The 72,089-nt window shown below is 38.0% G+C and overlaps 4 protein-coding genes and 1 long non-coding RNA gene across 6 annotated transcripts; all 5 read right to left on the bottom strand.

Annotated features, from left to right (window-relative positions):
- Window positions 1-16,568: 16,568 nt before the first annotated feature.
- Window positions 16,569-17,002, bottom strand: LOC131026443 (VQ motif-containing protein 10-like). The gene has a single exon (XM_057956311.1). The coding sequence runs from the start codon at window positions 16,899-16,901 to the stop codon at window positions 16,623-16,625; it is 279 nt and encodes a 92-aa protein (XP_057812294.1). The 5' UTR covers window positions 16,902-17,002; the 3' UTR covers window positions 16,569-16,622.
- A 2,769-nt stretch (window positions 17,003-19,771) lies between these two features.
- LOC131026444 (coiled-coil domain-containing protein SCD2-like) lies at window positions 19,772-26,200 on the bottom strand. 2 transcript variants are annotated; one of them, XM_057956312.1, is made up of 18 exons: window positions 26,062-26,200; window positions 24,600-24,861; window positions 23,845-24,482; window positions 23,470-23,545; window positions 23,062-23,103; window positions 22,899-22,961; window positions 22,653-22,702; window positions 22,544-22,571; window positions 22,231-22,305; window positions 22,048-22,158; window positions 21,901-21,961; window positions 21,623-21,736; window positions 21,238-21,359; window positions 21,048-21,114; window positions 20,558-20,605; window positions 20,446-20,486; window positions 20,111-20,237; window positions 19,772-20,031 (listed from the first exon to the last, which is right to left on the bottom strand). In XM_057956312.1, the coding sequence occupies exons 2-18, from the start codon at window positions 24,810-24,812 to the stop codon at window positions 19,901-19,903; spliced, it is 2,007 nt and encodes a 668-aa protein (XP_057812295.1). In that variant the 5' UTR covers window positions 24,813-24,861; window positions 26,062-26,200; the 3' UTR covers window positions 19,772-19,900. The 2 variants fall into 2 exon arrangements, with proteins under 2 accessions (XP_057812295.1, XP_057812296.1); XM_057956313.1 differs by lacking the exon at window positions 26,062-26,200 and adding an exon at window positions 25,913-26,038.
- Window positions 26,201-31,445: 5,245 nt separating this feature from the next.
- Window positions 31,446-32,087, bottom strand: LOC131025795 (uncharacterized). Its single transcript, XM_057955583.1, has one exon. It carries the CDS (start codon window positions 32,085-32,087, stop codon window positions 31,446-31,448), a length of 642 nt encoding a protein of 213 aa, XP_057811566.1.
- Window positions 32,088-36,074: 3,987 nt separating this feature from the next.
- LOC131026445 (polyadenylate-binding protein-interacting protein 9-like) lies at window positions 36,075-41,559 on the bottom strand. Its single transcript, XM_057956314.1, has 10 exons — window positions 40,630-41,559; window positions 39,662-39,772; window positions 39,543-39,587; window positions 38,594-38,666; window positions 38,383-38,495; window positions 37,814-37,873; window positions 37,636-37,683; window positions 37,472-37,540; window positions 36,554-36,615; window positions 36,075-36,471 (listed from the first exon to the last, which is right to left on the bottom strand). The coding sequence occupies exons 1-10, from the start codon at window positions 40,960-40,962 to the stop codon at window positions 36,405-36,407; spliced, it is 981 nt and encodes a 326-aa protein (XP_057812297.1). The 5' UTR covers window positions 40,963-41,559; the 3' UTR covers window positions 36,075-36,404.
- A 2,024-nt stretch (window positions 41,560-43,583) lies between these two features.
- Window positions 43,584-47,275, bottom strand: LOC131026446 (uncharacterized). The gene is made up of 2 exons (XR_009102304.1): window positions 46,516-47,275; window positions 43,584-44,389 (listed from the first exon to the last, which is right to left on the bottom strand). It is a non-coding gene; the product is annotated as an uncharacterized LOC131026446 (long non-coding RNA).
- Window positions 47,276-72,089: the final 24,814 nt, after the last annotated feature.

The raw sequence follows: 72,089 nt of genomic DNA on the forward strand, positions 1-72,089 counted from the left end.
ATCGCAGCGCAGCATGGTCACTATGAACAATAACCTTAGACCCAATGATGTAGGCACGAAATTTATCTAAGGCAAAGACCACAGCAAGCATCTCTTTTTCAGTAGTGGTGTAATTTACTTGTGCACTGTTCAGAGTTAAACTAGCATAGTAAATTACGCGTAACATCTTATCCACACGCTGACCTAGCACAGCTCCTACAGTAGAGTTAGACGCATCACACATAATTTCAAAGGGCAATGACCAATCAGGCGCAATCACCACCGGGGCAGAGCTCAATTTTAGTTTTAATGTTTCAAAGGCATTCATGCAAGAGTCATCAAAATTAAACGGAATGTCCTGAGCTAGCAGTTTGCATAGAGGTTGGCTAATTTTAGAGAAATCTTTAATGAAACGTCGGTAAAAACCTGCGTGACCTAAGAAACTCCTAATTCCTTTAACATCAATAGGGGGTGGTAACTTTTGGATTACCTCCACTTTAGCTCTGTCGACCTCTAGTCCATGCTTAGACACCACATGACCCAAGACAATACCACGTGTAACCATGAAATGACTCTTTTCCCAACTCAAGGTTAGGCCACTTTCAATGCACCTTTGCAACACTACATCAATCTTCGTCAAACAATCATGAAAGGACTGCCCAAAAACCGAAAAATCATCCATAAAAACCTCCACGAATTTACCAATCATTTCAGAGAATATGGACATCATGCATCGTTGAAACGTCCCGGGTGCATTGCATAACCCGAACGGCATCCTCTTCCATGCAAACGTCCCAAAAGGAGTGGTGAAGGCAGTCTTGAGTTGATCTTCCGGGGCGATCGCGATCTGGTAATATCCTGACAAACCATCAAGAAAACAATAAAAATCATGCCCAGCTAAACGATCTAACATTTGATCAACAAAAGGGAGAGGGAAGTGATCCTTCTTGGTGACGGCATTGAGTTTCCTATAGTCAACGCACATCCGCCACCCCGTCGTAGGACGCGTCGGTACCAACTCCATCTTGTCATTGCGCACTACCGTCATTCCTCCTTTCTTTGGCACGACATGCACGGGACTCACCCACTCACTATCAGCGACAGAGTAGATGATCCCTTCGGCCAGCAGCTTAAGGATCTCCTTGCGCACGACATCCATCAGAATAGGATTCAATCGTCGCTGGGCGTCTCGCTTGGGTGTTGCTCCTTCCTCTAGGTTGATTTTGTGCATGCATGTGGCTGGACTTATGCCACGTATGTCTGCCAGGCTCCATCCCAACGCTGCCTTGTTTCTCTTCAATACCTTGAGCAACGCTGCCTCTTGCTCCCAAGTCAGCGTGGAAGATATGATCACTGGCTTCTCCTCACCTGCTTCTAAAAATACATACTTGAGATTGGCAGGGAGTTCCTTTAGTTCCAGCGCTGACCTCTTGGTTTCCATCTGTTCATCAAAGGGCAGCTCGGTATGGCTGAAGGGTGCTGAGCTCGGCAGAGTTGATTGTAGCAGCGCGGGAATCGGCAGAGCTGGCTGCGGCAGCGCTGACTCTTCAGGCAGCGCTGATTCTTCAGCTTCCTTAGCTAATTCCTCCATGTCGGCCGATCCAGCAAAAGCTTCCATATACTCCTGTTCCTGAATAAATACCTTCTCAACCAAGCCATTAATAGCATCTATATATGAACATTCACTTATGAAATTCGTAGAAGGCATTGCACGATTTTCATGCACCGAAAAAGACACCGACTCCCCTAACACCGTCATTTTAATAGTTCCATGTTTAACATCAATCAAAGTGTTAGTGGTCGCCATAAAGGGTCTTCCTAATAGTAGAGTGTGGTCTCTACCATTCTCATGCACATCCCCAATCTCAAGCACTACGAAATCAACAGGCACAATCAAACCCCCGACTCTAACCAGAATATCCTCTACTATCCCACGGGGGTACCTAACGGACCTATCAGCTAGTTGTAGACACATGCGAGTGGATTTCAAATTACCTAACTCTAATTGTTGAAAAATAGAGTAAGGCATCAAATTAATTCCTGCTCCCAGATCTAACATACCCGTGGCCTTCTTACCATTTCCCAAAGCAATATTAATCACAAAGCTACCTGGATCGCGCTGCTTTGGTGGTAAGGATTGCTGCATGATTGAGGTCGCTACTTCCGAGACTAAAATTTTCTCATTATCCCCGAACTTTCGCTTGTTGGAAACCAACTCCTTGAAAAACTTCACATACGCCGGTACTTTTCTGATCACATCAAGGAGAGGAAGATTCACGTTCACCTTGGCAAGCATGTTGTAGAAGTCGGCGAACTGTTTATCCAGCTTTTCATTCTTCAATCTGCTAGGAAAAGGGATCGGAGGTCGATAGGGTGTGGTAGACTTATGAAGTTTATTCTCCTTTTCTTCCTCCATCTCTCCATCTTTTTGTTGATCTGCCTTCTCTCCATTGGTAGGGTTGGTCAGAGCTGAGCTCGGCATCTCTGGTCTAGGCTGTGCTGAGCTCGGCAGCTCTGCTCTTGTGAAGGCAGAGCTATTCAGAGCTGAATTAGGCAGAGCTGGACTTGGCAGCGCTGACATCGGCGGAGCCGGATTCGGCAGCGCTGACTGCAGTAGCGCTGAATTAGGCTTTGAGAGATTCTGTAATGCTGAGTTCGTCAGGGATGATCTTGGCAGCGCTGGCACTTCCACTTTGTTATCCACCATCTTACCATTACGAAGAACAGTTACAGCTAGAGCTTGATGCGGCTGAGCAGGTTGACCATGAAACTTTCCGGGCTGCTGTTGTTGTTGGATTTGATTCAAAGTACCAGAAAGTTGACCGACAGTTGTTTCAAGCCTTTTTATGGTAGATGCTTGGGACTCCATATTCTGCTTAGTCATCTCCATATTTTGCTTACTAATCTCCATGAAAGCTTGCAAGGTATCCTCTAGGGATGTTTTCTGTGGTGGCATGGGCTGTGCACTCTGCTGCAGGGCTGATTGTTGATGTTGGTATTGCGGTCTATATGGTTGAGAGGAGCTTTGCTGCGGAGGGAAATATTGTGGTTGTTGTTGGTAGCCCATTTGGGGTGGTCGACGGTATTGATTCCCCCCAAAATTTTGATTTCCCCATCCAGCATTCGGTTGACTTCTCCATCCTCCATTGACATTCTGTTGCCCTTGATTCATGTTCTGCCCATATGGTCTACTTAGCCCTTGATTATAGCTTTGAAATCCTTGTGCCGCATAGACCTCGGCTTGTCCTTCCGGAGTAAACTCTCCCATTCTATGGCACTCATTAGCTCCGTGGCTGAAATCTCCACAAATACCACAAGGCTCTATATTCTGCATAGCTGGGTTCGGCAGAGCTGACATCGGCAGTTCTGCATTCTGCAGAGCTGGCGTTGGCAGCGCTGAATTCTGCACCGGAACGGAAGGTGTATCCATCTTGCCCATCTTCAGCTGTTGTACGTCCCGCATGATTGAAGCCAATTGTTGTTGTATTTCAAATTGATTCGTCACTGCGCTGGCTTCAACTCTTCTTCCACGGACGGATTTTTGTTGGGAGCTCTCAGCTAAAGTTTTGAAAATCCCTTTTAACTCAGTTGCTGTCTTCCGAGCTATGTTACCTCCTGCCGTGCTATCCACCATAAATTGGGCAGTTTGCACTAACCCATCGTAAAAGAACTGCATCAACATAACATTAGTGAATTGATGTTGAGGGCATTGACGGAGGAGTTCTTCATATCTCTCCCAAGCTTCATGCAAAGGCTCGTCCGCTCCTTGGGTGAACTCCATTATTTTTGTTCTCAACTCCTGTGTCTTATGGCTTGGGTAGTATTTCAGCATGAATTTTTCACAAGCATCTCCCCACGTAGTGATTGAGTTGGGTGGCAGAGATAGCATCCACGTCCTCGCCCGGTCTTTAAGTGCATAGGGGAAGCACTTGAGCTTGAGTTGGTCCTCCGTGAGACTAAGCAAAGGAATTGTTTGCACTTGGGTGCAAAAATCCCGGATGAATTGCAGAGCATCCTCGCTTGGCATCCCGTGGAACACCGGCAGTAAACTCGAGTCATTTGGTTTGAGATTGTAGTTTCTCACAGCAGTGGGGAGCACGATTGCCGACGTGTTGGTATCTCCAATCACAGGTCTGGTGAAGTCTCCCATGTATTCTATGTTCTGGGCCATCTCCTTCTTCTCCTCGTTTAAATTCTGCTCAACTTTGTCCTGTTCAGAGCTGGTTTCTTCCTTGGTGGTTTTCTGCTCAGTGCGGAAGTTGGCAGGGCTGGCTTGGTCTGTGCTGAAATTGGCAGTGCGAACTTCGGCACCGCTGCCAGCGTTGACTTCGGCAGAGCTGGCAGCGTTGACTTCGGCAGAGCTGGCAGCGTTGACTTCGGCAGCGAAGAACTTGAAGGCAGGGCTGGCCTCTTCCTCCTTGAAGGCAGGGCTGGCAGCGTTGACTTCGGCAGAGCTGGCAGCGTTGACTTCGGCAGCGAAGAACTTGAAGGCAGGGCTGGCCTCTTCCTCCTTTGTCTCTACGGTGTGCTCTGGAATTTCAGGTTCAGATTCAGAGCCAGAGTAGAAATCGTCAGTTGGAGACACCAATTTGCCTTTAAGACTACGGCGTCCCTGCATGCATAACACTGAACAAACAGATTACGCGTACCGAGTGGAAGAAACGTAAAAACAAAACCGAGAAAAACTGGAAATTAAATAAAGCAAGTAAAAACGACACAACTAAAACGCCTAAAACTGTCCCCGGCAACGGCGCCAAAATTTGACTCAACCTAGAACACCTCTAGTTTGACTTGCAATAGAACAAGGACATTCTAGTGATGGTAAGTTGACCCAGTGTCATCTCTCAAGGAAAGTCTTAAAGGGCTTCTAGCAGTATCGTGGAAAAAGTAATAAAAGAAAGCAGTAAAGAGTTTGATTATTAATCTAGAACTAAAACTTAAAACTGAATTAAAACCAAATTGTAAAATTACTAGGCGAATTGAATTATTAACCCTAGGCAGAATTAAAACAACTTAAATAAAATCTAACTTAAGAAATTAAGTACTTGTAAATTAAAAATAAAACTAATCTAGGCATGAAACTAAAGTGCATAATTTAAATTGCATAATTAAAAAGAAATCATAAACATGAACTAAAAACATAAACATGATTAAATGAAAATAAATTGAATTGAAATACGAAATACCGTAAATGTCTTGAACGTGTAATTGTGTCACGCAATCACAATCCAATAAATAACTAAAAACTTAACTTAATCGAAAACTAACTAAAAACAATGAATTTTCAATACTATGAAAAAGAACTATGAAAGCAATAAATTCTATTTTTCGGATGCCAAGAGATCTCAAAGATGGAGTCTCAAACTATAGCAAAAGATAGATCCTTTTACAATAGAAATGAAACCCTATTTATAGACCTAGCTCTGATGAGAATAAGCATAGCTAGATACACATGCGGCAGCGCTGGCAAGAATAAACATAGTTGGAAAGTAATGGTGCTGGCAAGAATATGCGAAGCTGGAAAGAATAAACATAGCTCTGGAAAGTGAACTCTTATGATTATGCTTGGGAAAGGTAGTCAGCGTTGGCGAAATAGGTGGAGCTGGAAAGTAGTCAGCGCTGGCATTTATGGGCTGAGTTGAAAATGGTCAGCGCTGGCAGTTATGAATTGAGTTGAAAATGGCCAGCGCTGGCAGTTATGAATTGAGTTGAAAATGGCCAGCGCTGACAAGAATGGGTGGAGCTGAAAATGGTCAGCGCTGGCAATAATGAATTGAGTTGAAAATGGCCAGCGCTGACAAGAATGAGTTGAGTTGAAAATGGTCAGCGCTGGCGTGAATGGGCGGAGCTGAAAATGGTCAGCGCTGACAAGAATGAGTTGAGTTGAAAATGGTCAGCGCTGGCGTGAATGGGCGGAGCTGAAAATGGTCAGCGCTGACAAGAATGAGTTGAGCTGGATTCGGCAGCGCTGACTGCAGTAGCGCTGACTTTGACTTTGGCACTTTGACTTTGACTTTGGCACTTTGACTTTGACTTTGACTTTGGCGCTTTGACTTTGACTTTGTCGATGTCTGCTAAAAACACCATTTTTAGCCCAAAAATCTCCATAATTGCATTCTTCCATCAATAAACCCAAATCTCCTGCAAAGCATCAAACAAACCATAAAACGCACCAATTTCCAGAAGATTTAATTTAAAATATGCACATGCAAACCCCTAAAATTAGAACAATTAAGCATAAATCAGGCGTTACCATGACCAATCACACAAAACGAATCCTCCACCATGCTATTCACCTCCTCGCGAACACCCATCCAAACCGAGGATTTAAACCAAGGAGAAGCACTCCTGAGGCAAGAGTTCAAATATCTATGACGCATCAAACTGAAACCAAGTGACTGAGCCTTAATAATTTGCCAGCTTAAACGAAACATGAAGCTTTCATTGATATGTAAGAAAGACTTAACTCCTAGGCCCTCTTGAGCTTTAATAATGCAGACCCTATTCCAGGCGACCGAAGAAGTAGGCTTCGAAGAAATATCACTTGTCCAGATAAAAGAGTGACAGGCTTTATCAAGTTGCAACAGCAGCTTTTTCGGCCATTGATAGACAAGCATGGAATGAATCGCCGCACTCTGAACCATCGAAGACACTAAACAAATGCATCCAGCCATAAAGAGCTATAAACCTTGCCAACGTGGAAAGTTAGCAAGAATCCTATCGCGACTCTGCTCGAGGTGCCGAGCTTTGACTTTTCCCGAAAATAGAGGAACCCCAAGATAGAAAAATGGGAGAGTGGCAGTGGACAAACCAAGCAAACGTTGTAAACGTTGCTGAGACCGAGTATTCACTCTGTTGCCGAAATAGATTATCGATTTCTCTTTATTACAATGTTGCCCAGAGATCTCTGCATAAATATGAATGATCGACTCCACCATAATACAGTTGCGCTTAGAAGCCTAGCAAAAGAGAAGCACATCATCCGCATAAAGAAGCTAAGAGACAAAGTGGCTGGATCTAGACATGCGTATCCGAGCAATGAAACCCGCATCAGCCGCAGCCGTCAGAAGCTTACTCAGAGCGTCTTCAGCAATCCCAAAGATGATCGGAGATAAGGAGTCTCCTTGTTGGACGCCTTTGCTGCATTTAAAATACCCGTAAGAATTTTTCCATTAAACATGATGGAGATCCTAGCAGACTCAAATATAGTGCGAATCCAACGACGAAAAATGAGCGGGAACCCAAAAGCATCCAACACCACATCCACGAAGTCCCAACTCAGTGTGTCAAAAGCCTTCCTAATATCCACCTTAATAGCCACATTATTCCCATGTAAAGATCTATTCATACAATACACCCCTTCCGATGCCAGCATAATACATTCATGAATAGAGCGGCCCGCAATAAACTCAAACTGATGAGGAGACACAATACGGGCTGCAATCTCATTAAGTCCCGTGGCCAAAATTTTGGTAATGATATTAAAAAAGAAATTACCCAAAACGATCGGCCGAAAATCAGTGATGCGAGAAGCCTCCTGCTTCTTAGGAAGAAGAGAGATAAACTGGCATTCAGACCATCAAGAAGATAGTGATGAGTAAATAACCTTTGAACAACCGAACAATATCATCCACAATAATAGCCCAAGAAGTCTAGAAGAATTTCCCGTTGAAGCCATCAGGACCTGGTGCGTTGTCACCATTTATAACAAGAACCGTGGCTCTAATCTCATTGTGATCCGATGTTCGAATCAAAGATTCGACTTGCTCCGAAGTTACAGCCGGCTGAATCAAATTCCGGACCCAAGATCTATCAACCCCCCGTCCAAGTTAGCTTCATCGAACAAATCTTTATAAAAATTCTCTACATGCTCCGCCAAATCTTTATAAAAATTCTCTACATGCTCCGCCATGACCTCATGGTCCGAAGAAATCGCATCCCCCACAAACAGCTGCTGAATAGAAAGCCTCGAACGTCTCTGCCTGACCATATTATGATAAAACTTGGTGTTTCCGTCACCATCCGCAAGCCAAGAAACTCTACTTTTCTGGCTGAGAAGACAAGCCTGTCTCGTGAGCATGGTGTTTGCTCTTCAGTATACCCATGCTCAGCAATTTGCTCTTGAAAATTACTGAGACTTTCTTGAAGCTCAGTAAGAGAAACGTTAAAGTCACCAAAAACCTCCTTATTCCACCGTTTGATGTTCTTACGAAGCCTCTTAAGTTTTTTCACGACGCGAACCATGGGACAACGTACCACAATCTCAGTATTCCAAGAAGATCCGACCATATCAAGAAAGGCAGGGTGAGCACACCACATATTTAAGAATCTGAATCTCATGGAATACCCATTATAGTCATTCCCAATACACTTGAGCAAAATAGGCGAATGATCAAAACCACCCTTGGCAGCACCAAAAGACTGACCGAATTCCAAAGAGTTTCAAACCCATCATTATAAAGCGCCCAATCTAACACCGACTCCGTCATATGAGGAAAAAGCTGCCGATCTGTCCAGGTGAAAAAATGCCCCAAAGCAGGCGCCTGCATCAAAGAGTTTTCATTAATGAAGTGCCTAAATTCCCGGACAGAAATCACACTCGGCCGCCGCTGACCCCTCTGCTCATGAGCTCCCAAAATTGCATTAAAATCCCCATGAATAACCATCTTTTCGCCGGAGAACAAAGACAAATCATCCCAAAGAATACGCTGAGAAATATAGTTGCAACTAGTATGCACAAAAAAATAATGAAGACGCGACCCTTGAAAATCCATAGCGATCCCCACCACTTGATCCGAAGAATAAACCACATCCATCAAAATAGACTGATCTGACAAGATCCAGATATTGGAAGACTGTCCCTCCTTGGAGTTTTGATTAAGCGGACAAACATTAATAGAGCGCCAAAAACTAGAAGGAATCCTAGTTTTTGGCTCCAAGATACCATTAAGCTGAGGCTTATGCTTGTAACAATAATTCTGTAATAACGAACGAGCATTATCTGTCATGCCTTGAATATTCCAAGACATAAAATTTATGATAAAGAATAAATTTGATCGTCCTCCATCTAAGGATTTTCTTCAGCATCCACAATAGAAGCCCAGCTTTCCGAAGTCATAGCATCTATCACCTTAGCTACCTTTATGCTTGTCGAAGAAGTACTGAAGGCATTAAGAAGCATCCCCATGTTGTTTGCTTCCTTGACCATGGCTAGAAATGCCTTTCTACGTGTGATGGGAGTATTTTTCGCCGGAACCACGTCCGACTAAACATCAACCTCCCCAATGATTTTAACTGCCCCCTGGGAAAAGAAGGCTCCAGAAAAAATCCCACTTGTACTCCCTAAGCCAGGCCTGAACCCTACTTGATAGCGTATAATTATTAGAGACTTTGAGGAAATTTAATGGCAGCTTGCCACCGTGCAATGGAACAGAAGACATGAAGAGGCCGAGCCGGGGAAAACCAATAACCGGTCGACCGATAGAGAGGAGCGAAGAAGATCAAACAATCAGCGACAACCGGCGCCGCATAAGGGAAACCCTAAAAATCTCTAAAAAAATATTCCGAGTAAAAGGTATAGAAGTAAGGTTGATGAGAGTGAGGGAAATGGTAAAGACATAGTTGTTATAGAGGCAGTAGATGAGACCCTTATTGAGATTGATTCTGAGGATGTTGACTATATTCCTTATAAAGAAGGGGAATAATATGAAATAGTTGATAGTTTAGGCGATAATGAATTGAGTTCTGATGATGAAGAATATATGGAGGTTAGGTTGAACATTAGACTAGATGAAGAGGTAGTGAAAGAAATGGAAGACATAGTTTTGCCAAATGATGGGGCATTGGGTGAGGGTAGGAATGTTGATCCAAAGGGTAGTAATGCTAAGGGAGATGAGGATATGCACTCTGACTATGAGGTATTTGATGGGGATATGGTGTCTGACTCTATAGATGGGGAATGAGGGCCTAAGAGATTGCTTAGAATTATGTATAGCCCTAAGTGCAATCACAAGCATTTGATAGTACAGATTGGGTTAAGGTTTGAGAATGGGTTTCAATGCAAGAAAGCTCTTAGAAGTTGGGCTATACTGAAGGGTTATCCTATTCAGTTTAGGAGAGTGAGCAAAAACCAGCTAGAAGCAAAGTGTAGACCTCCTTGTATATGGAGATGCTATGGGTCATTAATCAAATAGCAATGTACATTTGCTCTGAAGGTTATAGTGGGTCAGCACACATGCCTTTTTGATATACACAACAAATTGGTAGATTATAAATGGTTAGCAAAACAATACATGGATGTGTTTAGGCTAAGACCCTGTATATGCAGGTTCAAGAAATGGCATTAGATGTGAACTCTAGATTCTCCACACAACCTTCTTTAGGGAGACTTTATAAGGGCAAAAGCCCATGCTCTAGACTTGTTAAAAGGGTCAGTTAAGAAACATTACAACTCATTGAGGTCATCCATGTATGAATTGATAAGGGTGGATAGGGAATGGAGGTTTGAGCTCATTTTAGGAGATGATTCTATATTCAAGGGTCTTTACATTGACTTCAGTGCATTAAGAAAGAGATTCTTAGAAGGCTGTAGGAAAATCATTGGGCTTGATGGGTTATTTCTTAAAACATATTTTAGGGGGAGGGAGAGGTCAACTGTTGTGTGTTGTTGCTAAAGATGGAGATAACCAGATGTTTCTAGTGGCATGAGCAGTTGTAGAAGTTGAGAATGAAGATTATTGGACTTGGTTTCTAAGGATATTGCTTGAGGAGTTGGGTGTAACCTATGGTCTGAGCATGAGCTTCATTTAAGATTAACAGAAGGTGCATTTGGATATGAGTAATTGCATTCTCTTCCTATATTGATATGAGAATTTACGTTTTCTTATTTTCAGGGGCTACAAAATGCAGTGGCATATCTTGTACCATTTGCTGAACATAGAAATTGTGCAATACATGTCTACTGTAACTGGAAGAAAACACACAAGGGAGCTACATTAAAGAATCTTTTCTTGATGGCAGTTAGGGCAACATATCAAGCTGAGTTTGATATTGCTATGGAGGAGATGAAAGCTGAAAGTGAGTCAACCTACGCTGACTTTATGAATAAAGAGTATAACAAGTTTTGTAGATCATTTGTCTCTACTAGCTGATATGGTGGATAATAATGTCTCTGAGACATTTAATGGATATATTGTGAAAGCTATGGGTAAACATATAATAACCATGTTAGAGGAGAATTTCTTTAATGGAAAGACAATACAAAAAGTTGGGGTTGGTTACAGGATCTACTGAAAAGCTTTGCCCAAACATTAGGAAGAAAGTTGATAAACTGAGATATGAAGCAAGAATGTGTCGTGCCCATCCTGGTCTAGAGGGCAAGTTTGAAATCTCTTGTTATGATGATAGGTTCATAGTTCAATTGGGAGAGAGAACATGTAGCTGTAGGCAATGGGATATCAGTGGGATACCCTGTAAATATGCGGTTGTAGTCTTGCATTTCATGAGGGAAGAGCCCACAAATTATGTGCATGAGTGCTATTCTATTGAGAAATATTTAAGAGCATATGCATATGGCTTAGAACCTATAAATGGGGAAAAGATGTGGCCTAAGGGAGTCGGTTACCCAGTTCAGCCACCATTGATTAGGGCTATGCCAGGAAGGCCTAAAAAAATGAGAATGAGAGATGTGGATGAGAGGGATCCACATAATAACACTAGGCTAAAAAAGGTAGGTATGCGCATGACCTGTCAAAAGTATTATCAAGTGGGTCATAATGCTAGATCATGCAAAAATGAAGTTGTGGTTGGGGAAGAGGCATATCAGGTATTAATACCACACTTTTCATGTTATATCGGTCACCACATTTTGATATCATATCTTATGATTATGTAATTCTTACAGAGATCAAGAGAAAGGCCAATGAAGCATCTCATCACTTGTAGTGAGAGGCCTGCTAAGAGTAGAAAGCATCGAACAACGAAGACCAATCCTACGTCTGCCAATAATGAGCCCATAGCTCAAATTCCTACTTCAACTGCATCCACTGGTCGAGTCTCCACCTTGCACTCAACAACTCCTGCACATGCTGCCACAAGAACAACAATGAGATAAGAGAATTAGGCCTTAAGGGGACTTGGGGCCTTTGTTGCTGAAGGGACAAGGAATATATATGTCAATGTAAGATCTCTTCATGCATAGAATATATTCTCATTTGCTACATACTTAATGCATTGGGTTAATTGATTATATTTGCCTATATGTAGATGTCAACAAGGAGTGCCCGAGCAACCTTCATACCACCCTGTCCCGACACAAGGTCTCAGACCACAAAAATCATAACATTTGGTGTAGGGTCTTTCAACACACAATCTGCTCCAACATAAGAGAGTGAGGGAACTTAAGCAATATAACTTTGATGAAAATGTGTATTTTGTTGATGGAACAAACTTTGATGTTTTCTGCTCTAATCTCATGTATTAAGTGCAATGTACTTTCTGCATTTGCAACGTAAGACTTCACCTATTTGGATTCTATGTTAATGAAGCATTATTTGGTTCCAAATTGGTGTGTTATATACAGTTGTTATTGGTGCAATGGAAGATGTAAATATGAATAAGAACACAATAAAATTCAAAATGGCCATTTTTTCAAGCATTGAACACATCATAACACTTATAATCCATACATAATACCTAATCTATTACAAAAGTCATACATAATGCATCAAACATCAACCATCTATCTAAGCATGAATCCAAAGACTACCATCAAAGGATTGAAATAACCACACACTGCACTCGAATTTGTCTCTTATTTGCCTTGTTTGCAGTCTCCAAGATCGAGAGTTGAACTCTAAGATCATGATTCTGCTTCAAGAACTCCCCATTTGACTTAGAAATCTTGTAGTACTCGCCAATCCAAAAATTGAGCTTCTCCGAATAGTTCTTAACAATATATCGAGCATCCGAAGTAGCAATTACTTGAGATTCACCCCACTTAAAATAATAACACTACAAGGAAGAAGAAATAATTAACTCAATGAACACATACTCAAACAACAAAATTGAACAACTGAAAAAATGAGCAAAATTAAAAGAATCAAAGTGAACGCCTACCACGCCCTGATTACAATAGAAAAATTCTCGCTAAGGATTCGCTTTCATCCTTGAAACCACTTTTTTGAACGGAACACCACATTTACACATCTGTGAGTATGTGGATAAAAGAAATTGGCCGGAATTACCAGAGGTGGTGGACGAATATGCAGTCTCATACTTGCAAATTCTTGGAATCCCTATCTTTCAGGTGTATTTCGGTTCATTCATGTAATCCTTCACTTCGAAACCTTAATAATAGCCGCTCTTTGTTCGTGCCTTGTGCAGGAATCAATTATGACGACGGTCACTCCTTACTTCTGATAATTTGATTGGCGTGGAGGAATTGATTTCAATAATCTGACTAAAGGAATCAAACTGACTCAAGCTTAAGGATACATTGTCACGTCAACCCTAAACTCAGATATCTTAAAAAGGCAAAGTCATCATCGGAAGCATATGAAGCAAAGGGAACATTTAATGCTACAGATTTGACATTTAATGAAGATCCCGCCTTTATAGAGGAAGGTACAATATCGTACAAGAGCATTATGAGAATGTTAACCTCCACCTCGTACGCAGACATTTGACTTCATCTGTCCTTTAGCAGATATGGCACTTCTACTCATTTCATTTGGATCTTCGATCAATCTTCATGTCACTATTATTCTCACCTTCATTTACTCACTATCTTTTTCTTTGACAAATTTGTGCAGCAGATTCTTTTTAGATCTTCACATGCCACATCAACTAACAACATATCTCATCTGGTCCCTTTCACCAGAAATGATTATGGGACTATCGAGGATTCACTATGTGCTCTCGATGTAGTTTGTCGTTATCCTCAGATCTGGCACTTCTGCTCATTTCATTCGGATCTTCGATCAATCTTCATGTCACTATTATTCTCACTTTCAGTGACCCACTCTTTTTTTTTGACAAATTTGTGCAGCAGATTCCTTTAGTTATAGGCCCTTATATAAAAAAAAGAATCCTAAGATGAACTGGATTCTCCTATTTATCAAGGTCGTAAACGTAGAAAAGTTGCTCATAACCACGTACATTAAATTGCTTGTGTTCTTTACTTCCGCACTTCCATTTCAGTCTGCCTGTTATACTTGATTGTTCAACATACTGACCCACACTTGCAATTATGCTAAGTTGATAAGCATATCTTGAAAGATTTTCTTAAAGTGAGTTAAAAACACACCACCACATTCCACATTCACTTTAGTTACTAATCCAACTGATTAGCCTACAAGTAGTCAGTAGGATTGTTAACTGAACATTTTGTTGGGAATGAGTTTTTCTTAACTATAGTCAGTATATAGTACGTTGATATGCATCTTTCAAACTGACACATTATCAATCCACCTGCCTCAAAACACTCTATTTGAAAAAGTGCAAAAACTTTTAAAAACTGTTAACTGGTGTATCCCATCCCCATACACCAGTACATACTTGCTCCAGGACCAACAAATAAGAATATTGACATGATATGTGCTCTTAAATTAAATTCTTGTATTAATTATGATAGCAATTTGATATGATAAGATAGTATGTGTACAAGTGAGGGTTTCTTCTTCTATTTGTAGGCTATTCTAAGTGAAGGGTACATTGGTTTTCTCGAATCTGAACGCGGATGGGCACTTTCATCATTACAGATATGTTATGCTTTGTCTTTACGTGCCACATCAGCGGACAACATATCTCATCTGGTCCCTTTCACCATAAATGATTATGGGACCATCGAGGATTCAATATGTGCTCTCGATGTAGTTTGTCGTTATCCTCAGATCTGGCACTTCTGCTCATTTCATTTGGATCTTCGATCAATCTTCATGTCACTATTATTCTCACTTTCATTGACTCACTCTTTTTTTTGACAAATTTGTGCAGCAGATTCCTTCAGTTATAGGCCCTTATTACTTATTTTTGGGATTAGTCTTCCGTATTTGGGCCCTTCTTATGATAAATAAGATAGGCTTGAGTAACATCTTGATCAATACCTCAATAAACAAAATAAAACTTATTGAGATTTGAGAGATATATACTTTTCAACGATTTTAAATTGATAATTTTAATTTTAAAAACTTAAATTTCTATATTTTTTCCTTAAGTCTCGTAATCCTTAATTAGGTAACTATCACTTTATGATCCATCGTTTTATGTTTTTTTTTCAAAAATGTCCAAACTCTAGGATATATACTAGAAAATACCCATCATTGCATTTATTTATTGTTTGTGGCCTGCAAACAAATTTTGGTGCCTGAGTTTTTTACAAGTTCTTACAGATGTCAACCTAATGTGGTCATTTTTAATTACTTGACATTTATGTTAGAATAAAAAAAATCCACCTAATTGCCTGCTCCAACAAATTCGAGGGCGGCCAAACCATCGAACTCAACCTCGTTGACCACTTCAACATCACCACCAACTTTTGCCTCGTCACTGAAGATAACATTTGCGCCTGCCAGAGTTGCGGAATATTCAAGGTCATGTTGGCATTCAGCAACATCAAAAACTATTTGCATTGAAGACTCAATTTAAATAAGAAAAACAAGCATAATTAAAACCTAACTAACGAACAAAAATAGTGTGCGCAACAGAAAACCCCTAGTTTTCGAAACTCTAAAGCGCCCACACGATAAATCAAATGAATCCAATCCAACCATCGCAATGTCTTGTAAGCCCATGATCGTAACTAATCGGTCATCTAATGAAAAGCTCTAAAAAATTTACCCAATACAATATACTTATATACATAGTACTCGGGGAATAAAAACAAACTTGGTTTCTTGTAACGAGTATAAAGTTGTTAAAAAATTCTCTCGTATCAATATACGAAAACCTAAAGCTTGACATGAAACAATAGAGCTTGGAGGCAGCGGCAGAAAGGGAAGCTATTGCTGGATTTGGAGGTAGAAGAAAAGAGGGACTTTATGGTAGCCGTCGCGGCGACGAAAGTAGAAGACGAGCCCGCCGAGAGGAATAGGGAGGTATTGAAGAAGGAGTTGTCAAACGTGGTGAGGCACTCGCAAAGGCAGGTGGGGCAAGGCTGTGAAGCACTCAGGTGGCGATCATAGCCAAAGGGGGATAGCGACGATTGTAGGTGTGTGAAAGAATTAGAAAGATCTTTTTTTTTTAACAGAATTGTCATATAATTAAAAATGACAATGTCGGCTAGATGTGGTGGACATCCGTCAGATCACGTTAAAACTCAAGAAGCGAATTTTTTTTACCGGGCAAAAAAACGATAAATATTATCTTGTAAATATCCTATAATTTGGATATTTCGAAAAAACACTAAAATAATATGTAAAAACAAATTGTTGATAAGATGAAAAAGAAAAATGTTGATAGGAAGTATGTCCAAGTCAGCCACACGGCCCACACCTACAGAAGCGCCAAGGAGTCATTGAACTCATATATATATATATATAAGGAAAATGCTGATTGTAATATATATACATATGCATATTATTATGGTGAAATAAAAGAATAAATAATTATTCATATATGGAAATGGGGGAAAATATGTGGCGAGCTTAGCTCCAATTATCGGCGTAAAGACTGTATAATTCATCAAGCGGAGGCAACTCCTTAAGCATCCTATCAAAATCCTTGAACGAAGACATCTTCTCCAAAATCGGCGCCCTCCTGCAGCTGTAGGCTTCCTTTCCGGGCCGCCGCTTCGCCGCCACGGTCGCGTCCTTTCCGGTGAGCTTCTGAACAACAGATTTGAAGCTCACCGCATCTGTTTCCACGTACTCGGTGTTGATAATTACCACCCTCACGCCGCCCTTATCATCGCCGCGCATTGCCATTTCCTTTAGATTAGCTCTTGATATTGTGTGTGTTTGGTTTGATGAAGTAGAGAGTCTTTATACGAAGGTGGATGTACGGTTTGACGGTTTTGAGATGGAATAAGTTGACCGTTGCATGCGAGATTATGAGATTAAGTCAAATCACGCGATTGGGAAAAATAACGAGCTACCTCCCGCGAAGTTTACGACATTTAATTCAATTGCATAATACATATTATAACGAGTGAAATTAAAGAGCTAGAGGGCTATATTGGATTTGGATGGATCAAACATTTACTAGTATAATTTTTATTTTCCACCAATGCGCATTAATTTATCCGTATACGACATTATTGATGTGATTTCTAGTTAGATGCTGGAGATCCTTATCTGATCACTTTCATTTTCTTTTAATTTCTTCAGTTTTAAATTTTTGTGTAAAATCTAATTATATTAAGTAGAGAATATCGACCAATTTGACCTATATACTATAAGTTTCAATTCTTATCTATAGTTCTCTACTATATTATTTGAAATTAATTTCAAATTAATTTAAAAATTGAGTGACAATTTTTTAATTATAATAAAATGGAAGATTTATTTGTAAATTATTATTTTTTATTTCATTTTCCTTTCTCTTTATCTTTTTATTTTTTATTTTATTTCTTTCTAAAATTATGAAATTCGACTAATTATAAAATATTTAATATGCATACCAAATTAAAATTTAAGATCACGATAAGAGCTTTATTTTGATTTAAAATGTACTCCTCCGTCCCATTACAAATGTCTCATTACTTTTGGCCATGGAGATTAAGAAATGTGTAGAAAGTATAATAAAGTGGGTTGGTAGAAATTATTTAAATATTAGGTATAGAGAGAGAATATATTGTTAAAGAAAGAAATGAGACATTTGTAACGGTCCATTATGAAAAGTGAGACATTTGTAATGTGATGGAATGAGTAAAATTTATATTTATTTAAAGAATAAATTTAAAATAATCATTTCACATCTCTCATCTTCTTTTGAATATATCTATTTTTTAATTCTTTTTAATTTTTATTTTATTTTTTCAACTTATTCTTTTACCTTTTCAAAATATCAATTTTTATTGTTGTAAATTTTTCTTTATATTTTTATTTTTTTCAATATTCATCTTAAATATATTGAGTTAATAATATATGTGTCATGCGTGTACTTTAATAGTTCCATTGTCATTTTAATAAAGAAGAAAAATTTTCTGCATCGATATTTGTCTATTTTATTTTCTTGCACGAAAGTTACTTGAGAATTTAACTTTATCATTAATCCTGAAACAAAAATTTCCAAGATCAAATTATTTCAACATCTTATAGTCAACCTAAAACCTAAAATATTAGGATAAGTAGGGCTTTAAATTGTGGACGGAGGGAGTAGTCAATATGTCCGCCTAACCTTTTTTTTTAAAATGAAAGTTATATTAAAGAACAAACAAGATCAAGATCAAGATCAAGATTAAAAATATTTCGAAGCCAAGTTCAAAAACAATTAACTAGCTCAAGACTAGAAACAGAATACAAAGAAACAAGCGAACCCCTAAAGTATTTTATAGCCGAACGAAAGGCATGAAGTACATCGATTATGTACTTATTTTATTTATTTATTTATTGATAACTTACATAAATAAATCTCCTACCACACGCACACATCATGTACTTATTCTTTATGTCAAGCAAATTACATCCACACATATTCAAGAGGAGCCACGTAGCTATAAAATTGGAACGCGTCATAATGTTGACGTGGGGGTACAAAGAAAGAAAACAAAATGTAAGATGCTCCAATCATAAAGGTAATGACGTCTAGAAGTCAACTTAAAATCTATGACAACTCTTATGTTAGTATAATAATAAAATATCTAATATAATATTTGCCAGTATTTTATTAGATTATTCCTTATGTCCGTTAAAAATATATTATTTTGATTGAACACAAATTTTAATAAAATAATGATCATTTTTATATAGTATATAAATAGATCAATTATAGTATAAAATGAGTGATTGAAATTGAATAAAAATATTTTTTTTGTAAATAAGAAATGTTTGTAAGTATAAATGATAACGAAAATATGTGAAGTCATATCTTAAATCTGTGAAAGGAAATGCGAAGCATGAAATCATTAGCTTGACTCCTGTGATGGAAAACACTAAGAGGATCCCGGTGGGAGCGAGCTTCACTCGATTTTGCACGGGCAGTGCACGAGAGGAGAGAGAAAGGTGTGTCTGATAGACTGATACATACACCAATAAAAAAATAATATTTTTATAATCATTTTTTTTAATAAAAAACGTTTAAAATGTAAGATTCTAATTTTAATTTTAACTAAATGTAGCTTCACTATATAGTGTACTACATATTATAGAGAAATCTACACTTTTCAATGTGGGATTCAATACAAAATCAATATTTTTATAGTGCACTACACATTGTAGAGAAGCATGAACTCTTCAATTCAAAATCAATTAAATGTAGTTTCACTATTTATAGTGTATTATACATTGTAGAGAAACCTACACTTTTCAATGTGTGATTTAAGACAAAATCAACATAATGTAACTTCCAAATAGTTTTAATTCTAATTTTTCATTTCATTTTTAATAATAATTATTTATTATTATTATTTGTTGTTAAAATTAAATATTTATTTTAATCTACAAATGCATTTAAAATAAGAATAAAATAGAAATGAAAATTATTGTAATAGGATTGAATTTGAATTTTAAAATGCAATTTATGTTGTTAATTTAATGTTTAATTTAATTTAAAAGCACAATAAAAAAAAATTAAGAGCCCAAGTGTGCAGTAATAATGGGGCCCATTTAAGAGTCCTCAAGTGGCTTTGGGTTAGGGGTGCTCTAATGCACAATCTTGAAACCAAAGAGGGAAGTATTTGATGAAACACATGAAGCAACAAAATATAGTAAGGAAAATGTTGGAAGAAGAAGAAGAAGAAGGTGGAGACAATGATGAAAGAAGGTCATGACAAAATTTGATACTCAGTTTCCAAGAGTGTTTTGTGGGCGGAGTGAGGATCGATCAATCTACGCGACTCTTCCCACAGCTTCGCCTCCATTCCCAGCTTCCGCAGCTCCTGAAGGCCGCGCTCCACTGTCACACACATATATACACACATTAGCTACTCACTCAAAAATAGATGCAAATGTAGTAATAAGTGTTGTTTTCATACCATCAACGGCGTCATGCGAATTAGGTGTCCTATTCCCTTGGTTCATCCAGAATTGCAGTCTATCATCAGCAATATCAGCTTCCAACCCTTGAGTTTTTGCTCGTCTCCACAAGTACGACAACCAAGCCTTGAATACCAATAAATTCGATTTTATTTGTACAAGCTACCAATATGATTTCTACAGAAAATAAATCAAGGCAGCTGAAAACATATATATATGATTCCTTTTAGTAAGTTTAGTATGCCTGATTTTGTCAGTTACAAAGGTTCCATCCATCACCAGAGAATTTAAGATAGTTGTCAAAATACCAAGAGAGTAAGATATTTGGACTTACTTGCTTAAGAAGCACATCTTCACACTCTTCCGGACTCAGTCCTGAAAATAAATAAATTATTGAATCAATGCATTCACATACCAGACTTTCCTTAACATGGAAAACAATTTACCAAATGTTTCCGAATAATTGGTGCTCTCAGCTGCCACCTTCACTTCATCTGCAAATTGAATTTGAGATTACATTATCAAATAATACAATGTAGGCTGTGTAAGGTTATACATTTAATCACATTTTCTGTTACGACAAACATTCTCAGCCAGATTATGATATTCCCTTGGACCTCTGCTGGAAACTCATTTTTGTCACAGCTGGATACATATCTACCTTAGGGATATTAAATTTGTAGTAAAAATCTGATTTATGTTATGTTGTTATGAAGAAAAGGATGGGGTCACATAAATTTCATTAGTCCTCAAACTTAGATAGAATTAAACGAATGAATGATGTTTTCACTTCGAATGGAAGTAAAAGCAACTTCTACTCATAGAAATGAATGAAAAATCATATCTCAACATGGCATATACATATATATTATACTTCTTCAAGGGAAAACTTAATGAAAAAATTAAGAGACTCTTAAGAGATGAATCCATACATACCCATATTAGATTTCAAAATACAGGGGCGACGCCTTTGGGCCATTGCTATAGCTATTGCTTCCTCTACCTTTCAAAGAAAACACACAGAAAATTAACTCAGTAATATGATTAATAAGAAATCATGTTCACGTTAGAAATTGTTGAGAAGAATTATATGGTAGAATTGAGGGATGATGATTGCTAGCTGAACCTTGAGGGCGCTCAGCTCCCTGAGACCTTTTTCAACCATAAGCATACTTTCCACGTCCACCTTTTTCGTAATGTCTTCCTTTTCCCGTACAACTCTTTCCCTTTCTTCTAAACCATCGCTAGCTGAAAATTTTACACAAGAAATAAGAATCATAATTTGGTCATGTAAGCACACCATGATATTTTGATCTTACATAACAATTTCAAATTTAACATATTTATTGAAAATCTTGTTTTTTCCCCCATGAAGATTGAAGGTCATATCGTATAATATATTTTATACAGAAAGTTGGCAGCATGAGTGGAATCTCCACCAAAGAGCCTATTGCTACATGCAGAGCTTCTTATTGCCTATGCCCAGAAAAACGGAGCAGAGGGAGCCTTACTGGGATGTTGTGCATCTTTTGCTTTGCGACCTGCTGCCAATATAACTTCGACAGGGCGTGAAGCAAAACGCGACCAATATTCGTGTCTTGCTTCAGCTATATCAGCATGGATCCCTGAATCAAAATATATGTTACCATAATCTCCTCTTACAAAGGCAAATAAACAAATGAAGTTCTTCAAGCCAAACAAATTCTATGTTTCATTTCATAAACAGGCCAGGAGCATAACTTGTGGATCCATTGAATTGGAGGAAGGCAAGATTGAAAGAATGGATTACCATGGCGAATACATAAACTCCAGCATCGAGCAAGCCAACACCTCTTGAGAACAACCTCTTCCTAAAGTATTAGACTGTCAATCAGATAAGTAAGGACAAACAAAGAAAGGCTGTAACAACCCAATGTCTGGTTTAACCGGTAGATACCATCTCCTCGCGAGTCAATATCATTCTTTGCGTAGTTATCCTTAACGATTTAACTTCTTGCTCGGCTTCATTGAGTTGATCCAGAGCAGAGGTAGCTTCATCCCTTGCGGCCTTACACAAAAATCATCTAAATCACACTTCAAAACAATCATACTTACAAAAATATACATTGTTAAAAAATACCTCAATTTCCATCCGTAGGAATACGAGCTCCTCATTGCCGCCACCATAAGTATCTGCAGCAATCTTAAGAGCAACCTGAAAAGGGAAACAACTCAAGTGCACTGTACTGCATCTACGGAAACAAGCTGCTGAGACTAATTCGTCAGTCAAAATGTCGAAAGACTAATGAGCTGCTACACAACTGAACTGATGAGATGTCTCAAGTTCATCCAAAAATCTACCTATTATTACTATTTTGAGGTGTTTCTGGAAAAGCTTGTGCTTACAGATAAATATGGATGGGAAACTGGACATCAATAAATAATATACATACCTCTCGTTTCTGAAGGTCTGCTTCCTTCCTGAACAATCAGCATACCAAGGAGATGTTTACATACAAAACCATGATATTCAGGAAAAGAGTTCCAAAAATCATAACCTACCTGCTTAAAAGCCGAGCTTCTAAAGATACACCTTCTCCTAAAGACTCAATCTGAGACAAGACATATCAAAATAGCATATAAAGCCACATTTTAAGTGTAGAACATGCACACAAGTTGGAAACATAACTAGAAAAATCAGCATTGTTGCATCACATTAGTAAAAATTTTGTTTTGAATTATGTACCGGATCAAAAGAGAAATAAATGTTTGAAAGTTTTCGTGTGAATAATAGACTGGAATGATCACCTGTTTTTCAAGCTGCCTAGTCCTTGCTTCTGCTTCATCAAACCGTTCTTCTGCTATCCTGAGCTGAAACAGATGGTCACGTTACGATGCTAACCAACAGGTAACACAGGACACATAAACCTGAAAAAAATTGTGAATGTGAATAGCAACCTAGAAGGATCACCTTTTCCAATAAACTCTCGTTTTCTTCTTGAAGCATGTCAAGCTGCAATTCCAAGCATCCTTTTTAGTGATGAAATGAAATGAAAAATACATTGCTAGCATTACTGGAAAGGAGATCATGCACGATTATAAGAATTTGTATCGCATATATCATGAGTGCGCATACTATTATATTATATAAGTATATGTCTCCTGAAACGAAGTTAAAAGATTGTCTGAAGAGTATATTCTGCTTACAAACACATAATACTATTTGGTAGAAGCCACGGCCGAGAGAAGCAAAATGAGAGAGCAACCGGAATGCATTCTAAGTCATCTTTTTTTGTAAATATCTATGGTAACACAAGCCAACACACATACAATAGATGGTCTCGTAGCAGAAATTAATCAACAATGTTCTATATTGTACCTCATCTTGTAGCGCTGAAGAAGACTGCTGGCCACCAGGTTCTTTATATTTGAAAGTTCCAAAATCTAGCGATAACCTGGGAATCGACAGAAAAGTAATGCACAAGATAAGAGTGTAACCAAAAATTTAACTGCAGTTCTCTGCAATGTAATAGTTGACACAGTAGGCTTTAATTCAAGCTTTCCTGCTCAAGTGAATATGAAATTAAGATCATTTAGAAGCTATTAAGGGACTCGGAAAGTAATTATCATGGGCACGTCTTATTGAACTCCAGGGTAGATTCAGCAGGTGAAAGTAAGATATAAATGTAGAAATAATAAGCTTCTGCATCCAAGGTAAAAAACAACAGCAATGGAAGTTAAACAAGTTATTTACTTTTTGTCCCTGACTTTATCAAGTTGAGAATCAGCTGGATTTCCAGATGCAACCGGCTTAAGTGAGAGAGACACACTTGATGGCACCATGGGAACTGTCTTCACCCTTAAATTTGGTCGGCCAACTACACGAGCAGATGAAGGCTGTTCTAAGCTACTAATAGAAGAAGATGATCTTCCAGCGGAGCGAGCTGATGCTGGTTGCGGTGGTTCCTCTGAAGAGTTTGTTTGAAGAGAAGAACGACCGGGTATAGAGTAATTAAGAGACGGGGATGGCTCAACAGGCCTTGACTGGGGGCGATGACGAGCTGATGAAGGCTGCTGCTGTTCTACAGAGGCAAGTGTTCGAGCTGAGGAAGGTTGTTGTTGTTCCACTGAAGCAGCATTCGAAGATGGTTCAAGAGGCTTGGAACGAGCATGGCGATAACGAGCTGAGGAAGGTTGCTGCTGTTCTGCTGTGGAAGATGGTTGAGCAGGTCTGTGACGAGCTGATGAAGGTTGTTCCACAGCAGGGGATGGTTCTAGAGGCTTGGCTGGACGGAGACGAGCCGATGAAGGCTGCTGTTCTAATGATGCGGCACCTCTAGCACCTGCTATTGGACGTGAAGATGGTGCCTGATCTACTGAGTTACGAACTGACTAGAAAGTAAAAAAGAAGTTCAGGCATATATATGAAATACACAACTTGAGTTAAGTTGAAAAAAGTTAGTAGTAGTTGTTAATCGAAGAAATTGAAATAGATGCAATATTTGTTACCATTGGAGAACGATTTCTAGCTTGCCTTCCGCCGGCAAGTCCTATACCAGCTGATGAGTTGAGATCATATAGTTCATCCTCCTCCTCTTCATCATCGACTGCTTGATGAGCCATAACCTCCGCAAGCCGTTGAGCAGCTGCCTTGGTCTGTGGTTTCTTCATACTTAGGCTAGTCGACGTCGACCGAGAATGTTGATGCATTGGAGATGTCATGATCAAACACTCTATTGCCGATAATATTCTGAATTCACCCAATCTGCTTCTGTTAAACAATAGATGAAGCATTACAAAAGGATGAGTCTCAGCTTCATTTACCACCTTTGTTTCAACGTAATAAAAAGTTTGGACGACATTTTTTCCCTTGATCAAGGTATAATTCTATACCTAATGGAGCGTGTTATAATTTTTTACCACCTTATAAAGAGTGAAATATATATAGTCCTATTGTTCATTCAAAACAAACAAGATATATTTAGAGGGATAAAAAGCAAAAACACCCTTAGAATTAAGAAAATCCTGACTAAGTATACAACTCCAACCTCTAACTAAATCTAATAAACCAGCCATGCTACCCTAAACTTAATCCTGAAAAACATGTCTATCAGTCTTCAAATATTCTTTGATTAATTTAAAAAAAGAAGAAGTTAGTCTCGAGGAATTCAATTAGTTATTTCAAGAGAATTGTGAGTTAGGCTAGCTTCAAAAGGCGTTATACTTCTAAGGTCACGCTCGTATGGTTAAGTAGAAGAGGGAATTAATTAGGTAAGGCCATGATTCCACTTCTTTTGCTTGCTACCTACATTCCCATCAAAAAAGAAAAATGTCCACAATCTTTGTATGTGGAATAAAGGCATGAAATAAAATGAGCCTCCACAGTACTCCCATTACTGCATCAAGCGAGCGTCTATATTTATTCCTCTATGTTAATCATGACTCACACATATATTTTGAATTCTCACTAGATATGACTATGAGTCTAGGATTACACCAACTAACTAACGACTAAAACCTTGAAGTAGAACAAGTGCAAACTCTGTTTTGCTCTAAATCTTTACGGCACTCGTGCCTATGCCCCAGATTGTAGAACTACTTCACAATGCCCAACGACCACTTGTTCAAATCTTCACTAATTCTAGGATGTGTGACGACTTGAACACTACTAAGTAAATCTAGACGCCAATCAAAGGAACTATTCTGATGATTTGCTTCAAAATATTAAGACACAATTGAACTTGATGCAATCGCCATCATTGCCCGAAAATCAATAAAATGAAAAACACAATCTTTTATAAAAAAATCGTTTTTTGGGTTACCTAGAAAGCCTCAAAATAAATCAATCCGTGAACCCAGTTTTTCAGTTTCAAATACATGCAAAGGGTTGGGGCATTTCGAAACATACGAGGTATATATATGCAATGGTGTCGGATTCATGCATGGAGATTTTGAAAGAAATACATCGTACCTTGTAGAAATTTGGGAAGAAAAAGATCAAATTATCTGTGTCTCCCTTTTCATATATTTGTGTGTATCGATCGCGGATCTCCTTTTCTTTGTTGTAGTTTAGCGCTGTATTTGTGTGGGGAGTGGAGTTGGGTTCGGAGCGTTTAAGGAAAAGAGGAGAGAAGTGGCCCACGTGTGTTCTGCATTCGCATAACCATTTCCATGCAAATCTCTTCAGATTTTTATTATTAGTATTTTTTTAAACCTTATTTTAATTTCCTTTAAAACCTTATTTTTATTTTTCACTCTCGCTCCATTATGAAATATAGTGTTCTTCCCCTAAAATCAGATTTTAATGATTTAATTATCAATGTATGCAGAATAATTATTACTAATTGACTCATTTCTATTTATATATATCTATACTAAAAAAAATATTTCATCCGTCCATAATATCGTTATAATTAATTTCATATTATAATCAAGTCATATATATATATATATATAGGGGGCCGCTCCAATGAGACCCCCTAATTTTAGTGAGATCTAGGGCACGATCTGGTGCGTTTATTTTATCAATCTTATGGCTGATATTGTATCTGGAGGGTGATTTTTTTTCACATGGTTCGAATCCTGGAGGGAGCAGAATATTTTAAATTTTGTTATTCATCAGCATATACTGCATTGTTCATCAGTATATACGGCCCTGTTCATCAGTATATATGTCTTATTCATTACGAATTTTTTAAATTTTATTTTTCATCAGTATATACATCTTGTTCATTAGATATACGTTTTGTTCATTAGTATTATATGTCTTATTCATTGTCCTAGTGTTTCACGAAAATTATGGGTATATATATATGTGTATATATGTATATATATTATAGTCTATTAGTTGTAGATGCATTCATATGTTCCAATGAGATTCCCTATATGTGGTGAGATCTCAAATTGATTTAAAAGTATATTAATTTAATGTATTATATGACTGATATTTATCTGGAAGGGGATAATTTTTATCAGGGTTCGAGTCCTAGAGGGAGCGAAAAATTTATTAATTTTTTTAATATCGTTATTCAACATTGTATACGGCCTTATTCAAATCAGTTCGGTACGGTATCATACCTTATCGAAAAATTCAGTATACCTTAAATTCGGTATTTTTGGATACGGTATGGTCGGTATACCGAGTTTTTGGTATATTTCCCCAACCCTATTCAAAACTATATATTGTCTTATTCATTAATCTCACAATCACGCGTAAAATAACAATCTCATTGGAACCTACCCCTATATATATATAGCAATTCTTTTTTTTTAATAAAAGTAAATATGTTTACGTACAGATGTTGGATGCCTTTTGTACATATATTTTAGTATGTAACATTCTAGTAAAACTTTGTGTTTTTTATTTATTTAAGGGGCTGATTTTACAAACTATCATACCATATATTAATTTATGTTCTTTGTTTTTCTTCTTTTAAGAGTTGTGCATTCATTAAATAAGCTTGTTATTAATAATAAATTTCATAATTAATTACTCCCTCCGTTTTTTTTTAAGTGTCCTATTAAGATAAATTTATTGTTCCTTTTTAAGTGTCCTATTTCAAAATTTGAGAATAAAAAATAACAAAGTTCCTACTTTACCCCTTTTTAAGTGTCCTATTTCAAAATTTGAGAATAAATTTATTACACTTTGAAAATAATAAATATGGGCACAAAAGTAATACTCTAACTTCCTTGATATATGTACTTTTTTTCCATGGGACACTTATAAAAAAATAGAGGGAGTATAGGATTGGCGCGCAAGACTTAACTATTTAATTTCGACTTTCGTTTCAAGTCAAGCAATTAAGGTGAGATTTTTTAATTATGCATTATTAATCATTTATCCTTATTATATGGTTTACTCAATGAATTATGTGAGATGCAGATAAGAATAAGCTCATGACCTACGGGTTATTATGAGAATAAGCGCATGACGTGAGTTATGTGATTTTAGCCTACGGGCTATCTTGAAAATAAGGGCTTGGCCTACGGGTTATGTAATGAATGCTATAATCATGTATTTTTATTGACAAATTTCGTATAATTTGGATAAATGGGCCTCTACTGAGTTTATTGTAGTAATCCCAAAACAATATTCTTTTTCAAGAAATTACTCGGGCGATGAAAGACGAGTGATGATGGTCTAGAGAAGAGAGAATAAATTATGTTTTTATTTATTATAAAGACTCCATATGTTTTATTTAACTTCTGCTGTAATTTAAAAATTATGTTTTCTCCTTTTAAATATTGCTTTTTATGCACCAATTTTTTAATAAGAAAATTGAGGTGTTACAGCATAGTTGCTATATATTAGGAGTAGTAGATTTTGAAGGCTAGGCTAGGCTACACAACTAGTTGACTAATCAACCTTATAAGTTGTGCAACCATCTTTCCACACAAAAAAGTGAGTTCAGCTTGTATCCTAATTTGCCTTCAAATTGGAGCCTAGTCTCATTCGAATACCATGTGATTGTCTTATAGTCATTGACATATTTTTGTACGTCGACAACATCTTTTTGCATAAAGAAACTAAAATTTGTTGAATATAGTAAACTTGTATCATCAATTTTTCGGGGAATTTAGGGATGTGAGTTGTTTAATTCAGGGCCAATGGAACTTCTATGGTATTGTTTGAATTTATGGATTTTGGTGCTTGCTTCAAAATATGTTTTATCGTAATCACAACTATTTCTATTTAGCATCTACATTATCTTGGTTATTTAATATATTTGTAACTTTAATTATTATTTAGCATCTACATTATCTTGGTTATTTAATATATTTGTAACTTTAATTATTAGTTCGGGGAAAATGAGAGATTTAGATTGTTTTGCTTATGCTGCTTAGAGACTCATGAGCAGGTAGATGCCGTCCATAGGATCTATTCATAGGATGTAAACTTTTATGTCTTTAGACTGATGAGTAGGGATCTCAATCGAGCCAACCCACCGAGTTTCGGGCTAGCCCTATCGCGTTGCGGGTTATTCGGATGCGGGTTAATCGGGTTAGAAACTTTCAACCCTAACCCTAAATGTTCGGGTTTAGGGCTAGCCAATCGGGTTAATGAGCTCAAAATTTTATTTTTTTAAAAAAATATCTAATATATTTCTCTTGATAATATTATATTTGTAATAAATAAATATACCCATAAATAAGTAAAATTTCAATATCGAATTGCATAATAAAGATATAAAGATGCAACATTTTGGGCAGCGTCATGTATGAGATACTAGTTGATTTGATTTATTTACTAGTTGGGGGTCTACCTAACCCCTCACTCTTTGGTGTTTTGATTTTATATATATATATATATATATATATATAATATTAAATAAGTGTCATTTTTTTAATTTTTATATCTAAATATTTTATGTTAAGTAGTGTATTAAAAATACAGAAAAGTGAAATGATGAGACTTTATAATATTTTATTATTTTTTAATTCTTATATCTAAATATTTTATGTTAAGTATTCGGGTTTCTGCCTATCGGATTAGTCGAGTCGACCCTATCGGATGTCGGGCTATTCAGTTACAAGCTAGTCGGGTTGTAATTTTTATCGGGTTAAAAATTTTCAACCCTAACCCTCTCGAATTGACGGGTTAATCGGGTCAGCCCACAGATTTTGGACTGGATTAACATCCCTACTAATGAGTATGCATTAGAAATGATTTTGGGATCAACAGTGTTTGCAATATGATTTTACTTACTATATGCATCATAATATCAGATGAAATGCATATGGAGGGTTGCTAAGTTAATTATAATATGATATTATGTTGTGGACGGAGTTCTATATTGATGTTACTTTGATCTTGTTCTATATGCTTTTGATTCTGACATGTCTTTTAAGATTGTAGTAGTCATTAATTGTTATAATTATTTTCTCATAAATCTTGTAGTTTGTATCCGTAATTGTGAAACTTAATTGTTAGAGACTCATACAATGATATTGATAGAAGCAAAAGCTTGTGGTTTGTACCTGTAATTGTGAAATCTAATTGTTAGACACTTAGACTCATGTTTGAAATACAATGAAAAATATTATTGATTATTGTCATGAGTTAGAAAAATTCTATATTTTGATGGAATGCCAAAACTCAACGATGGAACGTTACTGAGGCCAAAACATAGCTTATGAATATCACAAGTATTCTAAGTTGATGTAGATTGCTAAAGAAGCCAAAGGCTGCTTGACCCTGATGAAGATCCAGCTGGAGTCCTAGGTTGATGGGAAAATCCCAGTCCGAAGGATCAACAATGCGGTTGAATTGATCGGGTTTGTGCCCAAGCGACAGAGCACGAGGATTTTGCTGTACTAGAAGCCAAACTAATGGAAGCATCAGTTTGACCTAATAGACTGACTGAAGGACAACATGTTGACCCATGCCTAGACTCACTCATGCCACGTTAGCCCTTTGATCAAAAGGCTCAAAGAAAACTCAGCCCCTAAAGCGTATACTCTTCCAAACATTAAATGCCTATGAATATGCATTAAACGTCAGTATCGTGTAACGATGTGCAAATCTTTCAACTCAGCCATTTTTGCTACAATAGGAAGAATTCAAAGACAACAATGGATCGAAATTTAAAGAAGGCTCTGTCCAACAGCTAGATTCATTCTTCAGTTTATATATACATCAGAAGAAATAGACGTGTGGTGGTGGTGGTGGAAAACATGAAATTGTTGCTTATGGTTAGGATACATCATTAGAAACCAACAATTTTCATGAATATGAACTAGATCTTCATTGTAAATTCCAAGTTAATAACTAGCGAATACATTTGTACTTCTTAGACTAGGCGTTTTAAATGTAAACATCCTAAATCTAGCATTGAACACACTGATCTTTAGAAACTGTTCTTCATTGTAACAGTGTGTTCATTTAGATGGATAAACCCCTCTCACAAAGATGTAAAGATCCACGTGAACATGATGTCGCTCAATTGCTTCTTTTTCCAAAGACGAGCTGGTCCTTTGATGATTGCCCAACGAGCTTGAATCATGCCGAAAGCTCGTCCAATTTCCTTCCGAGTTGCTTTCTGCATCAACTTGAATCTCCTACTCTTCTCATTCGATGGAAATAGAGGACTCTTCATGAAAGTGGGCCAAGCGGGGTAGATGTCATCGGTCAAGTAATACCCATTCGTGCAGTAGGAGTTGTTGACTTGATATGCGATCAGTGGAGCCTTTCCTTCTAACCGTTCGTTAAACAATGTCTATGCATTGAGCACATTGATGTCGTTGTTTGAATAAGGAACCCCAAAAAATGCGTGCCATATACTCTGATCTTGGGATGCGACAACTTGGAAAATGATCGTTGGCTCCCCCTTGATGATCACCTCGAGTGTATGCTCATTGCCACTTCACCGGACAATTCTTCCACGACCAGTGCATGCAATATAGGCTCTCTAGCATTCCTAGAAACCTGTGTTTTTCCTTGTGCAGGGCAAGAAGCCTTTGACAATTGGTGAATGTCGGCCTCCTCAAGTATTTTGGGCCAAAGAGTTGGACGATGACTCGAAAGAATTTGCTCAAGCACTCTGACGATGTAGTCTCTTCAATCCGCATGTACTCATCGTATTGGTTAGCTGCACCTCCATTTGCAAGTTGCCGAATAACAATTATGCATTTCTGTAGCAGTGTAAAGCCGGATCCGCCAAGTGCGTCTGAACGTTGTTGAAAGTAAGGATCGGACAGCACGGTGTTGACGATGCGCAACAACATGGGGCGGCGCACACGGAAACAGCGCCAGAACATGGAATCGGTGCAGACCGGATTGGGGACAAAATAATCCTCATAGAGACGTGCTCCGGCTTCACGATCCCGATGAATGCAAGGTTTCTTCGTTAGCCTTCTTAGTCTAGGAGGGCTTTCCGGCGGACCAACATCGTTAGAAATTTTATAAAATTGCGACACAAGTTGGGAGAATTGGTGAGCACGTTGCTCGTCGCCGCTTGAGTTGGAGGAAGATTGGGAAGATGATGATGATGACATTTTACGAGAGAGAAGAAGAATGTATGGAGATTGGGAAGAAAAATGATGTGTGAAATAGAAGTAGAAATAAAGGGGTATTTATAGAAGAAAATAAAAGAATAATAGAAAAAATGGGAGAGAGCAATTGCAATAACGGTCAGTTTTTTTTTTATAAAAAAAATAGAAAATTCGGCTGAAACGGTCAAAAAATCAAAATTTTCAATTTTTTTAAAATCGCTCGTGCACTGCACGTGAAAGCATTTTCTCACTAAATGTGCCGGCACTGACCATGCATCTAGGCACGAACTGAGGAGGCATGCTAGCACGGAGGCCAGTGCAGCGTGCTCGCTTGAAGTGGCGCGCCTTCCGCGTTGGAGCTGCTCTTACTAATGTAAATTATGTCATTTACATATATTGAAAATGTCAGTTAAAAAATTCTATTTTTCATCTAGACATTCCTTGCATTCATTAAAATAGATATAGGATACCACCATCATCCCCCTGGCTTAACCATGGGAGAAGGAAGGGAACAAAAAAAAAAAAACAATAGCATAAAAACAAACTTCTCACAGTACAACACAATAGCAGAAAACAAACCTTTGACAGTGAAAACACATTGACAGAAAACCAATGTCTGCAAAGAACAATTCAAGACTTTTATATATACTTATAATAATGCTCAATCTCAGATTTAAAAAAACAAACAAAAAAAAACCATGAAATCATATGAAGTTTCACCATTTACATGCCTCACATCCTCTTTGCATACGCACAACAATTGCATATATTTATATTTTGATTTTGTGTTATATATATAGAAACAAAAATAGAACAAGAACAAGTAATTAAATGAGTGCTAATCTGTTACAAACACAAATCGCATCTTGAGGATTTTTGAAACCTTTTATGCATGTGTTGATGTGGCAGAGTCGACCGCGATGGCAGTAGCATATTAGGTGTTGTTGTTCTTCGATCACAGTAGTAAAAAATGAGGTTGTGGTTCGGAGGCAGGCCCGACGGAGGCTTCTGTTGTTGGTAATCGGTCAAGGGAAGTAGCAGTGGTGGCCCAAACCCCTCATTGTGCGACGGGCTGCGCTGAGGCGAGGCAGAAGGGCGACGATGATGGCTTTTGGTCAGCCACCGTCTGGCCAAAAATACAGACGAAGGGATGCGATTGCCCGCCGAAAAATCGAGAGAGAGAGAAAGAGATAAAGGGAAGAGGAGGGAGACGGCGATGATTATGACATTCGCCATGAGAGGGGTTTCTCAAATTGGGGTGGAGAGGGGGTCTTTGGGGGTTCCTCAAAAATTACGGCTAGGTTTTGGGACTAAAAAATTATTTGTCCTGTCGTACGCCACCGCAAGAGGCAGTTCCTCGCCACCTAAGGCGTCACTATGAGTAGGGGTGAGCATCGGTTCGGTTCGGTGCAAAACCGAACCAAAAACTCAAAACCGAACCAAAAACTCAAAACCGAAAACCGAACCGACGGTGAAAATTGAAACCGAACCGCACTAATAGGGGGCCCGGAACCGAACCGAAACCGAACCGGTAAAACCATCGGTTTCGGTTCGGTAATGTGCAGTTTTTTTTTTTTTTTGCTTTTTTTCGAAATTACCTATTAAAAATGGTAAAAAAATGCCCAAACAAACATCCACCAAAACAGTGGCGATCTCACTATGCAAATCCACAACACCATCCCTCAATGTCATGGGCAAATTCCCATCAATAAATCTTTTCAAGAGCAATCGAGCAGCTGCATCAAGATTCTTAGAAAGTAACAAGTGGAACAATACACAATAGGATCTAAGCGTGAATTTAAAGTTGTGGTCGTTCCCCGCAATGTAAAAGAACTTCAATGCAGTGGAAGAATCAACATTTTTATGAATTTCCCAGAAAAATCAAACTTCTAGAACACCCAAATAGCCTACCACCTTACCTTTTGTTGGAAACGGCTGCTGCTGAGGAGTCGCCGGACGGAGGCGCCGAGGCCAAAGAAGGCGCTGAGGAGTCACCGGACGGACGGGGGGGCTGGGCTGTCACGCCTGGGCAGGGGTCAGGGGACGAGGACGGCAGTCGGCAGCAGGGGACGAGGACGCCTACACACGCTCCGACGATCGCCGGACTTCCGGAGACGGAGGGGCCGGAGGGTAGATCTGGGAGGGAGTGGCGCGCAGAGAGACAGAGTGTAGAATGGGATGGAGCGGCGCGCAAAGAATGGAAGACTTATGGTTTCTTAGTTTAGGTTAAAACTAAAATTAAATATATTATAAAATATAAATATTTAATAAAATATTAATATTAGTCGGTTCGGTTCGGTGCAAAACCGAACCAAAACTTCAGAACCGAAACCGAACCGAATTTTTTTGGTTTTTGAATTTTGGAACCGAACCGAACCGACCACCGATAGAATTGGCACCGAACCGCACCAATACGGTTCGGTTCGGTTCGGTTTTGACTATCGGTTCGGTTTCTGCTCACCCCTAACTATGAGGTCGTCGATCAAGAAAAAGATAAGAGAGAGAGAGAGAAAGAGAGAGAAAAGGCAGTGAAGGGAATTGACAAGAATCGACAAGAGAAGGCAGTTCCAAAGCTAATGAACAGTGATTTTTTAAAATTTTATATAGGGAAAGTTGCATGTAAATATACAAACTTTGCCGAAAATCCATATTTGACGCGAAGTTAGGATTTTACATATATTTTTTTTTACTTTGGGAGAGTTGGGGAGGGAGAGTAGAGGGGTTTGAACCCGGGACCTCACTGTTCACAGACACGATGTCGCACCGCTTGGTGTCCCCTAGCCCCTAGGGGGTTGGATTTTATATTTTAATACACCAATTTAATTAGTTGTCCAATTTTAACATAATTTTCATTTCTGGCGACCGAAAAATCTGACGTGTCGATTACGTGTCAACTACTTATCCAGCGTGGCATTGAAACGACGGCATTTTTTTGGTGTGTAACAATGCAGTGTCGTTTTAGCCAATAACAAAATGACATCGTTTTGTTAATTTAATTAAAATTAAAAAAATCTGATTTTTATATTGATAACCCTTCTCATTCCTTCATGAAACGTTTAAACTCCCTTTAAACTCTTCAAACTTTCTTCTCCAATCACCCCTCTCATGCCTCTACCATCAGTTGCCGTTGGCTGAAATCGTGCAAGAAGAGTGTTGGAAAGGCGCGCGAAGTGGCGACGCATTGCGGGATGATGGCAGATAACAGGTATCGAAAATGCAAAGGGGAAAGCCTCGAAAATTTCATGGGGAAATTAAAAATTGAACGGAAAATAAAAAATTCAAAGGGATTTTTAGGAGTTCTTAATGATTCTTACCTCTCCACTCTGACAACAATGGAATTTTCGACTGAAATTTTTCTAAGTTATAGAGGTCTCCACCTTCGCCGGTCTTTTGCGCCGACAAATAATCCCATCGTCTTGTGAACTACATGAAAACGACAAAGAAGGTGACATGAAGATTGCTTCCCAGTTCTTCAATTCAAAGCCTCAAACTACCGTGCTTGAAGAGGGTGACATGAAGATCGCTTCCTAGTTCTAAGGTTCCCGTTTTGAAAATGGAGGAGAAATTAGAATTAGGGTTCAATTGAATCAGATTACATAATAAAGAGTGTAAAATGACACCGTTTTATTTCAAAGAAAACGGCATCGTTTTGTTTTTACACCGGCAAACGGAATGGCGTGTGCCGGCGAGCCATGTAGGAGCCACGTTATTTTTTAATTTGGGGAAAATGAAGATTGTGTTAAAATTGGACAACTAATTAAATTGATGTATTAAAATGTAAAATCCTAACTTCGCGTCAAATATGAATTTTCGACAAATTTTGTGTATTTACATGCAATTTACTCTTTTATATACATACCGGGTCGATGGACCAGGACACGTTCGAGCATGGAGGATGCGAGCCTACCATTCGCTCAGTGCTTGTGTGGAGAACAGGAGTTTTTGTGAAATTATAAACCCACGTGAAATAATTTTAGTGCTCTCACGAAATCAATCACAGGTCCCCTTCGGACAAATTCTTTATTTATGCACATTGACTGTTGAGATCCATCTCAAAAAACTTTAGCACAATTTACCTCAAGCTTGCACTCTTCTTCTGCAAATTAGCCTAGAAAAGTTCGATTGCTGTTATAGTAGCACTACATAATAATTAAAATGTAAAAGAAAGTAAATTTGGCATCGCGGTGTTGTAAAGGACTATATCCAGCAGCAGCCAGCAGGCAAGAAAAACTATTGTTTCCCATAAACAAAGGCAAGTGATTTAGCATCACTTCAGTTTTGACGTCCCCTCAGACTTCCATCTCACATGAGAAACTTGTGTTAGTGTGAGTATTCCATTCCTAGGCGAGAAGCCCGTGGCCTCACAGGTGTTTTCGAAGGACTAATCCTGCAAAATGTTGCCAAACATGCTAAAGGAAAGAGTTGCTGATCACTTCCCAAAAACTAGTTAGAACTAAGATGCCGTATACCTGATCCGTTGGGAACCCAGAATCTCACCACAACAATCAAGGGCCAGTAAAGCGCTCTCAGCCTGTGAAAAATCATAATCAACTTTCTATTTTCAAAACTCGTTTCTCCAAGAGTGAATGCAGGAATCAAACTTGTATTCATTTGGCTTCTTACATCCTACTTAGTACATAGTACTATGATAGTTCTTCAATCTTTCTAACCATAAAATGAGCATAGAAAAAGGAAAAAGAAATAAAAAGGAAGAAGAGATGTAGAATAAGCAAATCTCTACCAGAGTTACGATTGTCAACCCTAATAATCGTTACAACAAGTGGTAATCAGCATCATCAGTTAATTTCTTGAAAGAAAGAATAGAGAAAAGTAGAATATGCAATGAGCTGTTCATGACAACAGCAATTTCACTATTTAATACAATTATATTCTCGAATGTATTTATCTTTACCCTAGGTGGTAAGCAGACTTCATGTTTACTTTCATTTTTCTGCAACTTTCTAGTTTGTTAAATGAATCTGATTGATCTTCTTTCAAACAATGAACCGAAGGCAAAAAAAATTCAGTACTCTATTAAAATAATAATTAAGTCATATATTTTACCTGATTTATTATTATTATTATTATTATTATTATTATTATTATTATTATTATTATATATTTATGAAAAGAATTCCCAAAAGACAAGGCCATATATACCAAACATGTCTCATCAATAAGATATGAAATATACCAAAAGACGATTTGAATCATGTCTACTGTGAAGATATAGAGAGCAAAACCCAAAAGAAATGGAAAATTAGTATGGTAATTGACGTTAACGAAATGTTTTTCTGAGGGAAGAAGAACGGATATGTGAAACACTGATATTGATAGAAGCAAGATGACAAGAACAATACAATAGCAAGGCAGTAAAAGCAATATACCATTTCAAATTCAACAAAAGCAATTTGCGTCAAGTGCAACTGGTCGCCTAAGAGCCTTATGCGAGAGACCTACAATTAAGTGACTTATCTGATAAATAAACCACATCAAATAAAAAAATATGCAAAAACAAAAACACAGCTCCTTCTGGAACTTCTATGCATACCTCACCACATCTTGCTTCAAAGAAATTCTTGACATCAACTTGAGAAACCTTCTCAGGAAACACATATCACATGAATTAGTTAAACATGATTTCACTTTTTGACATCCATCACCGTAACATCATCATAACCCCACATAACTTCAAGGATATTAGAGAACAAAAAATAAGGAACCTATACCTTCTTATCAATGTTAGTGCAGTAGACTGTCCGAGCACACATCTCGCGTTCATCCTCTGACTGTTAAATTGTGTGTGAGGGTTTAGTTATCAATGTTAATTCACTACGTAACTCGAGAAAGATGGTAGTGAGTCACTAGTTAGAGGGTGTTTGGCTAAGCTTATTTTAGAGAGCTTATAAGCTCCAACAGCGTAGAAGATGTTTGAAGAGCTTATAAGCTAGAGAAAGAATTGTCAGACGAGAGAAAATTGAAGAGATATGAAATTGCAATGGTATATGATTATAATAACAAATAATAGTAAAATTATTCTTAATAAAAACAATGTTGCTTATAAGATTTTGAAAAAATAAGTTGGGGTTGAGAAATTTATTTTTTGAGGAGCTTATTATCTCTTGGAGCATATTTTTACAATTTGTAAGCTGCTTAGAAACTTGTTTTGCCCAACACTTCTCATGTGCTTATACGCTCCTAAACAACTTATAAATTGTTCTAAGGAGCGTATAAGCTCAGCCAAACACACTCTTAGTCAAGAGTTAACACCATCAGAAATGCCACAATTTTTTCTTACCTGGGGAAGAAATGTTGGGTTCACAGGAAGAATGGCTGTTTTAGAAGGCAAAACCTTTACAGTAGAGAAGCCCAACACTGTACCATTGAGAACCAGAGCAGCTCTAGCAGAATCTGTTGGAATTAATCTCATGAGTGATAAATATCTACAAGATCAAACACGCATGTGAAGTCACTCCATGGAAGAGCCATAAGAAAAGAATAAAGCTTACACTCATCGGAAAATTCTACAAAAGCAAAGCGAAGATTGGAGTGTGGATCACCACAAACTCGACAATCGGCCACCTATAAAGTAGATAGAGGAGATATTAGAATATGCCATGTCGATTTTGGCTATTCACCTGAAATAAGATATAGATATATCCTCCTAAGAGAAGGAGGTGCTGCGGCTGTTGCTCATCATGGCAGATGAAGATCTATATAATGACATCAGCTTTGATGGAATATTTTCTCACAAACAAGGCACGTTTTACTATCGAGTCATTTTTAAGGTGGTCATTTTGTTATTTTTTCTATTATAAATATGGATTGAAGCAGGGACTTAGCCAAGTTTCAAAGTAAAAGTTCCAAACCGTAAATGAGGTGATATCTAATGCTTAAATCCATAGAAAAAAAAATAAAAAAAAAATGTTTGAGAAATAGTGAGCAGAAGATCAAAACATAGTAACACAAAGATTCTTAATGACTATTGTGATTGAAAGCATAAGACTGGAGTTGAATATGGTTAACGAGCAGTGGCTTAATACAGGAAAAGGAAAGGATAAGCACTTAAGCAGAAGAAATATTAGGTATACGGATACCTAAAGAATCCACAAGATACAAAATCAACACACAACAGACATACTAAGATTTAATTCCTTTATCACACCTGACTCCTATGTTCTGCTGCATTTCATAGGTAGATCAAAGTCACCACAAACATCAGACGTTGTGCTCTAATAAAAAAATTGAGTTAAAAATGGCCTCATTACATTAGGTTCACTGTATGCATCAGTGAGCCAAGTAATAAGGCTTTGATAAGTCATGTCAGCTGCTCATCTATGGTATTCAAAGTTCCAATAGGAAGCACCATCACAGACGACCAAATCAATACTTCTACAAAAGGTAATCCTAAAAAGGCTGATCAGGTGCATTAAAGAAAATACAGGTAGAGAAACATACCTGTCCAAAGTTGCTGAATAATGCAGCCAGCTGCTCCTCGGAGATCTGAAAGTACGAAAACAATAGAACATGAATTTTGACATGATTTAATATGATAAAGTTGGTAGATCTTCACTTACATTGTGATCAACTTCTGAGACATACACAGTTCGTCTAATACTTTCTTCTCTTTGAGCTTTAAAAGCTCTGCCGCTCATTCTCTTCTTACCCTGGTCGTAGTTATTTCTTCTCTGAAACCACAAAGTAGAATGAAACACCACTAGGAAACATGAGCCTAATACAGTGGTATTCAGACTCTTGAACAAAGGCATGTACCAATTAGAAATTTGGTAACAACTGATTTATGGACCGGAGTATTACATAAGACATCTAAAGATCAGGTAATTATATGATTTCTAATTCTACATAAATCATTACTGAGAAACATATCCAATGGGAAGCAGGTTCAAAATTAACGGTGAATCCATAAGCACTAAAACGTCCATCGTCAATGGGCCAGCAAACAACTGGCTGTGACTACTGACATATAAGTGAACCTTGGTAGTTGTAACAACACTGGAAAGATGGTTCAAATTAACTACATCTCCAGAGTCCACACCAATTGCCAGATTCACTTCAACAACCACAAAGTGTGTTTCTCGACAGATGACAAAATTACTGAAAAAATGTCGACTCCAGATAAAACAAAAGTAGTTTTTTTTTTATCTAAAAAGGGGAGGAAAAAAAATCCCATCCACCAAGTCATGTCAAAGTAATCATCAACATACGAGATCATCATAACTCCAAATGCAAATAAGATATCAGAACCTAAAACTTCTACAAGAACGAGACACGGCCACCAAATCAATCGCTAATGGCAAAGAATCCCATCACAAGTTCAATCACTCTCATTACACAACCCCAAAATGGGATTTTTCCTTTTTTGTCAGATATAAATAGGAAACAATATAACTGAATTCCAGCTACTAGAAAGTTTCCACTAAAAATCAATATGAACATGACTAAAATTAATATCACAGTGCACAACAAACTCCAGATATTACAAATTAAGAAGCCATCAAAATCAATAGGAGAATCAAATATATACCCGTGTGTGATTTGAGAAACCACCATTTCCGAAATTCACAGGCGAAATGTAAGCAACATTGTGGTTCTGGTGATACGAGGAAGGAAAGAACTCCTTGGCCAAGGGATTCAGCTCCAGTTTCTTCAACATATCAACAATTTCCTTCATTCGCAATTCCGATTTCGAATCCACATCCGAATTCAAACCAGAATCGTTAACATCATCAGAGTTCTCAGACTTAGAATTACCAAAATTTTCTACGTTAATTTTAGGTGACGAAGGCTCGACTGCAGCAGCAGGTGACTCCATTTTCAAAACTGCTGCTTCACCAAACACCTCTGCCCCAGCAGCCATTGGCTCAAACCACTCCAAAAAACGATTAAGGCTTAAAAATTAACAAGAAGAAAGGAAAAGATTGAAGAAAGCGCAAAGCAGAAAAGAATTGAGACTCAAAGGTATTAAATGGCACTGCTTTTTCACGTCTCTCTTTCTTCAAGCATAAAACCCAATCTATATATCTCTAATAAATATAGTGACAATCAAGAAAGGGCCCCTTTTCTATCTTTTCGGATTTGGCTAATCTTTGTGTAAAATCTAGAGAGATTCTCTCAACGTAAGTGCCTGCATACGATTCAATGGAACGATCTCAGCAACAAACCCAAATGGTAGGAATTTGATGAGAGAGAGAGACAGGTCCAATATTTTTGAAGGGTTTTCTCTCTAACAAAATTCTTGATCACAAGTGGCACTGGTGGTTTATGGAATGAACCAACAGGTGGCCCTTTTGCTTTGGCTTTTCTACACCTTTTTTTTGTGTTATTCTTGTTCGTTAGAGAGAGAAGCGGTGCATGCTAACAGACCCTCTGTAGAGAGAGAGAGAGAGCGGTGCAACGCAAGGCAATAGTTTTTGCAAGTTTGCAGCTTGCTACAGGATGCTCTTCGTTCTCATTACAAATGTCTAAATTTTTATAATAGGATGTTCTATTATAAATATATTTTTTTGACAAATGATTATAAAATTTACGTTCATTAAATAATGGATTCACCAACCTTTCTCTTTCTATGCCTACTTTCAAAATAATACTTAAATAATTTCTATCAATTCACTTTATCTATTAATTACATATTCATTAATCTTCATTTTCAAAATTAACTAGTACGCACGCCCGTGCGATGCACGGGGGCACAATATATTTATTTATTTTTAAAATTCTAAATTATGTAAGAATATCAAAGTGTCATTATTTATTAGTTAGATTAACCGATAATAAAAAAATTATACTCCTTCCGTCTACGATATCGTTTCCACTTTTATTGTTAGTATGTCCACAATATTATTTTCATTTCCAATTATAGCATTCACATCAATAATCGGACGCAAACTCCATTAACAATAATACTCACTACTATTCACCACTTTTTAAAAACTTGTACCGTTCACAAAGTGGAGACAATATCGTAGACGAAGGTAGTGCTAATTTAAATAGAAATATTGGAAAAAGAATAAAATTAATATGGAAAAAGATAGCAAATATAACAAAATTCGTATGTTGAAATTAGAAGGGATAGATTTTTAAAAAAAAGAAATGAATGAAAAGAGAGAAAATAAAATACTTTAAAATTTAAATTTATCATAACTTATTTATTTTAGGGTTAATAGCCGGAAAATACACGAACTTTCACGAAATTTGCAAATTGCACATGAGCTTCAAAAATAGCCTCAGAATACATCATCTTTTAATTTTGTTGTAAATTGCACACCGCAACAACTCCGGCTATAATTAAAGTTGACCGGCAATGACGTGGACTATATGCGTGGCATTTTTATTGATCTGGCATTATACGTGTCATTTTTATTGAAAAAGAAATTAAAAAAATGAAAGAACGATGAACCACCGCCTTCGTCGATGCGGTCTGAGTCCGGCCACCACCGTTTTCCCTGTCCACCACCACCGGTTTCCGTCACCTCCACCACCACCACATTCAAAAAAATATCCACCACCATCGTTTTCCCAAAGAGAATCATAGTTTGCAGATTTGCGAAGAATCTCCACCGACCACACAACACAAAGCACTATCCGCTGGCTCCCCTTTCTTCTCTGGCGGTGGCGACCGTCGTCGACCCCCTCACCACTGACACTTCTCATCCTCCTCTGTCTCCCCTCTCACTCATCTTTTCTCTCGCGACCCACACACACACACACTCCCTTTCACAAAATCGAGCCCTAGCTGCCGCCTCCCCATTTTCCCAAACACGCACAAATTCTCAGCTTCCCAAACACGCCACTGCGCCAGCTCGATTGCATTCAAATCGATTACATGAACCATCTTCTCCCCTTCCATGGCCTCCACTATCGCTTGATTGTTGATTACAGAAGTCACTTTTTAGAAACGGTAGGAGCTCGAAGAAAATCCTCTTCGCCGCGATCTCCTCTGCAACAGTCGGAACCCTAGTCGAATTGAAGGCCTTGTATACGCGGGGCCAGGATCGAAGGATCCGATCGGCTAGGGCTTCGAAGAAGTAGGAAGCGATGCGCTGCATCGTGTCATCGCCGTGGGGCTGGATTCAGGCGGTGGTGGTGGATTGCAGATTTGGGATTTTTTTTAATTATAATAACTCAAAACGACGTCGTTTTGAGTGTTAAAACGTAAGTAAAAATGACGCCGTATTCCCATCGTCTCCGATCATCCACGTAGGAAAATTCCGGGAGCCACGTCAGCAGGGATTAATGTGTTGGTCAGCGCATGTGCAATTTGCAAGTAAATTAAAAGGTCATGTATTCTGTGGCTATTTTTTAAGGTCATGTGCAATTTGCAAATTCGGTGAAAGTTCGTGTATTTTCTGGCTATTAACCCTTTATTTTTGTCACGACCGGTCCTAATTAAGGATAATTAAGCCGGGGAAACCGTGACTAATGGAGGGAGATTAGAAGCGGGGTAGAAAGGGGAATAATCAAACAAGAAAGGATCGCAGTATCATTGTTAACAACAGGGATATTTATAATATAACGGAGTTTTAGTCGTATAGACTCAAATAACTAGTAAGTTCGGATAACTCCGACTTATCCAAAATAACATAAAACTTCTGAGTACGCAGCGGAATAAGGTTCTGATTACATGTATGAAGACATGTAACCCTAGAGTTCATTAATACATAATAAGACAAAAGAGTCCCACTCGTCACTTCATCACCATCGGCAGCTGCTCAACCTGCACATTTAGAAATATATGCAGGGCTGAGTACAAAAGTACTCAGTGGGCACATATGCCTACTATGAAATATAACATGCTTCGTAAAGTTGTAAATTGTCATGCCATCATAAACAGTACAGCAAGGGAGTTTTTCGCTAAAAAGGCCCAAGCTTACTAAATTCATTTGTGATTCTTAAAGTTCGTCTGCAGACTAAGTTCTCTTGTAATCTATCATATCTGGAACTATGTGCCGGAGAGGTGGCCACCTCTCACGGTCACTTGACCGGCCAACCCGCTAGATGACTCACGGCCACTGGTGTACACTAGCCCTGGCAGGATAGCTATCAACTGCTCAGGACCCGAATTCGATTGCATAATAAAAGTCACATCAGATAGATATCATACTGAAATTTAAATATTTTATGGCAAGACAATATTTGAAATAACTTCAATTAATTTAGTCATGAAATAACTTGCTTGAACGTAACATTTAAACTCATTTGATATATATGAAAGTAATGCCCACCTGATAGCAAAGCTTTGCTACAGATTAGTGACTCCTTGACGAGCTCTTATTCTTGCGCTCGACCTTTAATCCGAGAAAATAACGTAAGACTTTAAATCGAGGGAAAATTCTCAATTAAATGAGAATGCGTAATTAAACTATGCATGAATCTCGTATGCATGAACTATTATTCTGAGATAATAATCAGGGAATTTCTATTGTTAATCCAGGCTATCGGATTTAAACAAAAGCTAAGTCTCGTCTCATGAAGCCGGATAATTAACAAAAATTAATCCGTTCTCTTCGGGGTGTTCTAATCCGTCAATTAAATAAACCCCGCTCCTCGTAGTCAATAGAAAATAAATACTTCAACTTATTCGCTTTATAATCTCATAATTAATCGGGCTTAATAAATAAGAACAAGTAATGTTATAAAATTAAAAAAAAATAAAATAAAATAAAAAGGCTCAACATAAGGCACATAAGAATCACAATCAAACATCATCAAAACATGCTCTGCTTTTACACTGACTCAACTTCAAAATTTAATCTGTTCTGACTCCGACATCTCCTGGACTCGAGACTCATACCGAAAGAAAGATCTTCGAGTCTAGTTTCATATAAAAAAAATAGAGTCGAAAACTCCAAGTGGTTTGAGAGATATGACGTTTTTACCACGATCTACCATGTTCGGCAGTTTTGAACAATCGAAAACTTGTATTTTTGAAAAATAGTAAACGTTGTCAAACTGGGCTCAACTTTGGTGGATATCTAAATAACACAATAAGGTTAATACCATAAAAATTTGGAAAGCTAGATCACCCAGGAAGCTACTGAAATAAATGACTCTTTTCTCTGTTCTCTGAAATTCTCAGTAGTAATGTGCAGTTTAGGTTTTACATTTTAAAGAAGTATCATACGAAGTTGGAATGGCTTGAAATTTTACCAGGGTACTCAAGACTCATGTAGGGACTTGCTATAAAATTTTCAAAGCTGTTAGACATCGACAAACCGTCGATCACAGTAGGTCAGTAGGCCTACGAAATTCATATTTATAAGTCCTTAAAAATAATTTATATAAATCAAGAATAATAGTTTAATCCCAAAAATATTCATTAAAAGTCCATCCTAATTTAAATAAAGAACGGACCTCATTTAAAATAAATAGTCCCAAACTTGTTACGCACATATACTAAATCTTTCACGAAACATCCTTTAAAATAAACTTTGATACATAGAAAATAATTCAACAACTTGAGCTCTTAAGGGGTTGTTTTACAACAGACACCAAATCTACCTCGGATCTCCAAATGAGGCTCCAAAAGACATTCTGGAAACTAGACATTTCAAGGATCATTCTCCAATTTGAATCGAATGAAAAACAATTCAAACGAGCAAGATATGCCCTCTCAAAGATGGGTATTTAACAAGCAAAAATCTGTAAATTTCATATTTCCAGATTACAACCAAGTCAGTGGGCTTTCTTTAAAAATTCATATCTCCCTTTACAAAACTCCACTGGGAACCCCAAAGGTCAATCTGGAAACTAGGGAGAGATCATAACACTCTCCAGTTGGATTTACTCTAAGAACCTTCATGGTTTAGAAGATATGACTATCTAAAGTTCAGTGCACAAAAAGAGTTCAAGTTTGGCAGATTCAGAACATAAATCGGAAAAACCACTTTAAGCTTCACCAAAAATTCTAAAACTGAACAAGTAAGTTCCCAACATGTCAGTGAATATTCAGTAGAAAGATAGGCTTGAGAATCAAATATTTAAGTCGGCCTTTTCCACCTCAAAGTCGTAGGTTTGTAAAATCTACTGGATGGTACATGGAATAAGAACTAGATTTCAAGAATTTATACCGGTTGTTTCCCTTACTCAAAAATGGTGAGGCCGATCTCAAAAGAAAGATACGGGAGTCTAGAGTGACATATGCAAGTTTCAAAGGTTTTCTCCGAGTGAAACTTTACTTATGATCTCCCAAAGATTGTTTACCAAAAATGTATTCCAGATGGGCAGTGATGTTTACAAATTCATAAATAAATCATGCGAGCTCTAAATATTCTGAAATTTTACCAAAATATAGAAAATGTATGAAAGATGATACACAATTAATTTGGGAATTTTTGGGAACCGTTTGGATGGCTGGAATCGCCTTGCAAAACACTGCCGGAGCAGTGTGCTTATGGCAGATTCGCTGCCTTACCTCATGCACGGTTTTTCACCCAATAAACTCTAGCTTCGAGTGTTGGGGTACTACTGGACTGGAGCAGCTTGAAATCTTGGCAAAGTAGTTAAGCCAAGTCTTCCTTCTCTTTGTGATTGCTGGTGCGAAATGGAAGGAATGGGTGAAGTGTTGGAGTTGATGGGGAGCAAAGGTAGTGGAGATGGTGGGGAGCATAGGGTAGTGGAGTTGATGGAGTGGGGAACAAAATTAATGGAAAGAAAAAGAGAAGAAAAAGAAAGGAAAAAAAAATGTAGAGGAGAATTATTGATGTATTTTCTCTGTCTCGGTGATTCTGTAACTGTAAGATGGATCGTGTGCTCGTATATGCTTGATACTGTTTATTTAAATAAATCTCGTATTTCGACATGTGATTTCTCACTAAAACCGATAAATTATAAAATGAATCTAAATTAAATCCGTAGATTTAATTCGTTCGTTGTTCTGATATCTAAATTAAATCCGCAGATTTAATTAACTTCCTGAGTCGGAAATAATTCACGATCTGAGTAAAAATAAAATCAAATTTCATCTCGCTTAAATAAATAACGTGACTTTGCTAAGTCAGTTATAACTCTGAAATAATATCATTAACTGCTTTAACAATATAAATTCAGGATCATAAGCTGAATTCATATTAGGATAAAAACCGTTTTCATTCACTGATGAACAAAAATAAACACTCATTACTGGATTTAAAATATATAAAAGAGCGGGTCACTACATACTACCCCTCTTAACAAAAATTTCGTCCCGAAATTTGCATATTTCTTCTAAAACAGTTCGGGGTATTTCTCCTTCATTTTGTCTTCAAGCTCCCACATGGCTTCCTCTTGTCCGTGGTGTCTCCATAAGACTTTCACTGATGTGATTGCCTTATTCCTGAGTTGTTGTACTTTTCGATCTAGAATGACCTCTGGTCTCTCTTCATAGCTCAAGTCTGGGCAAATGATGATCTCTTCTTGGTGGATTATGTGCTTTGGATCGAAAACGTATTTTCTGAGTTGTGATACGTGGAAAACATTGTGAACGTTTCCAAAGCTTGGCGGTAACGCCAACCTATAGGCTACTGGGCCTATTCTCTCCAAAATCTCATAAGGTCCTACGAATCGGGGCCTAAGTTTTCCCTTGACACCAACCTAGTTATCCCCTTGGTAGGAGATACCTTTAGGAAGACCTTGTCTCCTATTTCAAAACATAACTCAGTTCGACGTGCATCAGCGTAAGATTTCTGTCTATCTTGTGCCTCTTTTATTCGCCCTCTGATCTGGCGGACTATCTCAACCATCTCATTGACCATGTCTGGTCCTAAAACTTTTCTCTCACCCACTTCATCCCAATAAAGCGGTGATCTACATTTTCTTCCATATAATGCCTCATATGGTGCCATATCGATAGTTGCCTGGTAACTGTTATTATAGGCAAATTCAATCAACGGCAGCACTGCTTCCCAACTTCCACCTCTGTCTAACACCACTGTTCTCAACATATCTTCAAGGGTCTGAATTGTCCTTTCAGACTGCCCATCTGTCTGCGGGTGGAAGGCGGTGCTGAAATTTAGCCTCGTGCCTAACTCCTTCTGTAAGCTCATCCAAAATCTAGATGTGAACTTCGAGTCTCGATTTGATGTGATTGACACGGGTACACCGTGTAAGCGTACAATCTCTCGAACATACAACTGAGCTAGCTTGTCTGACCCGTGTGTGATCGGTATTGGTATAAAATGAGCACATTTTGTGAGTCGATCCACTATTACCCAAATGGCAGTGTTTCCTCTCTTTGTTTTGGGCAAACTGGTCACAAAATCCATTGCGATGTGCTCCCACTTCCATTCTGGAATTTCCAACGATTGTAGTTTTCCATATGGCCTTTGGTGTAAGGCCTTCACCTGTTGGCATGCCAGGCATTTCTCCACAAATGACGCTATGTCTCTATTCATGCCTTCCCACTAAAAGTGTTTCTTTAGGTCCTGATACATCTTAGTACTCCCTGGGTGGGCAGTATAAGGGTATCGTGAGCCTCACTCATGATTTTATCCTTAAGCTCATCATCGTGGGGGATGCATATCCTTCCCTCAAAGAGGATAGCATTATCTGATGTTTCTTGATAATTCTTGACGCCTCCTTTCCTTACTGTTTCCCGTAGTTTTTCCATCTTCCCGTCTTTTCTTTGTGCTTCTACGATCGTCTTCCTCAAGTTAGGTACCGTTGCCACAACGCTTGCTATCGTCCCTGGTGGTTTAACCACTTCTATGCTCATTTTGCTAAATTTCCTTATGAGCACCGTATCTCGAGTGATGAGAGCTCCCAATTTAGATTGAGTCTTACGACTCAATGCATCAGCCACTACGTTGGCCTTGCCTGGGTGGTAGTTAATACCACAGTCATAATCTTTCACTAGTTCGAGCCATCTCCTTTGTCTCATATTAAGGTCCTTTTGCTCGAAAAAATATTTCAGACTTTTGTGGTCTGTGAATATTTCACACCTAACTCCATATAGGTGGTGTCTCCAAATCTTCAGCGCATGCACCACTGCAGCTAACTCCAGATCATGAGTCGGGTAATTCAGTTCATGTGGCCTAAGCTATCGTGACGCATATGCTATCACTCTTCCTTCTTGCATCAGCACGCAACCAAGTCCATTTTTGGACTCGTCTGTGTAGATCACGTATTCCTTATCAGCTGTTGGGACGGCTAACACTGGTGCCGTAGTCAACTTTTCCTTGAGTTCTTGGAAGCTCTTCTCGCACTCCTCTGTCCAAGAAAATTTTATTCCCTTCCTGAGTAGTTGCGTCATTGGCCTTGCAATTTTGGAAAATCCTTCCATAAACCTCCGATAGTAACCTGCCAATCCTAAGAAACTTCTTATCTCAATAGGGTTAGTAGGCGATCTCCATTCACGCACCGCTTGCACTTTTTCAGGGTCCACTTTAATCCCTTCTGATGATACAATATGTCCTAAAAACGTGACTTCGCTGAGCCAAAACTCACACTTGCTGAATTTGGCATAAAGGCGCTCCGTCCTCAACGTTTCTAGGACAATTCTCAGATGTTCCTCATGGTCTTTCTCGTTCTTCGAGTAGATCAGGATGTCATCTATAAACAACAAGACAAATTTGTCTAAGTACGGATGAAACACTCGATTCATGAGGTCCATGAACACAGCTGGCGCATTGGTTAGTCCGAATGGCACAACTACAAATTCGTAGTGGCCATACCTAGTTCGAAATGCCGTCTTAGGTACGTCTTCTGGTCGAATCTTCAGCTGGTGATAACCAGATCGCAAATCAATCTTCGAGAACACGCTTGCTTCCTTGAGCTGGTCGAAGAGGTAATCTATCCTTGGTAAAGGATATTTGTTCTTCAGTGTCACTTTGTTCAGTTCTCTATAGTCTATACACATTCGCAATGTGCCATCCTTTTTCTTCACAAAAAGTACGGGTGCACCCCAAGGTGATACACTTGGCCTAATGAATCCAAGTTCTAAAAGTTCTTGCAGTTGTATCTTGAGTTCTTCCAACTCTTTAGGAGCCATTCGGTATGGTGCCTTCGAAATGGGAGCTGCCCCGGGCTCCAAATCAATGGTAAACTCAATTGGTCTGTCCGGTGGTGGCCCTGGCAGAATCTCTGGAAATACATCTGAAAAGTCCCGTACAATTGCTACATCTTCTATACTCTTTTCAGTACCCAGTTCTCCGTGCAAGTATACGAGGTAAGCTGAGTATCCCTTCTTCATCATTTTCGTTGCTTGCAGGGCGGAGATGATCATCTTTCTTCTTCCCATACTAATTTCGTGGAAATGTGACGGCTCCCTTCCTGGGGGTCGAAACGATATCCGTCTTTCGTTACAAAGGACGGTGGCATAGTTCTCGGCTAGCCAGTCCATTCCTAGGATTATGTCCACATCTCCCATCGGTATAACATAGGAGTTGTTCACTACAATCTTGTGTGACCCTATGTTCAGTTCTAGGTTCAAGCACACATGATCTACTGTCGTCATCCCTCCTATAGGTGATGATATACTCAACTCCTGGTCAGCTCTTTCCATTTTAAGTTTTAATGTATCAACACATGTACTTGAAATGAAAGTATGCGATGCGCCCGTATCAAATAGAAGTACAACAGGAGTATTGAGTAGCATGCCCATACCTGCCAGGTTTCCCTGGTTGTTCTCGGGCTGCTTCTGCCTCATAGCATAGGCTCTAGCATGACGAGGTTTTTCATGTTGTTTCTGTTGTCGCTGCTGTTGTTGGCGGGCCTGTTGCTGATACGGTTGTTGAGGTTGTGGTTGGTACAGTAGCTGTTGGTGCTGTTGTGGCTGCTGATACTGTGGTTGTTGCCTTGGGTATGGTTGGGGCAAAGCTTGGATTGCTCGCAGATGCGGAGCCTGGATAGGTGGGTTCGGCCTTGAACTCGTTCCGTTTTGCTTATTCGGGCACCGGTTTGCATAGTGCCCCTTCTGGTTACAGATATAGCAACTATCATTGCCGGCCTTACAGATTCCCACATGATTTTTGTTACATTTGGGGCAATGTGGGGCCCTCTGTTGGTTATTTCCCATCTGTTTCGGTGCACTCTGGCCTCCATAGCCCTGTGACTGGAAGACCCGTCCCTGCCATGGCCTATTCTCGCCTTGGTTCGGGTTACTGTTGTCCCATCTCCTTTTTCCTTTGAAATTCGGATTATAACTTTGATCATGTGGAGGTGCTGGCGCAGGTACAGTTGCAGGTCTTTCTCCAGGCATGGCTGCCTCAATGTCTAACGCTCGGCTGAGCGACTCAGTGTAAGACAATCCTCCGTGCTTTGCCAAAGCCATCCTAATCTCGTGCCTCAGACCGGCACAAAACTTTTCAGCCATCTTCTCATCTGTGTCAACTTGTTCCGGCGCATATCTAGACATATCGCAGAACATCCTATCGTATTGAGTTACCGACATCTTCCCTTGTTTCAGATTGTAAAATTCAGCCTCCTTTTTCTTGCGGTAGCTCTTGGGTATATACTTGTCATATATACCGGCTTTGAATTGTTCCCAAGTCAGGTTTTCTAACTGCTCTGCTGTCATCGTTTTCATCCGTGTTTCCCACCAGAAATCAGCTGACCCAGTCAGCTGAAAGGACATACAAGTCAGGCGCTCTTGGTTGGTGCAACGCAGGAAGTTGAAAATGCGCTCAATAGCGCGAACCCAAGTTTCAGCTTCTGCCGGGTTTCCTGTCCCGTTGAAGGTAGGTGGGTTCTGTCGCAAGAATAATTCTTGAATCCGTCGTTCTGGCTGAACAGGTGATTGAACTATTTCTGGTTCTGGCCCTGTTTCTGGGCCTCTTCCTTCATTTCGGGGAATCCCGCCCCCTCCTCTTGGTCGTCCTCGTTTTGACGGCATTCTATTAGGTCCAAACACAAGTTGTTAATGCAACATCACAAGGCATACTATTGTTCTATCCAACTTCTCTCGGACGCCTTTGCTTTGTTGGCATTCCGATGAGTCGACATATAGTCACCAATGTAATACACAGATGCATATCATCGATTCTGTAAATTATTTTCTTGATTCTCAAATCTCGCTCATACTCTTCCTCATGAAAGTATATAAATAACATAGCGGAAGTAACTTGCCGCAAAAGACTGATAGGGTCGCTACATAGACATGGGAAATTAGTATCAATGAGGACTATTTCATCAACAATTGAATATAGATCTGGTGATCTATCCAAGCATTATACGATGAACTAGCTATCTAGCAAGGTCATCATGAAAGAGCTCAGTTCCGAAATGCTCTATGAACCAGCATTTTCGTACTAATACTAGTCAAAATAACTAAGCCAACATAGGGGCATACAAAAGCATCGAAATGATCATCGTTTTTGAAATACACAAATAAGGTCCTACTAAATGCACAAGAGATTGTCTGTATGCATTACGTGCTTGACCCTTGGGTTGAAGCATATGTGTTTGACTGATTTAATCAGATAAGTATCTGTTTGTCCTTGGGTCACAGAAAATCTACCAACAACTAGTAGATCGCAATGATTCAAATAACAAATGGCAATTAGGCAAAGTGTTTCAATAATTTGCCAAACAATTGAAAATGAATAACCATAGGGTAGAAATGAATTGACTGAAAGGTCGAAACGAAATGACCTAATAGTCTGAACCCGTTTGGCTTTTCAGATGAAGGTTTAAAATATATAGGTTTAAAGACCCATATATGACGACTACTGAGATTTTGGTCATGTGGACTGGCCAGGTCCGACACAACTACTTCTCAGTCATTCGAAAATACTTTTCCGAACTTGGCAATTCTTGTTCCTTGGCTGCAAAAGGTATATTTGGTCTAAAATCACCACTTTCTTCTTAATATCTTGAACATGTCCTTGAGAATATTCTAGAGCTTCTCAAACTTGGAGTCTGCCTCCTAGTTTAATGCAATCCTTAAACATTTTCTATAGGCGAAATAAGGTAGGCTCGACCTTACTCAATAATGTTCCTCTATATGATCTTAATGTAGTACTTCTAGTACTTAGTGTTCCTTCACATAGCGCTTGAAATGCAACCATATAATTTGAAGCACTCTTCCGTGTTATTGCAAAAGACCTTCTGAATCATCACGCATTCAATAAGGAAATAGCTTTTGCTCATCTGAGCACCTTTATAGGGTATGTGTCCCCATGTGTAATTCTAAGTCATGGAATGACCTTAGTCAATGCTTGCATTCTGGCTACTAAAGTGAATGTTTGGTCTAAAATGTTCTAACTGGGGAATGTCTCTGATCGACTAAGGTATGCATACTTAACCTGCTTAGTCTCTCATCATAATCTCAATCTCTTAACTTTAACATCGAACCATTATCGATATTTCTAGCTCTTGTTAAACTCCAAACCATCTTCAGGAACTCCTCCCGTCTTACGCACTTGTATAGATTTTTCTAGTCAATCATAATGGTTGGTAACTTCTAGTTACCCATGGCACCTATCCTCCTTTCGATTTGTAGCAGGTGATCGTAATCAATAGGGATTCTAAATCATGCTCACGTGTAATATAATAGGTAATTGTAATCATAAAGGTTCTGAATATCTGAAACTGTAAGCTGGCAGTTCTAATCGCGATGCTATAACATCATACACAAAGTGTTATAACTGCATATGAGTCCGACTCTGAAGTTCAAACATAAATCATGAAGGTTCTCTTCATGCCATAACTGGTGATAATCGAGAGTTAGTAATGAGTCTTAGCTCATTATGCGATAGCTAGCTGATTACATAAGTCACACTCGTCGCTACGAGCAATGACTCACGTGATCTATCATCAAATAAGGCAATAGTCGATTCGGTGTTCTGTCACTCGTGAACAACCTGAATGAAGAACTATGCCTGCTTTAGTGATTCGTGCGTGGCACTCCGCTTGCACTGCTTTCATGGGATTCTCTTTTTCTTTCTTAGCTCTTCACCATGGCTATAGTGAAATATAACTGAGTTTCTAGCTTCTATCGTTCTTCTCGTAACAGTGATCATGCATTCTTAACGCATCTAAGTTCATTGAGATATCTAATCAATCAATAAAGCATAAAACTTGAATGTAAGCATCAGTACATTCATATAAAACGTGAACTTCTCAATGTTTTAAAATCATTACCACCTTCTTTCTTGCTGAGCATGACGATGTGATGAAGTGATGAGCTTTGGCTGACTGACTCATATATACTAGTGATCATACTAGAAAAATGGGCTAACTCTAGGGTTCAGAGCAATGAACTGCTCTGATACCACTCTGTCACGACCGGTCCTAATTAAGGATAATTAAGCCGGGGAAACCGTGACTAATGGAGGGAGATTAGAAGCGGGGTAGAAAGGGGAATAATCAAACAAGAAAGGATCGCAGTATCATTGTTAACAACAGGGATATTTATAATATAACGGAGTTTTAGTCGTATAGACTCAAATAACTAGTAAGTTCGGATAACTCCGACTTATCCAAAATAACATAAAACTTCTGAGTACGCAGCGGAATAAGGTTCTGATTACATGTATGAAGACATGTAACCCTAGAGTTCATTAATACATAATAAGACAAAAGAGTCCCACTCGTCACTTCATCACCATCGGCAGCTGCTCAACCTGCACATTTAGAAATATATGCAGGGCTGAGTACAAAAGTACTCAGTGGGCACATATGCCTACTATGAAATATAACATGCTTCGTAAAGTTGTAAATTGTCATGCCATCATAAACAGTACAGCAAGGGAGTTTTTCGCTAAAAAGGCCCAAGCTTACTAAATTCATTTGTGATTCTTAAAGTTCGTCTGCAGACTAAGTTCTCTTGTAATCTATCATATCTGGAACTATGTGCCGGAGAGGTGGCCACCTCTCACGGTCACTTGACCGGCCAACCCGCTAGATGACTCACGGCCACTGGTGTACACTAGCCCTGGCAGGATAGCTATCAACTGCTCAGGACCCGAATTCGATTGCATAATAAAAGTCACATCAGATAGATATCATACTGAAATTTAAATATTTTATGGCAAGACAATATTTGAAATAACTTCAATTAATTTAGTCATGAAATAACTTGCTTGAACGTAACATTTAAACTCATTTGATATATATGAAAGTAATGCCCACCTGATAGCAAAGCTTTGCTACAGATTAGTGACTCCTTGACGAGCTCTTATTCTTGCGCTCGACCTTTAATCCGAGAAAATAACGTAAGACTTTAAATCGAGGGAAAATTCTCAATTAAATGAGAATGCGTAATTAAACTATGCATGAATCTCGTATGCATGAACTATTATTCTGAGATAATAATCAGGGAATTTCTATTGTTAATCCAGGCTATCGGATTTAAACAAAAGCTAAGTCTCGTCTCATGAAGCCGGATAATTAACAAAAATTAATCCGTTCTCTTCGGGGTGTTCTAATCCGTCAATTAAATAAACCCCGCTCCTCGTAGTCAATAGAAAATAAATACTTCAACTTATTCGCTTTATAATCTCATAATTAATCGGGCTTAATAAATAAGAACAAGTAATGTTATAAAATTAAAAAAAAATAAAATAAAATAAAAAGGCTCAACATAAGGCACATAAGAATCACAATCAAACATCATCAAAACATGCTCTGCTTTTACACTGACTCAACTTCAAAATTTAATCTGTTCTGACTCCGACATCTCCTGGACTCGAGACTCATACCGAAAGAAAGATCTTCGAGTCTAGTTTCATATAAAAAAAATAGAGTCGAAAACTCCAAGTGGTTTGAGAGATATGACGTTTTTACCACGATCTACCATGTTCGGCAGTTTTGAACAATCGAAAACTTGTATTTTTGAAAAATAGTAAACGTTGTCAAACTGGGCTCAACTTTGGTGGATATCTAAATAACACAATAAGGTTAATACCATAAAAATTTGGAAAGCTAGATCACCCAGGAAGCTACTGAAATAAAAGACTCTTTTCTCTGTTCTCTGAAATTCTCAGTAGTAATGTGCAGTTTAGGTTTTACATTTTAAAGAAGTATCATACGAAGTTGGAATGGCTTGAAATTTTACCAGGGTACTCAAGACTCATGTAGGGACTTGCTATAAAATTTTCAAAGCTGTTAGACATCGACAAACCGTCGATCACAGTAGGTCAGTAGGCCTACGAAATTCATATTTATAAGTCCTTAAAAATAATTTATATAAATCAAGAATAATAGTTTAATCCCAAAAATATTCATTAAAAGTCCATCCTAATTTAAATAAAGAACGGACCTCATTTAAAATAAATAGTCCCAAACTTGTTACGCACATATACTAAATCTTTCACGAAACATCCTTTAAAATAAACTTTGATACATAGAAAATAATTCAACAACTTGAGCTCTTAAGGGGTTGTTTTACAACAGACACCAAATCTACCTCGGATCTCCAAATGAGGCTCCAAAAGACATTCTGGAAACTAGACATTTCAAGGATCATTCTCCAATTTGAATCGAATGAAAAACAATTCAAACGAGCAAGATATGCCCTCTCAAAGATGGGTATTTAACAAGCAAAAATCTGTAAATTTCATATTTCCATATTACAACCAAGTCAGTGGGCTTTCTTTAAAAATTCATATCTCCCTTTACAAAACTCCACTGGGAACCCCAAAGGTCAATCTGGAAACTAGGGAGAGATCATAACACTCTCCAGTTGGATTTACTCTAAGAACCTTCATGGTTTAGAAGATATGACTATCTAAAGTTCAGTGCACAAAAAGAGTTCAAGTTTGGCAGATTCAGAACATAAATCGGAAAAACCACTTTAAGCTTCACCAAAAATTCTAAAACTGAACAAGTAAGTTCCCAACATGTCAGTGAATATTCAGTAGAAAGATAGGCTTGAGAATCAAATATTTAAGTCGGCCTTTTCCACCTCAAAGTCGTAGGTTTGTAAAATCTACTGGATGGTACATGGAATAAGAACTAGATTTCAAGAATTTATACCGGTTGTTTCCCTTACTCAAAAATGGTGAGGCCGATCTCAAAAGAAAGATACGGGAGTCTAGAGTGACATATGCAAGTTTCAAAGGTTTTCTCCGAGTGAAACTTTACTTATGATCTCCCAAAGATTGTTTACCAAAAATGTATTCCAGATGGGCAGTGATGTTTACAAATTCATAAATAAATCATGCGAGCTCTAAATATTCTGAAATTTTACCAAAATATAGAAAATGTATGAAAGATGATACACAATTAATTTGGGAATTTTTGGGAACCGTTTGGATGGCTGGAATCGCCTTGCAAAACACTGCCGGAGCAGTGTGCTTATGGCAGATTCGCTGCCTTACCTCATGCACGGTTTTTCACCCAATAAACTCTAGCTTCGAGTGTTGGGGTACTACTGGAGTGGAGCAGCTTGAAATCTTGGCAAAGTAGTTAAGCCAAGTCTTCCTTCTCTTTGTGATTGCTGGTGCGAAATGGAAGGAATGGGTGAAGTGTTGGAGTTGATGGGGAGCAAAGGTAGTGGAGATGGTGGGGAGCATAGGGTAGTGGAGTTGATGGAGTGGGGAACAAAATTAATGGAAAGAAAAAGAGAAGAAAAAGAAAGGAAAAAAAAAATGTAGAGGAGAATTATTGATGTATTTTCTCTGTCTCGGTGATTCTGTAACTGTAAGATGGATCGTGTGCTCGTATATGCTTGATACTGTTTATTTAAATAAATCTCGTATTTCGACATGTGATTTCTCACTAAAACCGATAAATTATAAAATGAATCTAAATTAAATCCGTAGATTTAATTCGTTCGTTGTTCTGATATCTAAATTAAATCCGCAGATTTAATTAACTTCCTGAGTCGGAAATAATTCACGATCTGAGTAAAAATAAAATCAAATTTCATCTCGCTTAAATAAATAACGTGACTTTGCTAAGTCAGTTATAACTCTGAAATAATATCATTAACTGCTTTAACAATATAAATTCAGGATCATAAGCTGAATTCATATTAGGATAAAAACCGTTTTCATTCACTGATGAACAAAAATAAACACTCATTACTGGATTTAAAATATATAAAAGAGCGGGTCACTACAATTTTAATCATAACTTATTTATTTATTTATTTATTGGTGGGATCAAGACTAAAATTTTAGCAAAATTGGAGGCTTTTCAGCAGTAACTTGGATTTGTCAATCCGAGTTAGTGGGCTTCTTATATTGTTAAGCACGACAGACTTTAAACTAAAAAATAATATTAGTACTGAAATGAAGTAGTCCTATCCATCAATTCATGAAACGGGCATCACAAATTATAAAAATATGATGATCCCTTTATTCCCCTTCCATTTCCAGCACACCATTTCTGTACCTCTGTTTCTATCTTTCGTAAACACTTGTTGTTTGCATACAGTCACACCCTCGTAACTGATAGAATAGCAACATAAATAAAACTATAAAGGAAATAGGGAGAAGAAAATTCAAAGATTACAGAAATATTTAGGTTTGGACTAATGCTTGGCCTTTCCACAAAGCAGAGCATAGTGTGGAATGTCGGTCTCTATATTTGGATTCTTCTCGTCGTTTTGAACTCTAACATAGAACTCTTGAATTCGCAGACCTCAAATTCAACAGTCCTTTGATGTCCAAACTCCAAAGACACTAAATCGCTCTCCAAGAATATGGTTACGCCTATATACCTAAAACTAAACAAAAGAATGCATGTGTTATATTATTGACATAAATGCCTATAAACATGAAAACAACTATACACACACACACTGACACACATGTATATATACATAAATATGTGCATGCATGTATATATGTATGCATATATGCAGGGAGCAGAGCAAATAAATCATCAGTATCAACATCTGTATCCAAGATAATCCGGCGAGGCAGCCCCTCCACATAATCTTCGCTACTACAAATCAATCCAACCATCACAACAATGCATAAACACATACACACACTGCTCCTTCATGCAAAACTCATTCAAAATAAATGCTAAAAGAGACTTCAAATGTTAACAATAAAATAATTGCAACATTTCTTCATACCAATTTAATTTTCACTGTATAATTCCATAATATATTTCATCAGACTCAATTTCGAAAATGATTAATTGAACTTTAACAAATAAAAAGCCAAACAAAACTTCAAATCCTAAAATCACAAAATTCAAACCTGGGGCGAGGAATTTTTAAGTAAAAGGATTGACGCATAGGCTTTGGCAACAATTCAGGTAGATAAATTGTGAGAATTTGGGATCACCTCGACCAGGTGGGGTCACAATCCGAAATTTTACTCGCACGTTTGTGTTTCTTCGGAATGGATTGAATCCAGACGAAGAAGAAGAAGAAAATAAAATAAAATCATGTACTGATAAAAATCTGGAGAAAAGAGAAGGAATGGACTTATGCTGATTTGAGGCATGCTTGGAAGAGGGATTGAGCGATTTTTGAGAAGAAAAATTGTAGGAGTTATTGGTTGAGTGATTGGACCATTGTGAAGCGATTTTCCTCTTTCCCAAACTCTCGGCTCCCTTAAAAACTCAAACAAAATTCATAAGCTTCTATATAACTTCCAAACTTCACCTATAAATCCACATCAAAACATTATATTTAGCAAAATTAAGAAATTAATTACGAATTCTAAGAGACTGAAATAGAAAATACAAAAGAAATAAGAGATGATGATGATAGTCTTTGTATCGATTGATTGAGGGAGAGAGTGGTGGGTTTTTTGCCGGACATCAGTGGTCAAACAGCGCTGCAAGATGCTGGACTGCTACGACGGTCACCGGCGAGGTCGCTACTCAATAATGTGACTGATGAAAATAGATGGAGAAGCGAAGTTTGCAGCGGTTGTCACTTGCTGAAATTCAGTGAGAAGAGGATGCGTTGCTTTTCGTCAAGAGAGAAAGCGAGTTGCAATTACTAAAATTATGGGAGAATGGAAGCGACTTCCTTGCGTTTTGTGAAGAGGAAGAGAGGTTGCGGTTACTAAAATTATGGGATAATGGGGTTAGCTAACTGATCAATGATCCATGATTATCTCAAGTTCAACTAAATCACGTTTTTTTAAATTACACAAAAGAATTGGCTCTAAAACTGTGTTTTAATATATAGATAATAGATAGATATAGATTTGTCCTTATATGTTGTTTTATTTACTAAATTGCCACAAACTGTGTTTTCATATAATATATAGATGAGATATTTGTAATGGAACAGAACAAATAATTTCCTCTTTTTATTGGGATGATTAATTTTCATTTCCTGTTCAGCATATTGCCTATGGTCATATAATAGTTCGTCGAATTTTAACCAGCATCGTTTTATGACAATTAAAAAATATGATGAAGTTAGGATTTCAAAAATATGGAGTATGATGAATGGTCTAGAATGTACATATTGGTATCTATTTAGAATATACTCTCTTCGTCTATTAAAAGTATCATATTTTTAGTGGACATATATTTTAATAAAATAATTAGTCATTTTTAGTTAGTGAAAAAAGAATTCCATCATGTATAGTTGAGATGGAATTAGATGTTTTTTTTTTGTATATAAATAAAGAGTATTTTAAAGAATAAAAGAAAATGAAAATATGTGAAGTCATGTTCTGAAAAGGAAAGTATCATATTTTTTATAGACGCCAAAAATAATAAAATGTCATACTTTTCGTGGACGGAGGGAGTATATATTAAGTCTAAAACTCGTATATTAATGTTAGGATTCAACCACTTGCACCCATCTAAAATATAAATATACATGTATCCATCCAAAATTTGATTATAAAGAAATGGGAGAAGTAGCAAATAGCCTTCTATCACATAACTCCCTAACAAATTTACCTTCTCATCTTTTGATTTTAGGTTATTAGCCCCTCAACATATCATAAGGAGTGCAAAATTCCCCTCTTATTATTGACGAACTCTTAACTTCGTTCAAAATTTTTCATTTTTGTTATTTTCTATTTTAATTTCAAGTGGATCTCATTCTATTTATCAATGTATTAGGAATAATGAAATTTATTTATTTGGCATTTTTAGTGCCTTTCATTTTATTTGATATAATCCCAAAAATACTGTCTCAAACTTTGTTCAAGTAGGCAAGTTTCGTGCCTTCGTTTTGTATTATTTTATTTAGTTCTATTTTTTCCATCGGGTTTCACCAAATTTTGCTATGTTGAAGAAGAAAAATTTCATTTTTTTTTCAATAATTTATTTCTACATGCATTTGATTAATATGGATGCTAATAATTTGAGCAATTGATAAATCCAAGATTCATATGTGTTATTTAGTAGATTCAATCATGGGTTATAAAATGTTTTGCTAATATAATGACTACCACTAAGAATATAATCCCTCAACTAAAACTTTAAGAACTAGGAATTTTATGTGTATTTTGCTCTTATTATCTCTCAATTGGCAATTTATATCCGTAGAGTGGATCAATTAGAGAAAAAACAAAATGAAAAGTATTGGACGAAGTTAAGTGTCCGTCAAAATAAGAGGGATTTTGCACTACTTATGAGATGTTGAGGGGCTAAAAGTCCAAAATCAAAAGATGGAGAGATGATATGTTAGGGGGTTATGTTATATGATACTAATTTGCTATTTTTCCCTAAAGCAATTTTACTATCCATTATTTTCTAAAACTTGTATGATAACACCGGCTAACTATATGAACCATCTAAATTTATAAATATAAGTTGTTACAATAATATCATAATCCATTTAAATAAAACTTGAATTCTACAAAATAAGTATTAATAATATATAATATAAAGAACAAAAGTTTTTTAAAATAGAGAAATCCCATATAACCATGTCAATTAGTTTCACACTTTAGAATATATATATATACATGTATATAGGGATGTCAATAAAGCCCGAAGCCGACAATATATTGAAAAATAAAGAGGGTTAGGGCTGAAAATTTACTAGCCCAAAAAAATTTCAACCTGAATGGCCCAAACCGGGAATAGGGGCTGGACCCAAATCGACTGGGCTGGTCCAATCAACAGAACTTTATTAATTGATTTTCAAACTTTATTACTTTATGTTGTGCCTAAAAATATTGCCTGTAATAGAAAGCTAAAGAACACGTGAAGATTGCAAAAATATAGAGAACATTGTATTGAATATAGCGTAAGGCTTTGAGTGATTGAGAGCTTATGAATGATGATTTTACAATGAGGTTTTACACGTATTTGTGGACTAAATATCACGAATTCTAGTAGGAATATGTCTGCTTTTAGATTTATGATTGGACTATAATTCTTCATGATTATCTCGTATTTTGGCATAATCTTGTTTGGGTTAAGATACGCATACTTCTTTTGGATAGGGTTAGGGTCCGCAAAATCGGGACTACAGGACGATCAATAGCGTTGTTCTTGGTGAATTTAGATTGAATTTGTTGTAATCTTCCTATATTCAAGGGATGCATATTTTTGTCCTCATCAACTCCTCCCCCCAAGTCTGGTCAAAACATGATAACTTTGGTGTTTTGGCTGGACTAAAGAACTTTAAGCAGCAAGGTTGAATTCGTCATAACAACGTTGTTGTTGAACATCTTTTGTGCTTAAGTTTCCTGGGAAATAGGGCAACTCATCCTGAAGTGTAATCTTGGACTTACAGGACTGATTTCCTTGGAACAACTTTGATTTTCATCTAGAGTTCTGTACGGGGTTGAGAGGCCTATTCTTAAAAGAAGTCTTTTTTAATGTTGTCAACTCACGTTCTCCACTTTCACACATGTCCCGTCACGTTTCTGCGTGTGTAAACTGTTCGCCTCTCTCACGCGCCTGAATTCTGTGGTTGCCCCTACTTAGACGTGATCATTGCGATCAGGGCCCTTAATTTTTCGGCGATATTCGTTTAATTACCCCATCATTTTCATTTTGAATTTTCACTTTTGCTTTCATCATTTTTACTGCAATCTTACTGCGAATCCGCCATTTCCGGTCACCTGTGTTCCGTTCATTTTTGTCGTTCCTCCAACTTCTTCTCTTATTCAGGTACCAAATTTACCCTAATCTTCCCACTCATATTAGCTAGCGGTTAGAATGGCACCTAAAGAACCAGACTATAGAATTGATTGTAGGGACCTTTCTCCTTCCACGGTTCATGAGAATGATCTAGATGACTATAAGAAAATCCTTCACTTTCCTATCCATGAGTTAACCTTACACACTGTAGTAGCCCGCTCTTTTAATTATGATTGAAGCCATTAAATGCAATATTTATTTGTTGTATCTTTCAGTTATTTTAATCCAGTTATTAATAGTCTGTTAATTCAGCTCAGATATTGAATTAGGTGTTTTCGCGTGAGATGATTTCAATTGGATAATTGAGCAATCAATAATTTATTTTCGAGACTAATTACTGACTCAGTGAAGTCAAGTTATTATTTTATATGCGATAGATATATACGTATTTCTATTATTTTTCCGGAAGTTGTGAATTAATTTCCGACTTATAGAACGAGTTAAATTAGATACTTAGATTTTATGACGAAGCATCGTAATTAGCATAACTCGAATTAGATTTACAAATACACGATGATACAAGACTATGATATTTTATTAATCATATGACACCTTTCAAGGGCATCGTCCCTTTCACTAGACACACTAGTACATCAACCTACTCATAGACACCAGTGCTACAGCCACCCTACAGCCACCCTACACTCTACCACCTATTCATTAGCATGCTCCAGCAGCCCCAAGTCCTCCAATCACCTCCACTCTACCCTGCACCTATTCTCTAGCATACTCAAGAGTGCAGCCAACACCCTCTCTTAACATCTGCCAAGCGACCTCTTCACCTCTTCATTCTTCACTAAAGAGATCAGATCACTGAAGAGCAGGAGAACTCCTGCCCATTGCTCTGTCAACTTCAAGGTAAGACTTGGCTTTAATTCATCCAACTCCTTCCACATCTACTCCTGCATTGATTAAGAGGAACAACAACCTTGAATATTTCAGATTTTTCGATTCATTTAATCCAACAACACCAGACAGCCAACAAAGCAAAAGACTCAAGGTATTACTACTTTTTCATACTCAATTTAGCCGCACTCATATCCAGTACATGGTCAGTTAAGAAACACCATAAATAGGAGAACAAGCATGATAGACAAACAATACCAATGTATAATATGAGGATGTGCATAAGTCAGTTTACTTCCATCAAGAACCAACAACAGCCTATGACCTTTATACGAGCTAAATGCAGTAAGGATTTCTTTGATACAACAGCAAGTTCAGTGCTTAGTGCAATTTATTGCATAATCCTTATATGGAAACCAAGACTTCACTGTAGAGCTATAGATTGACCTAGCTTTTAGAGAGGGCGGGGGCTATTGCCCTGTTGTTCGGGCCGAAGGACGTCGAGTGGACGGCAACTCGCGGGAACAGCAGCGTCGGCCGCGTCGAGCGGTGAAAGGCAGACGACTCTCGATCACAGCGATGGCCCCTCGCCGATTTTGGAGTAGCAGCAGTGGGCGGCGTACCTTCACCAAAACCAGCAGCAGCGTGGCTGAACCGAAGGTGAGAACGACCAGCACTGACTGATTCGCCGGATCCCAGAGCCGCGGTGGCGGACTCCTCGACTGAGGACGGATCGAGAGAAAGAGATGGCTGCGGTGCGTGAGTTGATGCGAAAGAGAGAGAAGAGGTGGAAGAAGCAGATCGATCCCTGGATTCTGAGCGGCGGCCGCTCGCCGGCGGCTGGGACGGCCAGAGCAGGGGCGACGAACCCTGGTTTTGAGAGTTAGGGCTTCTCACCGTTGCCTTCAATCGGAAGAGAAGGGGCTCCAGACGAGGAGTAAGGCTCGAACGGGGCAACTGGAACGGCCGGTGGTAGCAGACGGCAGCTGAACGGCCGGAGAAGAGAAGCCGGCCAGAGGAGTTGAGAGAGAGGCCGAGCGGTTTCTAAGAGAGAGGCCGAACGGCGTGAGTTGAGGGAGAGAGAGACCGAGTGGTGTTAAGGGTTGGGCTTCCCCTTTTGCCTTGGGCTTGATTTATGTTTCCTTTGGGCCGAAAGTTGGGCCTTCTTTTTATGTGAGCTGCAGATTTTAATTGTTTTGGGCTTGGGTTATTTCTTTTAATTGGCCCGATTTTAATTCAGTAGAATGGGCTGGATGATTAATTCAGTTGGGCTTTTCACTATTTAATTCATGCCCACTTTCATTTAATTAATTATCAGGCTGCCTTATGTTGAGCCTTTTAATTATTTCGAACTTATAATATTATTTTCGTTCTTATTTATTAAGCCCGATTAACCTTTACGAGATTATTAAGCGAATAATTCGATTGAGCTATTTTATTTTAATCGATTACGGAGCGTGACCTATTATAATTATCAAGTGGAATAGAACACTCTAGATAAGCGGATTCATTATAGTTATTATCCGACCTCATGCGACGAGCCTTATTTAAGTTATTTAATTTATTTAATCCGAGAGTTAGGATTAATAGTAGATTTCCCGGACTATTAAGCAAGAATAATAAATCATTCATAAGAGAGTCATGCATATTTATTTTCGCATTCTCATTATTTGAGAATTCTGCTCGAGCAAATTTCTTATTTAAAGTTCTCGCAATAAAGGTCAAGCGGGAGAGCAATAACTAGATTAAGAGCCACTACACCACAACAAGAGTTACTATCAGGTGGGCATTACTTTCATATATATCAAATGAGTTTAAATGTTACGTTCAAGCAAGTTATTTCATGACAAAATCTCTGAGTTAAAGTTATTTCAAGTATTGTCTTGCCATAAAATGTTTAAATTTTAGTATGATATCTATCTGCTTTGGCTTTGCCAATGATGCAATCGAATTCGGGTCCTGAGCAGTTGATAGCTATCCTGCCAGGGCTAGTGTACACCAGTGACCGTGAGTCATCTAGCGGGTTGGCCGGTCAAGTGACCGTGAGAGGTGGCCACCTCTCCGGCACACAGTTCCAGATATGATAGATTACAAGAGAACATAGACTGCAGTCGAACTTTAAGAATCACAAATGAATTTAGTAAGATTGGGCCTTTTAGCTAAAACTCCCTTGTTGTACTGTTTATGATGGCATGACAATTTACAGTTTCACGAAGCATGTTTATGTTTATACTTAGGCATACGTGCCCACTGAGTACTCTCGTACTCAGCCCTGCATATATTTCTAAATGTGCAGGTTGAGCAGTGGTTGATGAAGATGAAGTGATGAGCGGAGCTTTTGTCATGAGTTAAATAAATGAACTCTTGGATACATGTCTTCATACATGTAATCAGATTATATCATTCCGCTGCGTACTCTCAAGTACTATGTCTTTAGGTTAAGTTGGATTCATCCGAACTTACAAGCTTATTTGAGTCTCTATGATTAAACTCCAATTATCTTATAAAGTCCTCTTCTTTTCATTCATTAACAATAAGTTAAGTTTGATCCCCTATCATTTTCTCACCCCCTTTCTGTCCCCGCTTCTAATCTCCCTCCCTTAGTCACGATTTCTCGACTTAATTATCCTTAATTAAGTCCGATCGTGACAGAATGGTATCAGAGCAGTTCGTTTGCTCTGAACCCAAGAGTTATCTATTAACCTTAGTTGGAGACTAATATAAAAGAGTCAGTTGACAAAAGCTCAGCACTTCATCACATCGCCATGCTCAACAAGAAAGAAAACGGTAATGATTTTCAAACGTTGAAAAGTTCACGTTTCATGCGAATGTACTGATGCTTACATTCAAGATTTATGCTTTATTGATTGATTAGATATCTCAATGAACTTAGATACGTTAAGAATGGATGATCACTATTACGAGAAGAACAATAGGAATTAGAAACTCAATTATCTATCACAATAGCTATAGTGAAGAGACAAATCAAATGTCACTTGAAAAGACACAGGAATTCAATGAGAGTTATGCAATGAGATTAAAAGAAGAGTGTCACACACGAGTCAGTGACACGGACATAGTGTTTCATTCATGTTGTTCACGCGAGACGGAACACCGAATCGACTAGTGCCTTATTTGATGCTAGATCACGTGAGTCATTGCTCGTAGCGACGAGTGCGACTTATGTAATTAGTTAGATATCGCGTAATGAGCTAAGACTCATTTCAAACCCTCAAATATCATCAGTTGTGGCATGAAGAGAACCTTCATGATTTATGTTTTAACTTCGGAGTTAGATTGATGAATGGACATAACACTTTGTATTTGATGTTATAATATTACGATTAGAGTTGTCAGCTTATAGTTTCAGATATTCAGAACCTTTCTATTTACAGTTACCTATTGCATTTTGCGGGATAATGGTCGAGAACCCCTACTAATTATGATCACCTGCTACAAATCGAAAAGACAAGATGCGACATGAGTACTAGCAGTTACCAACCATTATGATTGATAAAAGAAAAATCTATGCAAGTGCATAAAATGAGATAAGTTCCAAAAATAGTTGCGAGTTTAATAAGAACTTGAAATGTTGACTAAAGTCGTTCCATAACTTAGTATTATGTGTGGTGACACATACTTTATAAGGTGCTCGGAGAAGCAAAATCTATTTCATTATGGAAGATGTCATGATTTAGAAGATCCTCCGCAAGGACACGAGAGTGCTTCAATTATTTGGTCGCATTTCAAGCGCCATGTGAGTGAATGTTACGTATTAGAAATGATATACTAAGATCGTTTAGAGGAAGAGTGTTGAGAAAGTTGAAATTCAGTTGGAAGTTCTTATAGAAGGTTTTAAGGAAGGATGTTGATTGTAGAAACCAGACTTTAAGCTTGAGGGTCTCCAGAACATTCTCAAGGATAGATTTTTGATGTTAAAGAAAAAGTGGATATCCTAGAACAGAGGTACCTTTTGCAGCCAATGATCAAGACTTACCAAGTTCGAAAAAGAATTTTCGTGTGACTGAGAAGTAATTGTGTTGGACCTGGCCAGTCCACATGACCAAAATCTCAGTAGTCGTCATATATGGGTTTCTAAACCTATATATATTTAAACCTTCATCTGAAAAGCCAAACGGGTTTAGACTATTAGGTCACCTCGTTTTGACCTTCTAGTCAATTCCTTTCTACCCTATGGTTATTATTTGACAATCATTGTGTCTTATTAATTGTTAGTAGATTTTATGCGAGCCAAAGGCAAGAGTATTCCCCAGAGTGAATCAGGCATACACTTACAGCTCGACCCAATGGTCAAGCACGAGATGCATCTAAACCACCTCTTATATATTTGGTGGAATGTTGTTATGTATTCCAGAGATGTTGACTATTTTGATGCTCTTGTATGCCTTTATGTTGGCTAAGCTACTTTGACTGGTATTAGTACGGAAACATTGATCCACAGGGCGTTCCGTGACCCAATTCCTTGCTGATGGCATTACTAGACAACCAGTTCATCATGAGTAGTACTTGGATAGATCACTAGATCTAGATCTAGATGTTGATGTAAAAGTCCTCATCGAGGCGATTTTCCCGGGTCTATATAGCAACTTTATCGGTCTTTTACGGCAAGTCACTTCCGCCACGTTTACTTAGATGTTAGCATGAGAAAGAGTATAAGCAAGATTGAGAATCAAGAAACATTGAGCAGAATTGATGATACACATCAATATTTTTTTTATATAAGGCGTTGATGACTATATGTCAACTCATCGGAAAGACACTAAAACGAAGGTGTCCAAGAAAATGGGGAATAATTCCTTGAGATGAGGAAATAGGCCCAGTACCATGGCTGGAACAAACTATAGCCCCACCACCCATACAACCAAAACGTAGAATAGATGAACTATTTCTACGATAAAATCCATTTGTCTTCAATGGAGCAGGAGACTCAACGGGGGCTGAGGCTTGGGTACAAGCTATTCAGCGTATCTTCAATTTCTAGCGCTACACAGACTTGCGTGGCCTTTCAATTAACCTCTAGTGAGAAACACAGAGAAAGACGATGACAATAGACCAATTGGAGATTATGATGTGGTAACAGTTTGAGACGGGAATATATGATAAGTATATGCCCAGAAGCTCTCGCTAGAAGAAGGAAATTTAGTTTTACAATCCAAAGCAAGAAATGAAGACATTAACTCAGTACGGTAGAATGTTCTACGACAGGTCTAGATATGTGCTGGAACAAGTGGATCCAATGAGAAAGTGACAGGAAATTATTTGGCGGTCTAAAGCACGAGATCAGAATGGCTTGGGTAGGCATATGAGATTAGCTTACACGGAATCGCATAGCAGAGCGATAGACATTGAGGTAGCAATGAGGCAACAATGCTGAGAGAAAGACCAGTAACGACGCTTAGGCCAACATATCTACATGTACAAACTCAGAACTTCAAAGGAAAAAGAAAAGGGGACAACAGTAATAATTACCGCAAATAAGACATCATGGCACGGGCAATGATAGGGGATAACTAGTAAATGAGTTCTGCCCTGCCCTAAGTGTAATGAGAACCATGGGAAAGTCAGCAAGGCTGGCAGTGATGGCGGTTATATAGCAGCCAGGAGAGGCATTATGCAAATTGTTGCCCGATTAAGCAACAAGGGATGGGTGTAAGGTTGAACCCATCAGATCAAGCTCAGCTTCGGTGAGCAATCCAAGCTCTGCCCCAACCACACCAAGAGCAGTAACCACGCTAGTAGCAGCAACATCAACAACAATAACAACAGAATGGACGACCCCATCATGCTAAGGCTTACACTATGAGACAAAAACAGACCGAAGAATGGGCGTGTTACAAGATACCCCTGTTTTTGATACGGGTGCGATACATACTTCCATAGAAGTGTATGTGAGATACCTTAATTGCTTGAGACACGACAAAAAAAAAAAAAAAAAAAAAAAAAAAAAAACTAACCCAGATCTGAGTATATACTCACCAATAAGAGGAATGACGACAGTAAAACATGTGTGCTTGAACTTAGACTTGAACGAAGAATTACTCAAGGTGGTAGTGGACAACTCATATGTTATACCGACGGGAGATGTAGATATAACTGTAATAATGGATTGGCTAGTTGGGAACTATGCCATTATCCTTTGCAACGAAAGATAAATTTCTTTTTGCCCCCGAGGAAAGTAATCGACAAGTTTCTTTGAAATTTGCATGAGTAGAGGGAGACAATCATCTCCACCCTTAAAGCAAAAATGGATGATGATGAAAGAATATCCACCCTACCCTGTGTATTTACATGGGGAATCAGGAACCAAGAAAGGCATAAGAGACGTGACAATCATACGAGAATTTCTAAATGTTTTCTGGACATTTCACCGGGGTACACCCATTCGTTTTGTAAAGAATAAGGATGGGACATTGAGAATGTGTATAGACTATAGAAAGTTGAACAAGGTGACACTCAAGAGCAGGTATCATCTGTCGAGGATAGGCGACTTTTTCGAACAGCTCAGAGGAGCGGGTGTGTTCTTAAAGATTGATTTAAGGTCTAGGTACCATCAACTAAAGATTTAACAAGATGTACCTAAGTCAGTCTTCCGAACCAGATATAGACAATATGAGTTCATAGTGGTGTCATTGGATTGACGAATGCACCAGCCGAGTTCATGGACCTCATGAACCGAGTGTTCCACCCATACTTAGACAACTTTGTCTTAGTTTTCATAGACGATATCTTGATTTACTCGAAGAACGAGAAAGATCATGAGAAACACTTGAAAACTTTCTTACAGAATGTGTAGGACAAAGCATCCTTATGCCAAGTTTAGCAAGTGGAAATTTTGGCCTCATCAAGTCACGATTTTGGGGCACATCGTATCATCAAAAGGGGACAAAGTGGACCATGAGAAAGTACGAGCTGTACACAAACAGAGACCGTTTACTAACTCCAATGAGATCATAAATTTCTTGGGATTAGCAAGTTACTATAGGAGGTTCATAGAAAGATTTTCCCAATAACAAGACCAACGGTGTAATTACTCAGGAAATGAATTAAATTTTTATTGGACAGAACAATGTGAGAATAGCTTTCAACAACTCAAAGAAAGGTTGACTACTGCATCAGTGTTAACTGTCCCAAAAGCTTATAAAGAATATGTGATCTATATAGACGTATTCAAGAATGGATTTGGTCACGTGCTAACGCAAGAAGGAAAAGTGATAGCATACACGTCACGATAGCTTAGACCACATGAATTGAACTATCCAACCTATGATCTACAATTAGTTGCAGTAGAGACACCACCTGTATAGATTTAGGTGCGAATACTCATAGAACATAAAGATCTGAAATACTTTTCAAGCAAATGGATCTTAACATGAGCCGAAAAAGAAATAGCTCGAACTAGTGAATGACAATGAATGTGGTATTAACTACCACCTAGACAAGGCTAACATAGTAGCTGATGCCTTGAGTCGTAAGACTCAATCTAAGTTGGAATTCTCCTCACTCCGGAGGGGGGGCTCATGAAAGATGTTATAGAACGAGTTCAGAATTGGTTCAACTACTAGAATAAATGGAAGGCATCATTACCATGGAACGTCGGATAATGCGTTAGTGTTTGAAGAAGATTGTATATCCCGCACGATGTGAAACTCAAGGACGAGATAATTAATGAGTGAGGCTCATGACACGCCATATACTGCCCACCTGGGAAGCGCAAAAATGTACCAAGACTTGGAAAGAAGATTCTGGTGGGAAAGTATGAAGAAAGATATAGCTTCATTTGTGGAGAGATGCCTAACGTGCCAACAGGTGAATGCTTTGCACCAAAGACCCTATGGAAAGTTACAGCCATTGGAGATCCCGGAATGAAAATGGAAGAACATTGCAATGGATCCCGTGACCAGTTTACCTAAGTCGAAAAGAGAAGACACTGCCATTTGGGTAATAGTGGATCGACTCACGAAATATGCTCATTTTATACAAATATCGATCTCATACGAATCAACAAGCTAGCTTAGTTATATGTCTAAGATATTGTGAGCTTGCACAACATGCCCTATGAAACGCTTCAGATTGATATTCGAAGTTCACAACCAGACTTTGGACGAGCTTACAGGAAGAGTGAGGCACAGAGCTAAATTTCAGTACCACCTTCCACCAACAGACAAATGGAAAGTT

The sequence above is a fragment of the Salvia miltiorrhiza genome, chromosome 5 (assembly GCF_028751815.1).
Source record: "Salvia miltiorrhiza cultivar Shanhuang (shh) chromosome 5, IMPLAD_Smil_shh, whole genome shotgun sequence".
Classification (NCBI taxonomy): domain Eukaryota; kingdom Viridiplantae; phylum Streptophyta; class Magnoliopsida; order Lamiales; family Lamiaceae; genus Salvia; species Salvia miltiorrhiza.

Coding starts and splice junctions, on each gene's coding strand:
- LOC131026444 (XM_057956312.1), bottom strand. CDS start 24,812: ATGACATCTCCAATGCATCAACATTCTCGGTCGACGTCGACTAGCCTA. Junction 24,483..24,599: donor CTAGAAATCGTTCTCCAATG/GTAACAAATATT, acceptor TTTACTTTCTAG/TCAGTTCGTAACTCAGTAGA. Junction 22,306..22,543: donor CAGACCTTCAGAAACGAGAG/GTATGTATATTA, acceptor TTCCCTTTTCAG/GTTGCTCTTAAGATTGCTGC.
- LOC131026443 (XM_057956311.1), bottom strand. CDS start 16,901: ATGGCAATGCGCGGCGATGATAAGGGCGGCGTGAGGGTGGTAATTATC.
- LOC131025795 (XM_057955583.1), bottom strand. CDS start 32,087: ATGTCATCATCATCATCTTCCCAATCTTCCTCCAACTCAAGCGGCGAC.
- LOC131026445 (XM_057956314.1), bottom strand. CDS start 40,962: ATGGCTGCTGGGGCAGAGGTGTTTGGTGAAGCAGCAGTTTTGAAAATG. Junction 39,588..39,661: donor TCTCAGAAGTTGATCACAAT/GTAAGTGAAGAT, acceptor TCGTACTTTCAG/ATCTCCGAGGAGCAGCTGGC. Junction 37,684..37,813: donor GCACTAACATTGATAAGAAG/GTATAGGTTCCT, acceptor TTTCCTGAGAAG/GTTTCTCAAGTTGATGTCAA.